Below are 72089 nucleotides of genomic sequence, written 5' to 3' on the forward strand. Positions count from 1 at the left end.
CACTAGAGGTACTGTTGATAAAACTCTCTTCTTTAGGAATGTTAATGGCTCTAGTATACTTGTTCAAATTTATGTAGACGACATAATATTTGGTTCTAAAGATGATAAACTTTGTAAAAAGTTTGCTAAGCTAATGCAAAGTAATTATGAAATGAGCCTTATGGGAGAACTAACCTATTTTCTTGGTTTACAAATTAAACAAGTTAGTAATGGAATTTTCATTAGTCAAACTAAATATATTCATGATCTTTTAAAGAAGTTTGACTTAATGGAATGTTCATCTGCAAAAACTCCCATGGCCACTGCCACCAAACTTGAATTAAATAAGACTGAAAGGTCTGTGGACATTACAAGTTATAGAGGCATGGTTGGTTCACTTTTATATTTAACTGCTAGCAGACCAGATATAATGTTTGCTACATGTCTGTGTGCTAGATTTCAAGCTGATCCTAGGGAGTCTCACTTAATAGCTATCAAAAGGATTTTCAGATATCTCAAGGGTACACCAAATTTAGGTATTTGGTATCCTAGAGAATCTGGCTTTGATCTAATTGGTTATTCAGATGCAGACTATGCAGGTTGCAAAATAGACAGGAAAAGTACAACAGGCTCCTGCCAATTCCTGGGAAACAAGCTTGTATCATGGTTTAGCAAAAAGCAAAATTCAGTCTCTACTTCTACAGCTGAGGCTGAATACATTGCTGCTGGAAGTTGCTGCTCTCAAGTGTTATGGATGAGAAATCAACTCCTTGACTATGGACTTCATGTTGATAGAATTCCTATCTTTTGTGACAACACAAGTGCCATAGCCATAACAGAGAATCCTGTACAGCACTCAAGAACCAAGCACATTGATATCAAGTACCACTTCATTAGGGAGCATGTCATGAATGGTACAGTGGAACTACATTTTGTTCCAAGTGAACAACAAATTGCAGACATATTTACCAAGCCACTTGATGAATCAACATTCACAAGATTAGTAAGTGAGCTAGGTATGCTTAATTACTCTTAAAATTCATGTCCTTATTGCAATTTGAATTGAAGCCTGAAATATATTAGTTGCTAGAACAAATTTGACTTTTAACAAAGTTTATACCATCAACGGATGTTTCCTATCCGTTGAAAGTCAAAATTGCTCTATCAACGGATATTCATTATCCGTTGAAAGACAAATACATTTCTGGAATTTTTATCCGTCAACGGATAAAACTGAAGTACCTTTCAACGGATGACAATTTGCCTTATCCGTTGAAATGTCACATCAGTCAATTCAGGTGTTTCACAGCCGTTGATTCTAATTTCTTAACCGTTGATACTCATACATACATCTGTATGTATTGGTTTTGAAGGTAGTTGTTAGAATACTTACAGTTTATTCTTAAACGGCTGAAATTCACTAACATATACTTATTGATTAATCTTTTACTAATTTTTTTTTGAAAGCATATAAGCCCTTATGATTTTTCATTTTTACTTTACGCTTTCTTAAAATTTCAAGCATTTACCATTTTCTCTCTGCAAAACCTTCAAGTTATTCTCTGCAATTTCTACTCACAACAATGGCACCAGTCGTGAAAATTATGTCTCAATCTGGGTTCATCTATGAGAAGAACAATTTCATAGCTTTGGTAGAAAAGAATGAAGCCCATTCAGACTATCACAAAATGATGGACTTCATCAAAAACTGTAAACTTAGCTATGCAATGCTGGAAGCCCCAACGATTTACTGTGAAGTAGTTGAGGAGATTTGGACAACTGCTGAGTTCAACTCCATAGATATGACTATCTCCTTCACTCTCAAAGGTAAAAATCACTGTATTAACTGTGATGATTTACAAGCATGTTTTAAATTACCTGAGAACAATGCCATGACACCACACACTGATAATGATGTATCCAGCATGTTAGATTCCATAGGTTATTCTCTTAACTCTGCTAGTTTAGGGAGTATTAGAAGAAAAGGCCTTAGGAAAGAATGGAGTTTTCTTGGGGATGCCTTTATAAAGGTTTTCTCTGGGAAAATTAGTAATTTTGATGCCATAACTTCATCTCTTGTTAATATGCTCTATATGCTTGTTTCTGATAGGTATTTTAACCTTAGCAACTATGTGATGCTAGAATTGGGTACTAGATTAGGTAACAAAGCTAATAGACCTAATAACATCTATTATGCTAGATTCTTTATGTTATTGGCTAACCATGTTGCTGAAGGTTTGGTCATAATCAATGAGAATAATAAACTCAAGTGCTGGGCACAAGAGAAAAGAGTTCTTGCAGATTTATTGAGAATGGATCTCAACAGCAGTGTGCCATTGGTATATTTACCAATCATGAATGCACCTCAGGTAGGTGAGGTAATTGCTTCTACAACTCCTACTTCTTCCAACCCCTCTATTTCTTTATCTTCTAGTGTGGCCATGAAATCTGTGACAATGCCCCAACAGATTTCTACCAAGGTCACCAAAACTAAACTTTCAAAATCAAAGACAAAGAAAACCACCTCTGTTGTTTCTCAAAAGACAACAGTTGTAACACCAACCATTAACCCTGAGGGGAGTGAACAGGGTGTGAGTGGTGAGGGGAGGGGTGAACATCAAAGAAACCCCCAGGATAAGGAAGGAGAGTTAAGTGCTTCCCAAGCTAGCCAAGCCACAGTTTCTCAAAAAGCTGTGGTGGTTGAAAAGGTATCTAGCACATCCCTAGTTGCATCCTCCCAAAAGGATGTTACTATTGAAAATAGTTCCCAACAAAAGCTTTTATTAGAAGAAAGAAGGCTAGAACCCAATCTTCTACACAGGGTGCACACACTGCACAGATACATCCATCTGTATCTATGCCTTCTCAAACTCAGTTTGATGTGGCTCCAATAAATGTGGAGTCACAGCCCCATTCTCTCACAATAATCACACATCAATCACCAAACACTTCATCACCATCTCTGGATGTGGATATGTTATTCCCATCAATTCCTGATTCTCCCTCTTTACAACTCAGGGAGGAGCCCCACTCAAATACAGGTGATCATCATCTCTTAGATGATTTGTTGGATCACCCGCAAATTCTTTCAGATATAATTGAAGGATCTGTGTCACCACATCTCAAATCAATCTACACAGATTCAACAGTTATATCACTTTCAATTTCAACTTCTTTTCCTTCTTCAACGGATATCGCTCATCCGTTGACAAGTGGTTGCTCTTCAACGGATAAGCTTAACAGCAGTTATCCGTTGATAACATCAGTTTCACCTTCAACGGATATTCCACATCCGTTGATAGTCTCTCCACACATAACTGAATCAATTCCAAGTGTAGAAGACATGAATACTGTGCAATCACTCTTAGGATTGAGGGAAGGGAGAGAAAATTTGAGTGAGAGGCTGGGTTGCTCCCAGGCAAAAGGAGAGATTGAGAGCTCAAAAATGCATGCTATTTCTTCCAGCATGGCAAAAGTAAGTGAGAGGAGTACCACCTTAGTAGGTGAAGGTGAGGGAGTGAGTTGTGTGAGCCAGGGGGAGCCCCTGATGCAAGAAAATAGAGAAAAAGAGAGAAAGGCAGGTACAGTAGATATAAGGGTGGAACCAGCCATTGCTAGTGAGTCAATGATTGTGGATGATGCTGAAAAGGAAAGACAATTTCAGCAACATTACAAAGCCGTAATTGATAACATTTCCTTGGATGCTGACACTTTTACTCATCCTGTGTCAGCCTATCAAATGTTGGCTGCTCAGGGCAATGAGGAGGCAGAAAAGACACTACATCTAGTACACACAACAGAATCTCTTCAAAGGGATAAAGCTGCTATTAACAAGATGCCTTCTACAGCTGGTGAGCCATCTGAGGAATTTGGAGTAAATTCTGATGATGATGACTCTGTTTCTTTTGATGGAAGCATGAACTTAGGGGGAGATGAAGGCCCTAGTTCAATTCCAAATCTACCTGAATGGGCTTTGACAAAGGAGTATAGATCAGGGGAATTCAATGTCTCCTTAGTCAAACAAATCAACACTATTCAACAGGCCATTCAGAACACTTCACATGCAAGTATCAAGGCTATCCTTCAAGCTCACCTGGACTCACTGCATCTCATGAAGTTGCAGCAAGTAAAGCAGAATCTGAGTATGGATGATCTCAGGAAGGATATTGCTGACTTGAAATCCTACAGTTCTGAAAAATTGGATTCAGTCATGCCCTATGGTACATTGCAGGACTTGGTTTTGAGATTGAAAAAGGAATCAGTTACTGAGAAAAGGCTGGCCAAGTTGGAAGACAGAGTTCAAGTTATTGAAGATTCTGTGGCCACCATTCTTCACAACCAACAATCTCAAACCAGTCTCCTAATGCAGCTGGCAAAAGCACAAGGCTTGACCCCTCTCCTTGATGATAACAAAAAGGGGGAGAGTAAAAGGGAAGGGGAATGAGAGCCATCTACAAAAATCAAAATATCTAAAGTGCTAGTTCCTGCCATCACTACTTCTCCAATCATTCAAATCAAAGGAAAGCCTGATGGAATTGATTTGATTTGGCTAGCAGCAGCTGAAATTCAAGTGAAAGAGCAAAGGAGGAGAATTGATGAAAGGTTGCAACTGTTGTTTGGCTCTACACAAGATAAATCAACATCTGTGAAATATAGCACAAAGATTGAACCAATCAACATGGAGCTCAAGCCAGTAAGGAGACATAAGGATGGAGAAGCTTCTTCCAAAGAACTACAAGCTATAATTCTCAAGCCCAATAAAAGATCCAATAAGGACTCTACAAAGAATCCTTTAAAAGAAGTGGACTTTCCTCCTCCAAAAGCTGATGAGAACAAGCTTTTAGGTAGGAGTATTGCTTATCTCAAAGAGACCATGGATGAGGCTGTAAGGAGAAATAGGGCTATTATCTCTAGAGAGGGAAAGAGCATATGTGTGATGCAAGGACATCCCAAATTCTCAATAGCCAAGAAGGAAGAAGTCAAGCAACTAAAGGCTGACAAAAGAGCACAAGCAAAGCTTGAACAACAGCTAAAGTCAAGTCAAGTTGAAGAAGAGAAAGGAATTGAAGTCAGGGGTGAAGACAAGATTGCAAACCTAGATGAGGTTTTTGGGAGTATATTTGGTGAGAGTATGGAAGAAAGAGAGGAATGGCAGAAGGGAAACAGAAGAAAGGCCAAGGCACATAGAAGGAGTGAAGATAATACTGAAGTAACCAAATCTATATCTAAACCACTACCTTCCATACCTGAACCTCTTGTTGCTAATCCCACTATAAACATCCATGGTGAACCAATCATTCCAAAAGAGGAACCTATTGATTGGGACACCATCAAATTGCCTACCTTTCTAACCACTCTTCCACTACCAAAGAAACAGAAAAGAAAACCCAAATCTACACCTCCCATAACCTCTAAGAAATTCACTCAAAAACAAAAGCCTAAGCCTAAGCCATCCATTTCTAAAGATGATTATGTTCACATCTGTGACATAAAAGAAATTTCAGACATTGAACTCTATCTGGATGAGCTGGAGGATGTAAGAGGAATAGCTGCTTACAGACAGCTACCAGAGAGATTAGTGTTCAGATATAAAGGAGCTGGGGAAAGAACATGGCCTCTCCACAGGATTCTGAATGAAGGCTACTCTACCTTGATTAGAGTCTTTTCAGCTATACAAAAGGATTCTGGCTTTACCAGAACTGCCAAGACTGAAATTCTCAACAAGATTGCCAATATAAGGAAAACTTGGAGGGAGCCCAATGCTTTACCCAGGACTTTACTCATTCAAGAAAGGGGAATTACAATTCACAAATCACCTCATTGGTTGATGGAATTTAGAGATGATAAAGGAGTCAGAAGATTTTTCAGACTTGAAGACCAACTCAAGATTGCCAGCAATGAAACTCTCAAGGAAATGCAATCTAAGTTGGATATCAGTGTTGAAGATGAAGCTGAATTCTTCAGACAACTCCAACTCCAAATTGAGGAAAATGACAAAGGGCTAGGAAAGAAAACCAGGGAACAAAGAAGAAAAAGATGATTTGCTCAGGCTAAAGGAGTATCCTTGGAAATACTGTAAATCTTCAATTTCCTCCTAGTACATACATTTTTGCAGCATTTTCAAATTTCTACTTAATTTCAATTCATATATCTGTTAAGTGTTTTGTTATCATCAAGTTAACCCTGAATTTATGCCTACAATTCTTATAGACATAAATAGGGGGAGATTGTTAGGAATATATGTGCATTAGTTTGATGATATGTTTAACAAAACACTTAAGTAGAAATTCAGTGTCTGTAGCCTCAACGGATAAGACCACTTTGGCTATCCGTTGATGGTGTAGCTTTACTTAGAAATAAGTCTAGTGTTGTAGCATATTTCAGTCTCTGTATTTAAGATGTAATTCTTAGAAGTTGAGAGAAACTATGAGTCATGTTGACTACTAGAAGATATGCAGATAGGAAGGCCAATTGTAAATATTTCATGCCTTGTAATTTTGTATAAATGAAGTGGTATCAACGGATGACTTAAAGACCTTCAACGGATGAGAAGCTAAGCTTCAACGGATGTCTCTAAAGCTTCAACGGATAACATCCTTCAACGGATGAGTGCATCAACGGATGAAAGCTTCAACGGATGTTCTGTTGATTAATCGTTGATAAGTGGTAGTTGTACCTACAAACAGAGGCACGTGGGTGAACAGAGATAACTGAAATGTGGCAGCCTAATTTCAGGAACATCAGAAAAAGCAGCCGTTCTACTCTAGTATAAAGAGACATTAAGTCAACAAAGTACTGGAGTGAACTGGAGAAGAAACAAGTGGAGATCTTACTTTATTATTTTATTATATCCTTGTCTTCACTTGTAAACTTGGTAATATATAAACCAAGTAGTAGCTAGTAATTAGATAAGAATTTTTCCAGAGCTGTTTAGAAAAATCTTGAGAGAAAAATTATCTAGTTTGTACTAGGATGCAGCTGTGATCAAATTCTTAGATCACAGAATTTCTGAAATACCATCTCTGGTGGAACAACAAATCCACCAGAAAAGTTTTTAAAGGTTTATTGTGTTCTTTACATTTGTGTTTGAATATATATCTGTCTGTATCAGCTTAAAGCAATTCACACACTTGTTCATCTTGAACACACAGTCTTTATAAACTGCTCAAAACTTGAAAAAGTTTTGAGATTTACATTCAACCCCCCTTCTGTAAATCTCATTGTTAGTTCTCTAGAAATAACACTTCTGTTGCAAATAAACCTCCAAGACCTAAGGAAAAAGGCATTGTGATCAAGGAGAAGTCAAATACTGAGGCATCAAAGCCTAAGACTAGATCACAGATTGATCCCAAAGACAAAGGGAAGAGAAAAGTTGATGAACCAATCAAGCCACTGGAGATGAAAATTCCTCAAATTCTGATGAAACCAGTGTGCAAAATGGTTCAAGTTACTGATGACACTCTTGCTGAAGATGAAGATGTTCAAACTCTGAAAAGAAGGAAGATTTCTGAAGAATCAAAGATAACCTTTGACAAGGCTCAAGTTGTTCAGAGTAAAAAGCTTCAAGCTACAACAAAAATAGCAAGTTCTGATAAAGTCATCAAGACATCGACCTCTGAAAATGCTCAAGTTGATTTGGACAAGATGAAAGTAGCTGACAAAAAGAAACTCCTATGGAAGAATGTCAAATCATCAGATCCAAAGAAAAGCCAATTGTTATCTGATTTCATGACTGTTGGATTCAAAGCCAGAGAAGCAAGAGACAGGGCTGGGCTAGGTTCCGATGAAGCTAAGATCAAAATAGGACTTTAAGTGCTTACAAGAGATCCATTTCTATTATCTGACCAACCTCTTGAAGATGTTACATAGAAAGACCTTGATAAGGTTATCTCTGTTCAAGTGGTACTGGATGCTCATGACAAGCACAATGTCAAGGAAAATCTGATTCTATTTCTTGAAGATGGAAGGACATATCAGATGTCAGAATCAGATGTGCTAAACAAATCACTGAAAGAACTTCAATTCTTTCATTACCTTTTAGAGGTAAAATCTAATATTACCAGGAGATGGTCAAATTTCATATTGAAGACTATCAGAGATAAAGCAAGAATTTCTGGTTCAAGGGTTACCGAATTCATTCCTAATATTGTTGAAGATGATGGAAATGAGATTCCAATGAAGAATGATTCTGCTAAGCTTGAAGTGTTACTGAATGAGAAATATCTGTGCTACAATGAAGATTCTTCTCATCCTAGGGTAATAAGACTGAATGATGGTTTAGAAAGAAACCATATCTCTGCATTAAGGAGTGCAATCTACCAGATTGGAAGTCAGAATGAAGAGATGAAGTAAGTCAAGACTACACTATCTCAAGTCCTGAGGATTAAATAAGAAAAGCTGATATCAAGCTTTGTCAAGAATCATTATGGATTCAGATTGACTCAGTGAGATTGGTAAAAGCTACAAGGACTGTAAATTGTAGTTAGTTATCTAGTTAAACTCTTATTTGCATTTGTACTTAAATGTTTTTGACATCATCAAATCTATTAACTTGTATATTTTGCATAATTTATAATTTGGGGGAGATTGTTAGATATATTTGAGATGTCATGTCTAATATGATTCATGTTTAGTTTTCAGATCTTAACAAACATGACATATCAGGACTTACTGAAATCAGGACTTACTGGAAGTCAGAACTTAATATCAGAACTTAAGGTCATATCAGAACTTAAGTGCGGGAAGACTTACAGTTAAGGAAGGAAGCTGATTTACAGGAGAAGATCGAGACTAAAATAAAAGAAAATATGCATGGAAAGAGTTAAAAGACTGGAAGACTTGTAAAAGATATCTGATTGATATATTTTAGGAGACACAATTGTATTCCATATCAATTAGAAGTTATCTTGTAACTGTATACTAATAAACACAAACTTAGGGTTTACACTATACGTGTTATCATTATCGAGAAGATTATACATTGTAAACTAGCAGCTCTTAGTGATATTTGTTCATCACTGAGAGAGAACAACGGTTTTTATTGTAACAGAGTTTATTTAATATACTTGATCTTTGTTACATACTTGTGTTAAATCGATTTGATTGTATAAACATTGTATTCAACCCCCTTCTAAAGTGTTGTGTGACCTAACAACACTAGTTACAAGTAGTGTTCAAACCATTGGTTGATTATCAAAATAACAAACAAAATAAATTTATTTTTTCGAAATTTTTATCATATCACTAAAATATATAGATCTTAACATCCGTACGGTTGGATCATTCATAAATATTTTTAAAAAATCAAAACATTAATACGAGACTAAACACTAGTTACAAGTATAAGTCAAAACACCGGTTGACTGTTAAAATAACAAACCAAATACAATAATTTTTTCTAAAAATTTTGTCATATCACCAAAATATATAGATCTTAATATCCGTATGGTTTGATTTTTCATAAATATTTTTGAAAAAATCGAAACATCAATATGGGAATAAATAGAAGTACAGGTCAAATTAGTGGTTAACTGTTAAAATAGCAAATCAAATATATTCATTTTTTCTAATTTTTTGATTATATCACTTAAATATATAGATCTTGACATTCATGCGGTTGGTTCATTCATAAATATTTTTAAAAAAATAGAAACATCAATCAGGAAATAAATATTAGTTACAAGTAGTAGTTAAATCAGTTGTTAATTATTAGAATATCAAAATAAGATATTAATTTTTACTATCTGATTTTTTTTCAAATTACTAAAATATATATTTTGACATTCATATGGTTAAATAATTTAAAATTATTTATAAAAAATCTGAATAAAATTCATAATATTCAAATATATAAAAATTATTTTTTTTGAATTTATTTCGAGCCGAGCCGAGCTCGAGCCGAGCTCGAACCGAACATGCCAAAAGCTCGGCTCGAGCTCATTTTCTTAACAAACACATTTTTGTGTTCGAGTTCGAGCTCGAGCCCTTAACGAACCGAGCCGAACCGAATCCTTAACGAGCCGAGCTCGAGCTTGTTCGCGAACGGCTCGATTCGCGAACAACTCTAAACAAAATCGAAGGTCTCCGCCTACTTATTAGACTTAAATACCGATGACGCATTTCTCTCTCAAAAAACATTCATTACTAATCAAAAGAATTCCACAATATTAAAGTCAATCTTCTAGTGTCAACATTGCTTCTTTATCATCTTGCAAATGAACCCATAAGCATTTACTGGTCAGTTATTTGCCTCTTATTGCATATTCTGGATTGAATCTGGTTCCAGGTTGAATGATAGAGATTTATTTCAAGTTGGAAGTTCATTTTGGCAGCTTAAATAGGCATCTGGAACTGGAAGTTTAGATTTTGTTTAAAACTTGTTGCTTTGTAATTCTGTTTCCAGACTTTTAATACTTGAACTTGTAAGGTTGACTTTTCATAACTGTTGTAAGATTGTTTAGACATTTGGAGTTGTTTGTTTTTCCTTAAAAATATATTATAGGAAAATACTTGTTGTACAGAATGGTTTACAAAATTTTGTATATAATGATATGTGATGTGTTTTAATTGAAGTGGAATCCTGTATTCATATCAATCATGCCATTATGTAGAAATTTTTTGTACAAAATTCTTACATTTAGCACTACTTTTTTAAATCGAAAAATATATTATAACTGTTGCATGTTGGTTTTATTTCATTATTATGCATGCATAGGAATGGGACTATGGGAGTATACAGTAAATCAGGCCCAATAATTTTGGAGCCTTTATCACTGTTTGCCCCATGCTTATATCCAAACAAATCCACCAAGTTGGTTCCATTATAAGTTGATATGATTATAGGCAGTGTTCTAAAAATCGGCCGATTAATCGGAGTTCGGGCGGGTCCCGTCTTGATTAATCGTTAATCGGGTCAAAGTGCAGTTTTTTGAAAAATCGGTCAAAAGTCGGGCAGTTCGGAAAAAATCGGCCGAATCGGGTCAAAAATCGGCCGAATCGGTCAAAGTTTGAAATTAATAAAAAAATATTTTTTAAAAAAAATAAAGTTTTTTCAAAATAATCATTAACATCTAACATTTAATAATTAATATTACTAATAATATATTAACATATTGACTGTTTTACACACATAAACAATCGTATATTCTTATATCCCTAAATCCTCTATACAAATCACAAATGAATTATTCTCAAATCTCAATACTCAACTTGCTTGCTCGATAGATTCACAATTTTGAGTTATTCTAAATTTATTCAATAATTATCACTTAAATATCAAGTAGGTAGTAATTTAAAATTTTAAGATTTGAATTTGTACGTAGTAAATTCTAATTATCAAGTAATATTAGTGAGTAGTCCCTAGTAATTAATTAGTATAAATTACTTAAATATCAATTATGGACTCGTGATGATAGTTTTTTTTTTATAAATCTTACTATTAAAACATCACTACTAAATTAATGATATGTGGTTTTATTTTTGTAAATCGTATGGAAGGTTAATGATATTTAAATAGAATTATTTTTTATTATTTATTAAATAAATTTCTTCCGATTAATGCTCCGATTAATCACCGATTATCTGATTAATCGCTGAAAGGTCCCTCCACCGAACAATTCAGATTCCCGCTTTTTAGAACACTGATTATAGGTTAACCACATCAATCACATACTCCTACTTATTAGACTTAGGGCATGTTTGACAAATATTATAAGACAACTTATTAATCCGCAACAACTTATTGACCAGTGTTTGTCGCACAATTTATAAGTTGAATTTACAACTTATAAGCTGATAAGTTGAATGATATTAACGATGTACTTTTTCTCAACTTATTTTTTATTTTTTATTTTTTTATCAATTTTAGTTTTAAAATAGATTTTTTTAAATGTTAATCTAATTTAAATATAAGAATTAAGATAACTATATTTAAAAATTATATATTTTAGTTCATTTAAATAAAAAAAATTCTGACTTATAAGTTTAATTATCCAAACACTTATATAACTTATAAGCATTTATCAACTTATCACTCTGACTTAAACCGTTTAAGTCATAAGTTACTTATTTTAAGATTTCTCAAACATGCACTTAGAGCATCCACAACACTCGGGGTCAACTTGCCCGGGGACACTTACACATTCCCCGCCACGTCACCCGAAATGACCCCATAAAAAAAGTGACCCCAACCTATCCAATGTTAAGCCCACTTCCCACATTGGTGAGGACCCCTTATATTATTATTATATTATATATCTAATAATTGTTTTTATTATTTGATTTTAATTTTAATTTATTAGTACAAAAATTTTAATTATAAAATTAAAGTGATTAATTCTTTTAAAAATGTCACTAAAATAAAAAATATGACCCGTATTTAAAATGCATCATATTATTAAAAAAACATGAAATTGAAAACAACACATAAGAAAAGATAAAATTTAAATGTTGCAATTTAACGATTCTCTTTGAACTGCGAGATTTGCTCAACCAAGTCATTTTGTAGCTGACGATGTGCCCGTCTATCACGCATCTGCATACTGTTTTGAATATATGTTTCGTACGGCACAGAGGGTTCTTCACCTAAAGTTGGTTGTGATAAACCATTTGTTGCATCATCATAAGTTGGGAATGAACCAAATTGAGTGGCATATGTGTCCCTTTCATCTTCAACAATCATATTATGTGTTATGATGCATGCTCTCATGATTCTCCCAAGATCTTCTTTGTCCCAGAAGCGTGACGGACCACGTACAATTGCAAAACGAGACTGTAACACACAAACGCTCGTTCAACGTCTTTTCGTTGGCTTTCTTGATATTTAGAAAATAATTTTCTTTTCTCACCTTGTGGACGTGGTATCGTTTTAACGAATGTTGCCCATTCAGGATATATTCCATCAGTTAAGTAATACCCCATATTAAAATATTTCCATTGATAGTATAATTTACCTCTGGAGCACGACCTTGTAAGATATCATCAAATACCGGTGACCGATCTAAAACATTTATATCATTATTTGATCCAGCAACTCCAAAAAATGCATGTCATATCCATAAATTAGATGAAGCAACCGCTTCCAGGATAATTGTTGCAACTCCTTTATGACCGCTCATGAACATTTCCTTCAATGCTTTTGGACAATTTTTCCATTGCCAGTGCATACAATCAATACTACCCATCATACCGGGAAAGCCACGAGCCTCACCCATCTGCAATAGACGTTGCACGTCATTCGAGTTCGGCTTTCGTAGGTATTCACCCTCAAATATTGTAATTACATTTGAGACAAACTTTTTCAAGCCTTCAACCGCAGTACCCTCCCCAATGCAAACGTAATCATCAACAACGTCAGCGGATACACCATATGCCAACATACGCATTGCCGCGGTATATTTTTGTAAAGGTGATAAACATTTTCTTCCCACTGCATCAATCCTATGTTGAAAGTATGGATCGAAATTTGCAATAACATCCACAATACGAAGAAAGACATGTCTACCCATATGAAATCTTCGTCAAAATATATTTTCTGGATATACAGGATTTGGTGAAAAATAATCATTCACTAGACGGTAATGACCTCCTTCACGATCTCTGTAAATATTTCTTCGAGGCGTGGATGTTGAGCTCTATCCATGTATTTTACGAAAGAGCTCGAGTCGACGCTTTCTTTTAGTGTCATCGAAAAAATCTTCAATAAATTCTTCAGTGATATCTTCAGTGAAGCTTTGTAGTGTGGGTGTTTGATTCATTTTGATGTGAATTGGAAGAGCTAATACCTCTAGTTTATCTAGAAGGTAAAAATGAATATATTCCAACGACTAGTTTACAAACAAATAAAAACAACTACTAACTTCCAACGGCTAGTTTACAAACATATAAAAACAACTACTAGCTTGCAACGGCTAGTTTACAAATAAATAAAAACAACCACTAGCTTCCAACGGCTAGTTTCTTGCCATAATATTCTCAAGCAATTTTGCATGAGCCTTCCGCTGAGTTTCAGTCATTTTCTCAGTATCTGCCAAAATGATTTTTAAATCCATCTCCCTTTGTCGAATGTCAAGATCTTTTAGTTTAATTTTATTTGTGGTTTCCATTATGCTCATTCTTTTCAAGTCATTAGCTTCGAAAGCTTCAAATTCTTCAACTTCCGCAGCTGTTGCCTTCCGCTTTCCCTTCCTTTTAGCTGCTTTTGTACCTGTAGGACGAACCGCTTTGAATTCTTCAGATGTGGGTGTATCATTATTTCCCTCTGATGAGTACGCTCCAGAACTACTTAATTTAGTTCTTTTAGAACTTTCACTAGTTCTAGCAGTTCTCCACTTGGGTTGTCTACGAAACTCACGCCAATGATTCTCAAAGTTAGACTTATTCTTGTAATATTTTAAATCAAGTGCATTAGCTTCCTCAATTATGTTGTCCAAGTTTGAACCGCTCCTGACTCTTCGTTGAGCCTCATCATGACACGATCCAACTTTCTGAGCACCTTCATTTAATTGTTGCCACCTTTTTTTCATTGTCATAACTCCTCTCTTAATGACACCAGGATTATCTTCTTCACAATATTGACGAATTCGATCCCAAAATGCGTTGGCTTTTTGATCAGTACAGATTAATGGATCAATTGACACATTCAACCATGCACTTATTAAGAGTTTATCTTCAACCTACTTCCACTGACCAATAGTTTCTCGTACATCTTTGGTTTCCTGGCAATCATCATTTAGATCAATAATGTTTTCAAGACCAAAGGCAGGGACTTGCGTTTCCGGAAAATTTTAAATATTAATAGGTGTTTGTTGGGTTTCAAATTGTGGATTTGAAAATGGAGGAAATGGAAACTGATATGGAGAATTTTGAGGATGTGAAAATGGAAATTGAGAATTTTGAGAATGTGGAAACTGGTATTGAGAACTCAGATTTTGAGAATTAACAGTAAAATTTTGTGGGTTTGGAAAATAGAAATTTTGGTATGGATATGAAAATTAAGGGTTTGGATTTTGAGGAGTTGAATTTTGATTTGAAGATGGGGTATTTTTTGGATTCATTTTTCCTAGTATAATTTTTTTAGAATCAAAGAGTGTAAATAATAGTGACTTGGGGATTGGTATTTATAGGAGGAAAAAAAGTTACCGTTTATATTACAACGTTAATATTTATTAATGTTAACATTACAACGTTTATATTCAGTTATTAATTTAGATTATAATTTGAGTAGCAGGTGGGTACAGCTTTTGTGAAAAGTGGAGGAAAATAATAATAGAAAAATCAAGTGTCCCGGTCCGGTAAAGAGACATCATACCATTTATTATGATTTAGTGCAACGCTGTCCAGCGCCACATTTAGAGGGGATAGGTCACTTCGCGTGTCCCCGGACCTCAAATAGGCCCCACTACACTTACTCTTACACTTCTACTTATTAGACTTAAATACCAATGCCGCATTTCTCCCGAAAATAAAACTTCATTACTAATCAAAAGAATTCCACAACATTTAAACCAATTTTCTTGTGTCAGTATTCCTTCTTTATCATCTAGCAAATGAGCCCATAAGCACTACACTCGATTTAATTTTCCAGGAATGCCCTCTTAAATGGATCATACATATATGCAGACCCGGAAACTGATAGCAATGCAGTACTTACTACTACACTTCTACTTGCTACTCTCTTGGAAACAAAAAATGACAAGTAGGTACCAAGAGAGTAGAATTATACATGTAACGGGTTCTTCTCTCTCAAGCATGATTAGAACTTTGATTTGTCTCCTCCCCGGATTTCACGTAAAAGCGATTGAGACGTTCCGACGCTTTTTGCACCTGCAGAAATTGAAATTTAAAACCAACCTTGTCAATTTATAAGCAAAATAATCCTACGGCAGAACTAGATTAGCTTTGTCATTCCAAGACCGAAACTTAACAATGAAGTAGCTCCTCTTCACTTTCAAGTTTTTAAACACTTACTTGTACATCCCAATTTGTTCTCCATGTTATTACGCACACTGTGGTAGTCTGACATACAATCCCACATATCATTCCAATCCATATGCCCTGGATTGATATAAATTATGAAGAGAGGAGATGTTAGAAATATAAGAGGCATTCTTATTTTTATTTGCTGTTTTTACAGTTGAACACTGGAATGCTGCTGCCAGGGTTAAATGGAAACAAACCATGTAATTTAAGTAGGCTGCCTCAGTACCATATTCAAGAGTCAGGCAATATTAGGAAATAGTAATAAGAATATAATATATATATACACACACACACTCCATTAATCCTAGATAACAAGTTAACAACTTGAACTAAAACCCGCGGTAAATGGTTTTGCTTGACATTGTTTAATTAAGCAGTATCCAGTAAACACTTGTAAAACTAACCGTCGTTTTCATTTTTGTAGCTAACTTTCATATGGAACAATGGACATATAAATTAATGAAACATTGTACCTTAACTTGAAGACCAACAACATATCCCAGGAAAATCCCAACCGGAATGCCAATCAAATAGTAGCAAACTAAATTCACAATTGCAATAGTACCCTGCAAACCGGCCCCAACTGCCACCCCTGCAAAGGTTTAAATACAATAACAATAGGTAAAAAAATTCAGTGCTTTATATTTCTATAACGTACTTAAAGTATCAAGGCATTGGCAACGTAAAATTCTGAAAAAGTATGCCTTGCCTGAGAGAACTGGGTATATACTATTCAAAAACACCGAGACACCGAGGAGTACAGAGAGATCTGACACAGTGTCCGCAACTTCCTTGTCATTTGTAAAGAAATGTGCGATTTCTTTATGGTAAACGAAACATAGACTAGAGAAGATAACACCTATTAGCAATGAGGTGGCAACCAAGACTTTGATAGAGAATCTCACTGCATTAGCATTCCCCTTGCCGAGTTCATTTGCAACCCTTACACTGTACAAAAAAACAGCCAGGGTTAGAAGTTAATAAATAAAAGGCTATGTGCTTACAAAATTATCAGCAGAACGCCTCTAATAAAGAGTGACATACCATGCAGCTCCTAGAAATCCAAGGCATATCATAAATTCCCATCCATTAATGTTGAGGCTGGAAAACTATGAAAATTAGCAGTGGATTCTTTGGTGTAGAAAACATAAAGATATTGAAAACTTGAAGAGAACTCTCACCAGATGGAGAAGGCAGATATAGCAACCTCTGCATTATCCATATACCCCGCAATCAAGACTAGAAGAGCATTGTACCATAACTCTAAGCTATATAGATAAAAAGAGAGAGAGAGAGAGAGAGAGAGAGAGAAAATATATAATGTATACAGTTTTATCAGTAAATGCAGGAGAATTTCTAGTCGGAAACGTCTGATAGTTTGAATTACAAACACAATATACACCACACAATTTGAATTATCAAGAACATTTAGTGTGTGTGCGCGCGCGCTCTGCCTTGTAGACAAATTTATCACTAGATTATAAGATGAAAACTGAAGGCAAAGTATGCAAGAAATAACTTAATTCAAAAAAGAAAAAGGTAAAAATAGAGCACTTACCAAACCATCAATCCAGAAGACAATGAGAGCTTGACTACTGGGAGAATATCCGACAAGGCAGCTTTGGAAAATCCTTTCCACGTTTGAGGGCACCAACCACCAAAGATGTAAACAAACATCCCAATTACCAGAAACCAGGATGATATAATTAGTGCACTCATCGCACCAGCAACTCCGAAACTGAAGTAAGAAACAAAGAGCCACGACAAAGGCACATGGAGAATGAATTGGAAAAGTGAGATCCAGGCAACAAACTTGTTCTTTAACTGTGCTTGAAGGTACATCTGAATAGTTAAGCTAAAAACGAAATAGTAGACAAAGGGAATGAACAACAGCGATATGTATCCTCCCCTTTTTGCTATAGATTCGTCCTGGCCAAGTAACATGAATATTTGACTTCCAAATATGAATACCGGCAACAAGATAGTCAAAGTAATCAAATCAACAATCCATGACCGTTGCAAGTAGATGCCCATCATATGGTATTGTCCTGCTCCAAATGCTTGCCCACAGAGGGTTTCAGTCGCACTTGACATTCCTAACTGCAAAAAGGAACAATTATCTTACAAAGACATTTAAAACGTCTCAATTTCCTAGTGCAGAGGTACCTTGAATAGTTTTTATTGTTATGAACTTACCAGTATCCCATTTACAAATCGGACGGTGATGGTTTGAACAAGAGCATAGCCAGCAAGATCCAATGGACTTATATGGCCAACAAATGATTGTGTGATCACAATAGTTCCAAATGAGCCCACTCGTGATATAATTCCAGGTAATGCAACCCTCCATATGTCCTTGGATTCTTGCCAAACCTTTGATTTCAAATCAATTTCTCCTTCTTCTTGTACTTTTGGCACAATAAGCCTCTCGTGCAATCCATTATCCATACTTCTGCATAGTGTGTCAGCATGATCATCAGAAGGGCACAAAACATGCTTCCCCGCATAAATAAATTTAATTTGAAATAATGCTGCAGCTTTGTTTCTATTTTTTGCTATTTAACAATGAAAACTTAGCAACTTTAATAAGTTGTGCGACATTCTTGAATCAATTAGTGACACTTACTAAGAAACAACCCTATGTGGTAAAACCAGACAATATATATCTGTTTACCTTAAGTTCTCGTTAAACTGAGCAAAGATGTTAAAAACTCTTGTGATGAACCAAAAGAAACTACTACTAAATTGTATCCGTTTATATAAGGCTTCCGTTTATATAAGGCTTAATGATCTTTTCAGCCCTCAAAGTTTGCACAACTGTAATCGTAAGACTCTGAATTTTAAAACCGTTAAATGTGTTACAATGACAGAAATACCAAAAGGATTTGGTGAAGCTTATATCATCTACTTTTGTATTAGAATATTGGAAAGCTTCTTTTTCTTTTAAACAAAAAGGTTGCTAATAGTACAAATCAAAAATAAAAAACAAACAAGACTTAATTTTTTTAATATAATGAATGAAGTCATTATCAGTTATTGCATTGCAAAAATAAAGGAAGCAAAAAACAAAGAACTAGCACATAACTAAAAAGTGTCACATGATCAAGCATGACTAGAGGAGTCAAGAAGTGATAATAAAGAAACAAAAACTAGCACATAACTAAAAATGATCAAGTATAGTAAATTAGAGTCTTGATCATTGGGTAGCCTTGCAGTAGCAGCATAAGATGAATATGAAGAGAAAGTACATGAAATAAATGCATATTTACAATAGCCACAACAAAATTCAAACTGGGATTGATACAGGTTCTTGCATGAAAACTATTTTAAAAAACAGAGTCAAACATATGTATACAGAGAGAGAGAGAGAGAGACTTACAATGAGGAAGTGGATTAAAGTTAGGTTGGGATGAGCTTGAACACAAGAAAGAAGAACCGGGGAGACGAGGAAATGAGTGGACTTATAAGCAAGCAAAAATAAATGAACAAAAAAAAAAGAGTTTAGTGGCAGCAAGATCTATTACATGGTCATGGTTACGTCCACGTTACTAATTTTTACATATATAATACTATGTCCTATGTGTATGTATGTAATATTTGTACTAGGTAGCTAGTTAGGTGGAATCTACGGTTCTTATCAAGTTTGGTCGACAAGTAGCTGGATCAGACCTTTTCTTGTCTTTGGAACCAATTTTGGAGCAATATCTTTTTTGAATCTCTGTCAGATATTTCAGACAACTTTTCATTGGGTAATATAAAAAGTTCAAAATTTATTAGGCAGGTTTTACTATTTTATATCAAGATAATTAATTCTAGATGTTTTTTTTTCCGTTTAAGATGTACCCAAGTACTAACTGTATTTTACATGTTGAAAAATGAAAATGTGGGGATGCATTGTACAATTGTACTGCACTTTCCATCTAAATACTTCAAACTACATGTAGGTCGAGTTTAGTCCTGCCTTTTATCAAAATATAAGCATTTCTTGCCCAAAAAAAACGTAACTTTTGGGAATATTTATGTATTTATTTTATTAAAAATATCGAGCCGAGCCTAGTCGACCACTATTAGGCTCGGCTCAAACTCGATTAAAATACTTTGTGTTGGATTTCGAGTCCGATTGAACTTTAAATTGTAAGTTCGAAACTGGCTCAAAAAAATTTCGATAGTCTCGAATTCGATTCGAAAACTCGAATCGATTTTAGCAAATACTAATAAAAACTCGAAATATTATAGGTTGGGCCCGGGTTCGATTCGATTATATATAAAAAAATTATAAATAAAATACTAAAGATTTATATTAAAATATATTTGTAATAAAAAATTTTAAAAAAATAATAGAGACTTGATAAGACTCGCGAACCATATGAGCCGAGAGTAATTGATGTTTGAACTCGGCTCGATAAATAATTCAAAAAATTTGAGTTCGAGCACAGCTCGATTATTACCAAGCCAAATTCGAATATTTAACGAAACTCGTTTACACTACGGACAAAACACACGATAATATATGCTACACGTAAGAAAATGTAATATGTGTTAGTATCTATCTATATATATATATATACACGTATCTATACTTTTTATTAATAAGGGAAATCATGTATAATTTGGTGTTAAAAGTACCAAGGTACCAAAATAATTTTGGTACTTACCTGACATAAGTTGACTTATATTCTCTATAAACTTTGTTTTTTAACCCAAATCAACTTCTATTCCTTGTAAATTTTATTTTCTTTTTAGTTAGTGTTCATCCAACCGTCTATTTACTTCATAAATAAAAATATTTTTTAAATGATTTATAAATTATATTAAAAATTTATTAAGTTACATTAAATTAAGTAAAATAACTTATATTTATTTTTAATTTTAGAAAAACTACAAACTAATAGGTAAACTACTAACACGAATTGACTTATATTCTCTGTAACTTTATTTATTTATAAATTATATTAAAAATTTATTAAGTTACGTTAAATTAAGTAAAATAACAAGTATTTACTTTTATTTTGAAAAACTACTAACTAAAAGTAAACTATTAACACGTAATGACTTCTATTCTCTGTAAATTTTATTTTCTATATCATTATTTTAAAAATAATTAAGTAATAACAAATAACTTTAGTAACATTTATTAACTTTTAAACTGAAAATTATTGATTTAACGATCATATTTGTTACTGTCCATCACAGGTTTATTTACTTTAAATTAAAAAATATATTTTAACAATAACATATTTATGGGCTATATTTAGATTATATTAAGTAATATTAAATTAAGTTTAATAACATCTATTTACTTTTAATTTGTAAATTAAATTTTATCGATAATTAAGTAATATTAAATAAACCATATTGAAAATGCTAATTATAACATAATTATCAAATTATATTAATTAATATTAAATTATCTAAAAAACAGATCTTTGGTTCATAAGATAGAGATATAATATAATTCGTTTCACAAAAATAATCCTAATATGTTAGATTTCTATATCAAGTAAAATAATGCAAAACTAGAATTATAGTGAAAAATTTCATAACTGATTCGATTCTTTTTAACCACGTAACTATTTTTTGCAAGTAACAATTTAATATTTGATATTAATATATTAATTTTAATTCGTGTTTCGCATGAATTATGAATAATTTTCTACAACTATTAATTCGATATTTTTAGTCTCGGACCCGTATTTCGCATGGGTTATCAACTATCCATACTAATAAGCGTCCAAAATCTTGGTACTCACTAGAAAATTATACAATTATTTTTAAAATTTTATGTAATAATATCTCAACCGACAAAAAATAACTTCTACTCTCTGTAAATTTTATGAACATTCAAGCGTCGGTTTACTTTAAAATAATCGTATTAGTAAGTTAACATGTCAGATTTATATAAGTAATCAGGTGCATGCATAACTAGAACTATACGGTAAAATTTTAGAATTACACTTGATTTCAATTTTTTTACTACATATTTTAATAATATTTTATATATTATATTTAGATTTATATTTTACACGGATTATGAGTTTCAGTTTTATGCAAATAATAATATGATACTATTATTTTTAATTTTGGGCCCGTGCTTCGCACGGGTTACCAATTAGTATAATAAAAGCAGTGAACCGATGAAGTGGCAGCTTTAAATTTGTTTTAACTTTATTTTCTATTTTCTAAAATGCTCAGGAAGCTCATCATAGCATTAGGGTTGTACAGACGAACCGTTCAACCGCATCCAACCGTCCAACTGCTCACAATCGAATCGTATTTTGCGGATAATCGCGAAATGCGGGTTGATTGTGGATTTAAATTTAAAAAACCGCTCATTCGCGGTTTGGATGCGGTTTTAAATTTTTGAAAATCGAAAAATCGCAACCGCAACTCGCAACATATATTTATAATAAAATATATTTCCAAAAATGTAGTTAATATCATATAAATTAATAAGTATCTACATTTATTAACTAATCTTAGGTTAATGTTAAGATTTCGTTCATAAGATTCACAATCATTATAAGATATATAACCAAATAAATGAAAAATGTAATCAACATGTAATTTTTTTATCCTTTTCTTTTTTCTTTTCTCTCGCCTCCATATTTTTGTATATTTTTAATATCCTTGCTCCACACGGAGCATTAATTTGTATTTTATTTTTGAATATAAATTTATCACGTAACTTAAACTTGAATTTATTAATATTTTAAAGTTTATATTTTTGCAAATTATTAATTATTTTAAAATAAGTGATTGAACCGCAAACCGATCCGCAATAACTGTAAATTCGCAACCGCAATTGACGCGGTTAATGACAATTTTCTAAAATCGTACCTTAAAACCGATCTGATCTGAATCGTGTACACCCCTGCCTAGCATCAAACCCCAGCTTCGACAATCTTTTCACCATGACGTGCTTGCTTACATTTACATTTGGGCATCTAAGATTAAAAAAAAAACTATCGGATGACGTGCTTGCTTAGGTATGATATCCTGTGGTTTCACCGGGACTAAGAGCAAGTCCAGTCCAAGATGTAAAATAATTATAACTATTGTTATAATTTGACATCAAAAAGTGTCTTTTAATACTAAAATAAAACTTGAAATCCAATGCTAGATGCATTTTAAAATTAAATATTTCCTAATTTACTTAAATTTTATGGTATGGATGTATATATGCATATTTACATCTAAGTATAAAACTCTTTTGAAGTTAAATTTTTGACATTTGATTTTAAAATATAAAAATTGCACCACTTATGACATTGTATTGCAGTTGCTTTGACAAAATAAAATTAGCTATTGTGGACCTATCAATCCACCAATTTGTTCTTTAAGTTGTCTACATTTAGCCAAGATAACAAAAAAAAAGTTCCGGCTTGATATTTTTACCATTACCACTCTCGATGCTAGCAAAAAATTTTGAAGTTCAAATATTTTTTATCATCTTATATTTATAACTAGCTTTGTAGCCCGTGCGAGGCACGGACATGCTCTAGTTAACCAATTTCATTAAGCTGTATTTTTTTTTGGATCACATGCAGGAGATCATGAATGTTCGTGATGTATGCTGGAAGACGCTCTGAGGAAAGGCTTGAGAATGCGGGAACGCGATGTGTAGTGAAAGTAGTAAAACCTTTATGGAAAGAATGGAAAATGCACGACAAAGGGGGCGTTATGATTCATTATTATGCAGCTGAAGAAATGTTCTGTAGATGGGACCTAGAAATCGAAAGTGAGTTAGGTGTTATATAATGTGTATTATCTTGGTTATTTGAAGTCATTGTTGTACGTCAAACGTTTCCTTAATAAAGTGTAAATAGGTTATAGTAGGAGTTGTGTAAATAGGTTACAACAGAAGTTGTGTGAATAGATTGAAGTCACCATTGTCTGTGAATATGTAACCTTTGATCATGCCTGAATGTAGTTTTTGATAGTGGAAAGATGTTGTTGATATAGATGGCTGTAAATATGGGCCTAATTTGTTATAGCAAAAGTTTCGGTAGGGGTGCTATTCAAGAATTGTGACCACACGGCTGATTTGTGGATCCATTTGATGAATGAACGACTTGATAATTTTAAATATGTAAATCAAAGAACATGGGTGCCTAAGGGAGGGGCACACGTATTTGGCTATTGTGAAAATAATTTATCACTTGGCTCTAACAATTTTATTTTGGCCTTCACTTTGGCTTGCACTGGTTAATTCTTGCTGTAGCCTAAATGTCTCTTGTTCAAACCTCTAAATTTATGTCCTTGATATGTATGCAGCATTAGCTTTAGGACTAATTAGAATAGTGACCCATAAAAATGCTATGCACATATGAATTTTTTCTTCGGACTATATTGTATATGTCCACTATACATAATTGATTTACACAACTGAATCAGTTAATGGAAAACGTATATAAGTAATGCATTCTTAGTTTACAGCAATGATCAACCAGCACAAAGTTCACTTCCAAGTTTAAATTTCTACTTAGAAAGGCATGCCTGATGAGGACGAATAATATTAGCACATGTCACCAATAACCGATTTTCTTGAAAAGCTTTCATTACCTCATGAACTTTCTTGAAGTTCCGCAGATTCAATGATTGCCGGGGGATTACCAGCTTCACAGAGTTCGGAATGAATTGAGACGAGGGATGAGAACCGTAAGTCAAAAAAAAATCGGCGACAGAATCTTGTCAAAGGATGGGTAAAAGAACAGAACAAATAATCATGTTAATACCATAGAAAGTGGGAATATAATCTTAAAGTCCTCACAAGTCTTATCACATTTCTATAATCTAACACACTTCATAATGTGCATGTATGTTATTTTTAATGATATTTATAAATTAATATGCATAATAAACCTCACTAGCTGGCTTCTTGTTACAGAATAATGATTCAATTGTAAACCAGTGAACTAGTAGGCCGATATTTGTAAAAACAAATATTATCCTTCTTCTTTAAATTAGAAGAAGGGGCGGCCTTGGTTTTTAATGTCTTGGTACATATGAAATCTGGAATTAGAGTCGTCCTCAGTAGTGCGTGTGCTTTGTGAACTGAAGCACTTCTTCAATCATGAACTTCCCAGTCCTATTTATGTAACTTGATGGTTTAAGTGCGCCTCAAAAGTGCATCTGGTGTTCTTTAATTTCTGCAAAGCTTGTGGAAAAGTTGGGATCCCACGCATCTGTCCACAAGCAAACACAAGGTATGGGTAATTTAGTTATGTTAATTTTCACAGAGATGTTTTGTTTGAATTCGGAGTATCAGGTTTTATGCTAAGCATACCACTGTGCCCCATGAAGAAGCTCTTCTCTAGAGTAACCAGTCAGTTGTTGAAGTTCACGGGGTTGGAGTGTGAATTTTATTTTTCCAGTATGGTCGGCGACGTGTAGCACAAAAGCGGGCCTGTTTGGTAAGTAATTGAGGGGGTGGTTGTGATATGAAAATAATTTCAGTCTTAATGTTATAGATATGTGTTGAATTAGGTATATTGAAGGAATATGTTGATCTGCTTGTTGGGGTTATGTAGTTTCTGCCGCACTCTGCACAGTAGTAGTTGCTTCCTTGAGCGAAAACCTCATTTTTGCATCGAAGACAGGAGCCGTCATGATGGCAACCTCGAAGCATTATATTTAGGATGACGATTTCGCAACCGAACTTGCATGTAGAAGACATTTATATTTAGTTCAGCAAAGGGAGGGAAATATTATATGCGAAAAAAAGGTTGTAATGCCTTTAAAATTGAAATAGAAAGGAATCTACCTTTTGGTTAATCCAAAGCTTGATGTGCAGCAGCTCATGTATTGTTGAGCAAGGTGTAGTGCTTGTTTCTGGTAAAACTTTGTAGGGGTACCTTGCTGGGTTGGGGACCCGACATATAAAATCACCGTATGTAGCTGTCACATATGCAGGAAGCAATCGAACCTCTTCACAGTTTGGATTGAAGAATAGGTTTGTTGTTGTTGTGGAAGATAAAATTATGTCCCCTGTGGCACATAAATAAAACGTCTTCCATTATTGCTGGTTAATAGTTGATTTATTCTTGAGATGGGCGGTGTATAGGTGTAGGCTAAAAAGGAATTTTTTTTATTGGTTGTAGAGGTCCATTTGTGTGCATATAAAGGGGATTTGTTATCCTAACATATACAGGTTTGGATAAGTTTTATATTGAGCGAGGATCACCTTTTTATTGTTTGACTAACAAACCGGTTACAATGAGAACCATATTTTTTTGTCGGTGCATCTTATGCTCAATCAAGAACTGGGTAACAGTTTCCCCCCATAAGGAGACATTCATTTCTTGAAGCCTGCAATGTGATTTAGCAGAACTCAGCGAACCCTCCACCTTTTCTGTTGTATAATATATATCTCTAGAAAGTAAGTTCTGGGGGTTAAAGTTATGTTTGGTAGAATTACCTGTTGTTTAACAAAGTAACTGTTACCCTTTTAACGCCATTATGTTGGTATGCAACGTCGTTAGTTTGTATTATGATCCTGGCATTATCTGAAAGAAATCGATTAAATTTGATGTAAGTGGCATTGTAAATGTATTCCAGTGATAATCATTATTTGATTGAATTTTTTGTGGAGGCGCTTACCTGTTAGGACCGTGTTGTTGCCGACTCTCGAAAGGATCTGGGCCCATGAGCTGAGGTTGAATGCGAACTGTGGTACCGAACTTCCCTGTAGGCAGTCATGTATCATGGTTCTTTTACCAAATATTATCAAGTTGTCTGTCTCTATTGGCTTGAACAGGCCGTGAAGATGAACAATCTTGAAGTTTGTAATATAGTACATGAGACCCCTACATATCAAAGGCTCCAGGCGTTCGCCTTCAATTCTATTGGTAGTAGCCCAATACTGATTGTCCTGAAGAATATTTATTTTTTATAGTTATGGTTGTGGGAATTGGGTAGTATTAGAGTAACGAAGTTATACCTTTGCATCCAGCACGATAAAATTTGTTGTTGATTCGTAATATGTGTTGTATGAGAAAGTATGCCATATCCGAATGGTGCGCACTTGTGTTCTTTTAGAGTGGTATCCATAACATAAATCGTCGAGTTCTATTATTTGTGTGTGCCTCCGATTAGGGTGATGTAATACTGAAATTTCTGCCTGGCAAAATATTGAACAAAGATTCCAAAAAATGAGAATACTGAATAGTCGAGGGATTACAATAGTTTGAATATTTAAGTAGTGCACAATACCCGGTAATTGCTTGTAGGAACCGCCATATGCGATCGCAGTTCAGAGTGGCAGAGCAACAAAAGAAGGCTGTTTTTGGTGTTTAACTTTATAGTTTTTAGATTTTAATTGACACAGTGGGTTGGCACAACATACTTAAGAGTATGTAAAGAGACTGTTGTTTGAGTTTCACTGAAGGCGTTACTATCCCTGAAAGATGGCATGGATGTAAGGAGGACAGATAGAATAATGCAATATATTAATTATTTTGATTTATGTTATTTGGACATGACAAAGAAAAATTTTAAAAATGTATTTTATTTTATTTTAATTGAAAATTTTGTAGAGATAAATGAAATATGTAATTGAATTGTCTGTTGAATTAGGGATATATATATGTATTTTAGTGTGTAATTATTTAAAATAGTGTGTCGAAAATGCAAATTTATTTCCCCAATTTTGACTTCCAGAAAATTATTTTTAATTTTTCAATTATCTGAGCTGTAATGAAATGAGATATTCAGCAATACCTTGATAGCATAAAATGTCTTAATAGAAAGCTAGTATTTCAAGAGTGTCATAGGTTGGTATCTGAAGAGACTTGTAACTGGTCGTGGTTATTAGGACAGCAGAAAGCTAAAAGTTGTTTGGAAGCATATATAAAGGAGTGTCTATGGGAGTGTGGGATTGTCATAGTGATATCACTGTTGTAGTAAGAATATATAAAGATGAGGCTATCAAATAACAATGTTGAAAGTCTGCCTACTGATATGGTGAGGCTTCTAATGCAAAATTTGGTGAACTCTGGGTTTGAAAGCGCGTTCAATTTCTTCATAGCATGGGCGAGGACGAAGCGAGCATATGTTATACTCGCGCTGCTTGAGGGATTTCCACTATGCTCGCTCTACAAGTATAGGGACAAGGATTCCGATGCTGATAAGGCCTCTTTCGATAGGTTTTTTCAAATTACGGAGGATCTGGGAATTGCCGATGCTATACATATAGGCGGTGTAATGCAATTCTCACCGCATCAGGAAATATTGATTCCCATCTGACTTCCCTTGATGGCTTAGCATTTAGGGGCCATTACATGTCGTTGGTTGCCACCTTTATTGTGCGTAGTCTTTACTGGCAGAATGGTCATGAAATTGTCCCTGCTCTTACCCATGTGGGAGATATGTTCTTGAATACTGGTTCTCCTCAAGGTGTATTTGGAGCTGGTGTTAGTGTTTCCTGTCCCGTTCATTCAGGTGATGCGACTGTGAATGGATGCGTGCTTTGCAATATTGGTGTTATGCTGAATGCGTATGCTGGGATGAAGTTTCAGATGTGGTGATATGATATGAATAAAATGTGTGATCATATCTAAGCTATGCGTGATATATGCTCAATCATGAATGTAGGTCATACAGGCCTGATAAAATAAAACATGGGGTATCTTTATGTTGGTAATGGATTAATGGAAATAAACATTCCTATTTTTTTGCCCTTTCAAACTATAATTTTACTACCTAAGTTGGAAATGAACATATTATGTATTAATTTTGACATATCATCATTATATGTGGAACACTGGATAAAATTATACTAATAGGGATTGAAACCATATTGGGAATTTTATTATGATATAGACTCATCAATGTTGGCACTGAATCATAAATACATGGATTTTTTGTATATGCTTGATAGATGAAAATAATTAATCAGATTATTACTGTATAGTATAAGTCTCTATGCTTATCTTCTATTATTTGTGCGTGGCATTGCTGAAATGGAATGTGCATCTTAAATTTGTGGATGTAGGCGTATTGTGGTTGTTGACAATATATCTGGTGTAAATTGTTAAATGTATTTCTTCTAATGAGGGGGGGGGGGGGGGCGAGGTCGGCCTATCTGTTTAGGTTTTGTATCCTCGACTAAAGTCTGTTTTGATGAAGCACATTACGGCCTATAATTCTGAGAGGAAAATTTTGGAATCATAATATGTTAGTTTTATGAATAATTGATTTCTTGGGGGGGAAAGAAAGAATTTCAAATTATCTAAAAATATGCTGTAAGCAGAAATTTAAGAAAATGGTTTAGATGTCAAGCAATAGTTGTCGATGGTATATTAATAGTGTAAGAACTCTCAGTACACCTGAATATAAGTTGAGTTCCACAAATGAGGTTCTACTTTAAGTTTGAACACCTCAATCATCTGTATAAGTCTTTTGTTTCGTCAAATTGAAGCATTGTGTACCATTAAATTTTCCATCTAAGAGTCCCTAGTTCATTCTTCCCTGGCCTGAATATTTGCCCGTCTTCATTTCTGTTTTGGCCATGGGTTCCAAAACCATGATCTCTGTTTCCTTGCTAGCATTCAATGTTGTTGTCACCCTCGTAGATTGTATGCACGTCAATATAATTGATATTACACACGAGTACGTTCCTCATATGCCATGTAATGGCTCCCAGGGATGTCTTCAAGAGATTTTGACACTAGTTTGTGATCTAAGGAAAGGTTTTAAAAATACAAACTCTCAATTGACATTTCAAGTTCATTGGGGTACAACATCAACACTAATGAGTGTTCCAATTAATAGGTTTGGACTTATGGCTAGCTATTTTTTTTGTTTGAAAGGCCAGATTTGGATATTAGCCTAATAACAATTATATTCGCAGCATGTGTAGAGTATTTATAAGAAATGGGTTGAGACATACTAATACCAAGTTAGTATTCAGTAGAGTGTTGCCCAAATATGTGAGCAAGATGACCTTGGCATGTTCCGCAATGTAGCAGCTGTAATAGAAATTGAGACGAGTAAAGTTGGGAAGTAACAAAGTGCGAAGGTGATGCACAGCAGAGAAAGAAACAGGCTTGTCAAATTTGTATAAATGTAGAATGGGTAATCAGCTACACGGAGTGTGGTAACAGGAAGCGCCTAATAGGGTATCCCCTTTTCAGAAATGTTTCAACGCTAACTCTACATGAGCAAATAAGATAACGATAGCAACTAAATTTATTTTAAACATAAAGAAGCAATAAGTAGTCAATATCATCCAAGAGTTCATAGTATCATATTGTAACTGTAAGGAAGAGCCAATACCTTTTGTACTCAAAAGATTTATATACGAAGGTGATGCACAGTAGAGAAACAAACAGGCTTCTCAAATTTGCATAAATGATGAAAGGTGAATCTTGTACATAGAGTGTGGTAAGAGGAAGAGCTTATTAGGGTATTCTATTTTCAGAAATGTTTTAATGTTAACTCTATATGAGCAAATAAGATAACGATAGCAACAAAATTTATTTTGAACTTAAAGAAGCATTAAGCAATCAATATTATCTTAGAGTTTGCAGTATCATATTGTAACTGTAAGGAAGAGCCGATACCTTTTGCACTCAAAAGATTTATAGCACTGCCGACCACATATTAGTGTAACTCTCCACAAAATCAATTTAACTTGCAATTAAAGGAAATAAAAAGAGTCAGGTTCCTCTTTTTTCCATTTTTTCCATAAAAAACTATTCTAGCTAAAAAATATAAATCAATTAAAACATACACATGGAATTGTTTTTATCAGATTTTTTTATGTACAAAGCTTGTCAAATGGAGAGATGGTGCTCATAAAAATACATAATACCTGGCTCTTAATAGGATTGTACTACGCAGAAGATGATCCGGATCATGAAATGATTAAATACACCTTCTCTTTCTCTCCTATATGAGGCTTGTTAGGCAAACCTTCCAATAGCTTATTCTAGGGCCACATAACATGCTCAAATTAAGAAAAGGATGATTTTAAACTCAAACACATAAATAACTTAGCATTAGAATCCATATAGACAAGGTCTTTAGCATATCTTAGAGCATTAATCCAATATCACTTAATCCATGTCCGTATCTGAGCATTGATCCAATATCACTTAGGGCCTGATCCCTATCAAAATATATGATAGTTATGCAAGTTTCTCAAGTCATATTTTATATGAAAGTATTTTTATTGTTCTGTTTCTGTAAAGATGTTCTGACTTTCATCTTTTTGCGATATGATGTTTTGTAAAGTGCAGAAAAAATAAAAATTTGACAGGAACAACAAGATATGCTATCATGAATACACACCTTGGCATTGGTATTCTCACCACTCCTTGCTATTGTGTATTATCTTATTTTCAGTTTTTCTTTAATAGGAAATAGATATTTTGAAGTATTTAACTTTGGTGCAAAACTTGCTCTAAATTTTGCTAACACCATTTACCGACACTAAAAATAGTTCAAGTTCTGGTACATGTTTCAGTGTCCAGTTCAAATGAATTATCCACCAAAATGGTTAAAAATATCATACTATTTTTTTTGGGGTTACTGTTAACAGTTGGCATTCTTAGAACTATTAGATAAGTGTTTGGATGAAATGGGCAGATTGAATGTAGGAGTATTTTTAAAGTAGTGCAACTGCTAATTATGCAGGAAATAGTTGATAGTTATTTAATAGGTGTATCAATGAAGAATACCAGCTGCATTCTGATGAAGTCGTAGTTTTATTTCATGTGGTAGTCCTTTTCTGCTTTGCATCAGCACAAACACTTATTGCGCCATGTCCACATAGCATTTCTCCCTTCTTCTGTAACAGTACTGAACTGTTTCTGCAGATATTTGGTTCTAATGTTATGTGGTGAAGTGGATCATCAAGGAGACCTGCTGTCTCCAGTAGTCGTGGCATTCTACATAGTATAAATTTTGGAATTTTGAGCGACGTGATCATGTGGTCACCGACTTACAGCTTAACTTAAGATGATCCTAATTAACTCAGCACCAAACAGATCCATCTAAATAGCGCTTGCTGATATTTGATGAGCATTATCAGTGGCTACTCATTTCCTTTTGCGCTCTGCTCTCCGCCAAGCTTTTCCTCCGGCTTATTCTCAAATACTTAGGCAGCTACATCATTTTAATATTATACTGTAGCCATTGTTTAGATTTTTCTATGATTTTATTTACTGAAATTTTATTGTGGTTTGGTCACTGAACAGTTGTTCAGCCCTTCAGAACTGCTGCATGAACAACCCCCCCCAAAAAATCCCAATTAAGCAGACGGTGTATTGTTAAAATTTCCTTTTCTAGCAGAACTCGGATTTGCTAATGAAGGTGATATAGCTAGTTCTCTTTCATCCCGATATTGCAAATCCCTATATCCTGTATGGTTTTATGAGCTTGTTGTCAATATCAATGGTTAGTAATGAAATTAACAGGGAATTTTGTTTTTTTGTTTGAACCACCATAAAACTTGGGATAGGAGTATGAACCTGTCCGATCTCAGAGATGATGCTGTCTATGGGGATGCCAATCAGCCGTTGTGCCTCTTTGTTGAATAAGGTGAAAGTGGTTTCCCCCGATGCATCTTTAACAACCACAATGATCATGTACCTTTAGTGTGTAATACGAAGTACACTCCAGTCAGTGCTAAGGTTTTTTAAAACCAGTAAATAAGTAGCAACATATGTGTGTATGATCTATTATTTATGCGATTATCTAATAGTACGAACATTGGGTGAGTGACTAATTTTTTAGGTTTTGAATTATTTTGGCCACGTTTGACTGGCAGTCTTACCTCTGTTTGCAATCTTCGGTCTCCTTTTGGCAAGCCTCACAATACTATTTATCACCTTCAATTCTTATTCCCTTGGGGCATTTGGGGCAAGTGTTGTAGTACCAATTGTTATGTTTTGAGATATTGATAATAGTTGCTTCACATATGAAGCGCACAACCTGCATTGGATTTGAATTGCTATTAATATTTTGGTGTGAGAAGGTGCAATTTAATATATTAAAAGGGTTGGGATAATAATAGTGATCACATCTGTTCCATCTGGTAACTCTTCGATTATAGCCATTGGCAGTGATTTAACTCCAGTTGTAACAAATTTTGTTTTGGCAGGTGCATTCAGAGGATGGGCTGTCGTGACTGATAATGATTTTTTTCTTTCCATAAGCTCCTTCAGAGGGGCATAATCTATGTTGAAGTAAGTCTTGGTTGGGTTACCACTGGATAGTATGATATTATTGCCTGCATTAAGCCGATCGCAGTTAGGCCAAGGAAATAAGTCAAGCACATGGACAATAGCTTATATACCTAATAATTATCTCTAGGGCAGCCCCATATTGGACAATTTGACTAAATAATCTGATATTATTTCCTATATTTTCCCCAGTGTAGTTAGGAAAAGGGAAAAAGTTCAGACACGGGAATAGTAGTTTATGTAACTAATAATAATCTCTGGTACGCTGGATAATTTTTACATTTAATTTGAATAAAAATACTCTATCAGGTAGTTTTGGATAAAAGTCTCTACGCATGTGAGGGTAATGGGAAATGTAAGAAACCAGAGAGCATAAAAAAACAAATTATTTACTTATATTAATTAGTTTGAAACTGAATCCATAAATTACTGGGTTTGGGACAAAAAAATTCTTATAAATCACTCAATATCCACAAAAGCTTCCTTGCAACATATTCATTTTGGGTTTCATTACCTAGGCTGTGTGCTTAGGATGTGCACATTGTAATTATAAATTTGTTATTGTTAAGTACTCGTGTTAGCTGTTTATCTTACATTTACACTAAGCTTTAGCGGTAAAGTTTAGGGGTACCCCATATTTTTTCCTGTCTTGTGGTGAAAATGAAAGTGAACCTTAAAAATTACGGATGGGAAACGATACATGAAGTAATAAAACGAGGGCAATTCCAAGTTCTTGTAAAGATCCCCACATTTCATAAAAAAATAAAAATGAAAGAGAATAAAGTTATAATCTTGAACAACATAGAAGTTCCATATTTTTGTCTTTTCAGGTATTTTTTTAACATTTTTGTCAACATTTTCCATACTGTGGGTCGTGTATTTCAAAAGCAAATACAGGACTTGCTGCAATTATGAAGTAACAGTGTCTTTAATTATATTTGAATTAACTATGGTGTATCGAATGGTAAACCTGAATACTTTTTTTCCAAGAGACCAGTTACAACAACGAACACAGCACCCCCCTTTGTTGTAGCTAGCCCTTCCAGGAACTGAAAGGCCTTGTCTTCCCATAGGCTCACAATTATCTCCTGGTCCCTGCATGAACATGTAATTTTCACTAAGGTGAACAATCGATTACACTTAGGGGAACACATTTTGTTGAGATAATTTTAGAAAGAGGTAAGCATTCCATTTTTTTGTGGATCAAGGTTTGAGTTTCAAAACCTGTCGTCGATCAAAAGGACGTCCATTTTTTTTGCTCCATTTTATGTTGGTTCCGGTTCCCCATATTTCCTTACCATCCCAATGATCTCTGCAAAAATGTAGATGATTCAATTTCAAATAATCAGATTAAGGTGACAGAAAAATTGTGCGGACGTACCTATAAATTTTTTGGTGTCCCAGAGAAGTGTAGGGATGTCCTCATACTTGGTGATTTCAAATTTAAACATTGGGATGTCATCAGTGTCCTCTGTTAGGAGTTGTCCCACATCATTTGTGGGAGGGGCAGCTTGCTAGAATATAAGCAGCCAGATAACTCCAATTAGTATGAGGCCTTTTGGGAGGTGCCCAAAAACAAATCCGTGCGGGCTCGGCCCAAAGCGAACAATATCATACTAATGTGGAGTTAGGCTTGCTCAGCAAGCCCAACAAGTGGTATCAGAGCTTCAGGTTATAACGGTCCATAACAATCTCTATGGGCTTCCAGAATGGACCTAGGAAGAGGCAGATGGGCTTGCCCCACGTGGGCTCAAGGAAAAAGGCAGACGGGCCTTCCAATAAGGGCCTAGAGGGAGCAGATAGCCAGATAGACTTTCAGTATGGGTCGAGGGGGAGCCTGGTCACACTGAAGGAGGCAGAATCGACAGGTGTCGGGCCCGATGTGTGAAGGGGGAGATTGTTAGGAGTTGTCCCACATCGTTTGTGGGAGGGGCAGTTTGCTAGAATATAAGCAGCCAGCTAACTCCAATTAGAATGAGGCCTTTTGGGAGGTGCCCAAAAACAAATCCGTGCGGGCTCGGCCCAAAGCGGACAATATCATACTAATGTGGAGTTAGGAATATCATACTAATGTGGAGTTAGGCTTGCTCAGCAAGCCCAACAAATGGTATCAGAGCCTAGGTTTTCAGGCGAGTGGGAGCGATGACAGAAGACGGGAAGGTAAAGATCGACAAATTTGATGGCAAAGATTATGGGTTTTGGAAGATGCAAATTGAGGATTATTTGTATCAGAAAAAACTACATGAACCGCTGGAAGAGAAGAAACCAACTGCAATGAAGGATGAAGACTAGAAGATTTTGGACAGGCAGGCTCTCGGGGTTGTCAGGTTGACTTTGGCGAAGAACGTTACTTACAATATCGTCAAGGAAATGACAACTTATGATTTGATCAATGCTTTGTCAAACATGTATGAGAAGCCGTCTGCTTCAAATAAGGTGTATTTGATTCGCTTGTTAGTTGCCACTAGATTGAATGAAGGCGATTGTGTTGCTGATCATGTGAACGAATTTAATTCCATCCTAGCAAGATTGGCATCGGTGGATATTAAATTCGATGATGAAGTACAATCCTTGTTGTTGGCATCCTCATTACCAGACAGTTGGTCGGGATTTGTCACTGCTATAAGTAATTCATCTGGAAGCGGTAAGATGACTTTTGATGGAGTTCGAGATTCGATTCTTGAAGAAGATATTCGTAGGAGAAACTCATAAGAGTCGTCAGGTTCCTTGTTGAGTGCTGAGAGTAGAGGCAGAAAGTTCGAAAAGGGGCATAATAAGGGGCGTAGCAGATCGAAGTCACAGAAGAGAGGACAATCCAAATATCGCAAGGATATTGTTTGTTGGAACTGTCAGAAGAAGGGTCACTTCAGGAATCAGTGCACGGCTCTCGCGGCTCCAAAAGGAAAGAGTAAAGAGGATAATTCAGCTAACGTAGTTGAAGAAGTGGAGGATGGCGATGTTTTGATTTGTTGTGTTGAATGTTCGGTTGAATCATGGGTTATGGATTCTGGTGCATCATTCCATGCTACCCCTTGCAAGGATTTAATGTTAAATTTCAGAGTTGGAAATTTTGGTAAAGTTCGTCTTGCTGATGATGAGAGTTTGGATATTGCGGGCATGGGAGATATTAATATCAGAACCTCTTTTGGAACTAGCTGGACGTTGAAAGATGTAAGGTACATTCCTGGACTGGAGAAGATGTTGTTATATGTGGGTCAGTTAGATAAGTAAGGGTATCGAGTTACTTTCGGAGACGGACAGTGGAAGGTTATAAAGGGGAATCTAGTCATTGCTCGTGGAGAGAAAAAGGGGACTTTATACATTGTTGAACAATCTAGCTATGAAGCAAATGCAGTTGCTGATGAGATTGAGTCTTCAACTTTGTGGCACAAAAGGCTTGGTCATATGAGTGAAAAAGGTATGAAGCTGTTAACTTTGAAGGGGAAGATTCCAGAGTTGAAGAATGTGGAAGTTGGATTCTGTGAGCCATGTGTTCTTGGAAAGCAGAAACGTGTTACTTTTGCAAAATCAGGGAGGACCCCCAAAGCCCAACATCCTCTGCAGGCAACACCTTGGTCTTGTAATAAAACGATAGGGAGAGGTCGGCGTCGACAGTCCTATAAGTTTTTGGGCTTGGAACAACCTTGAAATCTGGGATATTATAGATGCCACCTTCTTTCAGCAGAGGCATGTAGTCATGTTTCTGGTTGTTCCAGACAGTTAGCATGATGTGAGACCCCTGCAAATTTATTTATTTTAAATACTATATGGAGTAACACTTGATGAACTTTATTTGTTATTAAAATATTGATTATGATGGTAGGTTCCAAAGTTAGTTCATGCATTGCTGGTGGTTGTTACCTCCTTGTCGATGAAGACGACCTTGGTATTGAGTAGCTTTTTATCATCCCTGTTGGTAGCTTCCCATATGCGTGTTGCTCGTACATGGAGCAAAGCTTGTTGAGTTTTGGTTGTCAGTGCGGAGATCAAAGTGGATTGAGGAGCCATGCTACGTATGTTATGAGTAATAAGTTAAGAAATGTAATATAAACTCTTTTTGCTGGTCATGCCAAACCTTTATAGGGAGCTATCCATCTATTAATGTGGAGATTAATAATTATGTGCCTTATCAATTCCTTTATTTCAGTTTTAGAAGTGAAGACAATTTGCAGTTCATTATGTTGCTTGAATGTGTAAAGGCGGATGAAAAAAAATTCCTTGATTATTTTGGAGGGGATAAGGATAATTTGTTTAAGTCAGGAGACCGCCAAGTTTAATTTCCTGAAAGAGGATGCCGGTAGTTGAATATATAATAATATTCATTTCAAAAAAATTATCCCGAGCTCGGTATGTCTGGTTTGATTTCCAAAAAAAAATAAGTTGCTTAATATTATAGAAGTTTTTTTAAAAAAATTATAATAAAAATTATTTGCATATTCTCTGGGTTCCATCAACAATTTATTATTATCATAATTTTTTTCCGTAAATGAAATATCATTTTTTCAGATCGTATGAGTTTTTTTTTAGGTTTTTCATAAAAAATTGGCATTTGGCAGGGCGGATTGGTTGTGGACACGTATACTTTTAATAGAATTGTAAAGATTTATTGCTCAAGGTGTAATTTAATTTCTTATTTTATCCTGAAATTAAAAAAATACAGGTTTAAATAATAACTCAAGATAGAGGCAGAATTTGAAAACCAGATATATTAAGTTTTTTTCTGAAATGGCAAAGGCTTAATATGTAAAAAATCACATAAGTTGATTCCAAAAAATTTAGGTGAGTAAAGCCTAGTATTTTGTTTGTCCCGTAGAAAGAAGTCACAACTAAGCTCACATTATATATTGCCAGTAATGTACCTGTTTTACTGAAATCTGTTAAAAAATTATTGACCTGATAATATATGTTACCAAAAAGCTACGATATGATGGCCTGAAAATTTACAGTGCCGCACATTTTGCATCTGTGTGCCTAGGGAAAAGTGTTCCTAATATATCATTTCTCATCAAAATTTTACATGTATCATTTCTCATCAAAATTTTACATGTAATGAAAATCTCCCAAAGAACCGGAAACCGCTTTTTGAAGGGTGTTACGACGGTTGTTATGGTGTGTGCTGCCAAATTTATTGTGTGGCCATGATGTCGTTGAAGATTTCATGGTATACAATATTCTTTGTATAACCGTCATACATGTCTTCTTCATTAACACAGACAATTTTCAATCCAGTTGGTGAGGTCACCCGTGATACGGTAACGTAGAGCTGTCCATGGCTGAACACGGGCTTAGGTAAATATAGGCCCACATTTTTCACCGTCTGCCCTTGACTCTTATTTATTGTCATTGCGTAACAAACTACAACGGGAAATTGTTTTCTTTTCAGAACAAAGGGCATTGTTTTGTCAGCTGGGGACATACATATCCTTGGTATATATGTTTTTTCACAAATTTTATTCCCAGTTATAATCAAAACCTCTATAACAAATCGATAGCATTGGGTAACGATCAATCGGGTCCCATTACATAACCTTTTTTTTGGGTTCAGGTTGCGAAGTAGCATTATAGGGACACCAACGTTAAGTTCAAGTTCATGATTGGGCACTCCCCCGAACCGCAGAGAATTCAGGTATTCTGGTGGATACAGGACCTCGTCAACTATATTTGTGGAGAAACCCTTACAGATAGTGTCATAACTTTTATAGACCGTAGAGGTGCCTGGAAGCGCATCCAATACGTAGCCATTAATCTTGTCTACATATTCATTAAGGGGTGTTAATATGGCTCGGTCACGCAGGTATTCAAGGCAACCATGGCTCTGCTGCAGGTCTGAATTGATTTCATTGACTATTGCTTTCACTGGATCCCCAGAATAGGTGACAAGCAGCTGCAAAGAGGACATGCTATTAACATTAGTTGTAACAATGTGCTCATATTAATAAGTTATACCACAAAAGTTAATATGTAGGTTTCAATGCTTTAATTAAGTTTCTCATACAATATTCATCCCATTTCAAACAAGCTTAAAAATTGGTTGGAAATCTGATATGTCTGGGCAACTTTTCTAAGATGGCGATCTATAATAGAAATGGAACCATCTTTGTGCGTACTCAACTCTAATTATGATCTCTAAGTAAGCTTTTACAAAAAGAAACCAAAAGCGTGAAATAATTGACCTGTTATAGCTATCTCTTAAACTTGTAACCTCAGGATTAACATAGGCCCGTGTTTTTTAAAATTATTCTCCCATATAACTGAAGCTTGTTGTCAACATATGAAGTATTCATATTTAATCTCCTTGTAAGACGCTTAAACTAAATTTATGAAGTTCTCTAGAATGGGAAAGTGAAGATATTGGCTAAATGGTAAATCATCACAATAAAATGCTTCCTTGAATCATTTATCACTTTTAATTGAAAAAGGTAAAAAAACACTCAAAAATCTCACCTACCAAACCGGTCAATGAAAGATATTTAGCACGAGATAATATTCCAAATTGGCTTTTAATTTTTTGCACAGTTTCATCACAATACTATTTTAATCATCAAAGATAACTGGCTTGTAGACACATAAATGCACACGTAATACATCCCAATGTTATGAAATGAGGGTGCTACACCACCTGTAGATTTCCCCAGTGGTGCAGGACAGCTGATACCTCTGAGCTTGTAGTAAAAATATATATCAATTAAAACTATTTCCAAAAGACAATTCTGCTGTAATTAATGATAACCGCCTCAAATAAAAGCTCCGCATCCTAATGTTACATGGAACCTTAGCAGAGACTATTCATCGACACAAATATAATTACCATACAAAATGCTAGCCTGAGCTAATACCTTGTAAAACCGCAATTTTAGATCCTAAACCAATTGAAGGAAAAAAATATTATTTTAATTCCAGAATTCATTTTTAATTCCAAAAATAAATATGAATTAATTAATTAATTAATTTCAGTGATTAATTAATTATTTAATTGGTCAATTAATTTAAATATTAATTCATTAATTAATTTAATTTGTTATTAATTAGTTCTAATTGATTTTTTTGATTGGATGTTACTATTTCTTTTGATTTAAAAATTACGCATTATTTTTGAATTTTTCTAAGGAATAGAATTGAATTCAAGGTGGTCGAGCTGGGAAAAACTTGTAATCACCCTAGTTTTTACTTGAGCTCGAAAATGGGTTCAGTCTCTGAGTTTGAGTGAAGTTCGAGTTGCTATTTAACTTTTAACCCTCCCTAGGCACCAAATAATGTGGCATTGCCAGGTAAATGTATATATATTGAAGGACAACCACATTGTTTTTATTTTTTTTTGAAGGAAGGTCCATACCTCTTTGGGGATTTTGATCCACGAGGAGTCACTGGCGTCACCGAATTCATATGTTTGTTGAACTCTATTACCCAGGTTCAGAATCCATTCTTTGAAACTCAGAACCTCTCCATCCAGTGTCACAGGTGGCACATCCCTTTCAACTCGCATGTTTTCAAGGAGGGTGAAAATTTTGCTCTCGCCACAAATAAGACTTACTTATACTTGCAGCCACAATTCCTTCACGACCTTCCTTCGGTACGACTGGAAGGACTTGCCTGAAGTCCCCACTAAGGAGTACGGTCATATCGCCAAAGGGCAAAGAGCCGGCCGCCAGATTTATGGTTTGCCGAATATCCCGAAAACTTCGGTCAACGGCCTCAAAGACAAATCGATGAGTCATTGGGGCCTCATCCCAAATAACAAGGGTAACTTTGCATATTAATTCTGCTAGATGTGTGTTTTTTTTAATCTCACAAGTGCTAACCTCACTTATGTCTATAGGTATCCTGAACCGAGAATGGGCTATCCTACCACCCTATACAAGTAATGAGGCTATGCCAGAGGAAGTCACGGCCAAGACTATACGACCTTCACTTCTAAGCTTGTATAAGATGGTGGACCAAAGGAAAGTTTTTCCCGTTCCACCATGCCCATAAAGAAAATAAAATCCACCTAAATCCAAAGTAGCACAATGGACTACTTCATCAAATATAGCACGTTGTTTGTGGTTAAGACATTTGATGTGTCGGTTTGCCTCTGTTCCCAATGCCTGACAGTCATACATCATTTCCTCTAGAAGAAGTTGATTCCTGAACTTGCATGTCACTACTGTGTTAATTTATGGAAGGCTAGAAAGTCTGCAATTGATTTCCCATGTTGATTGAGTAAACTATTGATCGCCTGTAATGCAAGTGACTGTTTATCAGAATCAGCAACAACCGGTGTGGGAAAATGTAATAATCTCCTCTGGGTGTACTCAATGTCATCAGCGAGAGTGGTCCAATGTTTTTCCCATAAGTCAGAGGGGTTGCTAACCTCACAGTACAACAATAAGGTTACAAAGAACTCCCGTAGTTGAGGTGCTGTTGCATAATTTGAGGCATCATCTAAAGCAACATGCCACTCATTGTCCGATTCCAATAGGCCTCTATGGAAGCAAGCTTCCTTGTATGTTGGGTAAATTATGCCGTCAACAGTCCGAATTTCCTCAAATGTTTGTGCCCCAGGTATGATGTTTAATAAAATGCGCATAAAAAATCTTTCGCCACTTGCAGGATGGGCGTAGACCATTCGGCCAACCACATCAATGTTTTGTTTGTGCCGAGCCCAAAACTTACCAGCATTGTCCCAACGTTACCTTGTGGGATAGTTAACAAATGTTAAGTCGCGACCAGACTCATCTCGGCAGTTATATAACAGCCATTGAACAAACTGTTAGAAAATAGAAAGTTTGAGGCATATTTTATATATGTTCTTGATATGATTTCCCGAAGCTAACACTTGGAGGTTGTTCCTTGATATGAGGACTTAAACTTTCATATTTGGATCTAAGACATTTTCTTAGTGGAATCCATGAATATATTGCGACAAAGTTGCTTGTTTGAAATGGGTTATGGGGATTTTGTCCCACATTGATATTGTAAAAGAAAGATATTGAGTTTATATAGCATCTTGTGTTAGTTTTGTTTACAACTACTAGCATAAGTGTAGTGCTAGTGGGAACTCTTATATTTTTCTTTTCTATTACAAGTTTAATTATTTATATTGATTATTTAATTATTAATATAAAACATATTGAGTAAGGATTATTTTTAATCATACTCTGAATACATTTTGTAATATTAATATTAATTAATCGGTATATAATATAAATAATAAGGAAAACCCATTTTGTTTACTTTTTTTGTTTTATCACTTGGTGTACCACATCGAGTAAAATAGAAGAAAAGTAACTTGAGATGTCTATATATTGAGAGTTACACTTGAGATAAATATGACACAAGTCTCGGTGCCTACCTCGCAAACATATATGAGTTGCATAGGTTTTTGGGCAAACTGAGGTGCGAGTCGCCGTTGATCATTGCTGGTTCTGTGGCTAGATTGATATGTTGTTGTTTTATCCTGGAAGCGATATTGTTGCATTCCATCACAACTTAAGTGGGGGGCAATAATCTCTTCAAGAATAGTCAAGTCCTCTTGAAGGGTTTGACGACTCAGCTGTTGTGTTCTTCTTCTTATCAGAATTTGGAAAGCGATAAGAGATAAGTTTTCTTTACTTTCTTTGTCAATTACAGTCTTTATAGTTTGTTATTGTCTTCGTATTTTGTTTCGTTAGTTGGTTATTTGGTTATTTGCCTTGTTCTTGTTATTATATATATAACTGCCCATTGTTGTTGTGTAGTTAGAATTATACACACCAATCTTGAAGAGATTATAGTTATATATAGTTAATTAGCAAGATGGTTAACGAAACTAGTGATGTTCCTAAAACTGTTGAAACTGATTCTGGTTCTGGTGGTACTACTACCATTGACCGGACCACGTATCGTTTCCTCAGCCAATTGATTTATCGGGTATGCCTAATAAATTCAGTGGTGGAGCTTCTTTTTCTTGTTGGCAGAAAAAAAAATGAAGCTCTGGTTAACAGTTAAGGGTCTATGGTTAGTGGTACAGTATGATCCTCCTGGGTTGGATCAAGAGAAAGCTAAATCTATTAAGATTTATGCTTTAGGCTGAGAAGGATGGGGTGGCCAGGGCAGCCATTTTGGCAGCCTTGGAGAACACCTTGTTCGATGTTTATTCATCAGATGCCTATACTGCCAAAATCTTATGGGATAAGCTGGACCAAACCCATAATACTGATTCTTAGGGTCTTGAGAAGTATTATGTGACTAGGTTTCTTGATTTCAAGTTGGCGGATGGGAAATCCATGACTGAACAGGTTCATGAGTTTGAGATTTTGGTTCATGCTTTGGGTGAGTCCGATATGGTCTTGCCTGAGAAGTTTCGAGTAATGTCTGTGATTGAAAAGCTCCCTAAATTTTGGGAAGAGTTTGCTCTCTCCCTGAAAAGACAGAAAGGAGAGATCACATGGACTAACTTTATGTTGGACATCTCTGTGCAGGAGCAACGCAAATCCAAACAGGGATATATGATGCATGTGGAACATGGGAGCTCGAAGGCAAATGTAGTGATTGTAGGACAAAAAAGTAAGGACTGTCCAAGTAAGAAAGCTAAGAAAGTTGTTGTGGTAGCTCAAGCAAATACTGTGCTTGGACTTGGAACAACAAGTGGGCCTGTAGCTAACATGGTCGTTGGTGAGGTTGTTGCCTCTAGAACCGATGACGGGTATGTTACTTACAACCCTGTATTACTTTCCACTTATCTGTCACATGAATGGTCGATTGATACTAGAGCTAATGTACATATTTATGTTGATATTAACTTGTTTGTATCGTATCAACAGAGTAATGGAGTGACAGTGACGATGGGGAATGCGTGTGTTGCACAAGTGCTTGGAATAGGAAACGTGGACCTGAAGTTTGCTTCTGGGCGGATTCTATCTCTGACTAGAGTGCATCATGTTCCCTCTATTCGTAGAAATATTATAAGTGGAATTTATTTGGTTAAGAACGAATTTAAACTTTCTTTAAAATGTAATAAAGTAGTTATTACTCATACTGGTACATTCTTTGGCAAGAGTTACTTGTCTAATTGTTTGTTTTTAATAAATGTTGAACCCGTTTTGGGTGGTTTTATTAATGATAGTGTTGCACGCCATTGATAAGAAATCTAAGTGTCAAGTGTATGTAACTGCTAAACAAACAAGGAAACCTTTTTATAATTTTGTTAGGGATTCAGACTTGTTAGATTTAGTGCACTCAGATATATGTGAATTTGGTGGTGTGTTGACTAAGGATCACTGTAGATATTTCATTAACTTTATAGATGATTGTAGTAGATATTGTTATGTTTATTTGCTTAAACATAAGGATGAAGCACTAGATAAATTCATTATATATAAAAATGAAGTTGAAACACAAACTGGCAAAGTACTTAAATGTTTGAGGTCTGATAGAGGTGGTGAGTATACGAGTACCTTGTTTAATGAATTTTGCGCAAACAATGGTATAGTTCATGAGGTTACTCCACCATACACACCTGAGTCTAATGGGTGGCAGAACGAAAGAATAGAACTTTTAAAGACATGATTAACAGTATGCTAATTAATTCTGGGTTGCCTGAGTACATGTGGGGAGAGGCTCTGAATATGGCTTGTCATATTCTGAATTGAGTCCCTCTGAAACATATGGACAAGATACCATATGAATTATGGAGAAAGCGTAGAACAAGTTTGAGTTATCTTCGTGTGTGGGGGTGCCTTGCTAAGGTGCTTGTCCCTGAACACAAGAGAAAGAAACTGGGTCCGAAAACTGTTGATTGTATCTTTCTGGGCTATCTTGAAATCACAACTGCTATGAGATTTTTAGTATTAAAATCTGACATAGATGGTATTATGGCGAATACGATAGTTGAGTTTCGTGATACAACTTTCTTGGAGGAAGTATTCCCTATGAAGACTGGTATACCTTTAGTTAGTTTCGAGGATGATCCCACTCACACATCGAGTTCTATTCCTGATCATGTGGAAAAGATGACAAATGTGGGGGTGGATCCTGGTAGTAGCTCTACTCCTAACGAAGTAGAGGAACCTAGAAGGAGTAAGTGTACAAAGGTAGTCAAGGACTTTGGAAGTGACTTTATCACTTACAATGTCGAGGATGAGCCTTTAACTTTCCGTCAAGCCATGGATTCTTCGGAGTCAAGGCATTGGAAAGGCGTTGTAAAGAGTGAAATTGACTCAATTGTTTTAAATGGAACATGAGAGTTAGCTGATCTCCCTCCTGGGTGTTTTACTATTGGATGTAAATGGATCTTCAAGAGGAAGCTAAACCCTGATGGCTCAATAGATAAGTACAAGACTAGGCTAGTTGCTAAGGACTTTAGGCAAAGGGAAGGCATCGATTATTTTGATACATATTCTCTAGTTGCCCGAAGGACAAAAATCAGAATGCTTATTACATTGGCTTCTGTACATGGTCTTATCATCCATCAAATGGATGTAAAGATAGCTTTTCTTCATGGTGACCTTGAAGAAGAGATTTATATAGATCAGCCTGAGGGATTTGTTGCATCTGGTAATGAGAGGAAAGTATGTAGACTAGTCAAGTCCATCTATGGCCTTAAACATGCACCTATAGACTGGCATAAAAATTTTGATGAAACTATTTTAGACTTCGAGTTTTTAGTTAATGAAAGTGACAAGTGTGTCTACTATAAGGTTAGAGGTAATGATTGTGTGATCGTGTGCTTGTATGTAGATGATATCTTATTGTTTGGAACCAATATTGAGATTATTAATGAGACAAAGAGTTTCTTGAAAAGGCACTTTGAGATGAAGGATATGGGTGAGGCTAGTGTGATTCTTGGGATCAAGTTGACTCAGTCAATTGATGGAATAACTTTGTCACAGTCTCATTATATAGAGAAATCTATACTTGAGAAGTACGGTTATTCAAATTGTAGAATCGCTAGTATACCATATGATTCAAAAGTTGCCTTAGTCAAGAATAGTTCAGGAGTTCCTGTGTCTTAGTTAAGGTATTCTCGGATTATTGGGAGTTTGCAATATCTTGTTAATGTGACTAGGCCAGATATTTCTTATTCTGTGTCTAAGTTGGCTAGATATACAAGCTGTCCAAACAAGACTCATTGAGAGGCACTGGATAGAGTTCTTAGATATCTGAAGGGAACTATTTCCCTTGGCTTACATTACCGGAGATTTCCGGGGGTACTCGAGGGGTACAGTGATGTAAGTTGGATAGCTAAGAAATCTGGTTCCGATGGAGTGAATGGATATGTATTTACCCTTGCGGGTAGAGCAGTGTCCTGGAAGTCTTCTAGACAGACTTTGAATACTCGGTCTACTTTTGAGGCTGGGTTGTGTGCACTTGATGCCACGGGGACGAAGGCTGAATGGTTACATGGATTCATGAGTATGTTACCTGTAGTAAGCAAGCCACTTCCTGCCATTTATGTTCATTGTGATAGTCGTACAACTATCGACAAAGTCAGAAGTGTAAAGTATAATTCTAAAATAAAGAGACACATCCAAGTTAGACTAAAGTCTATAAGGGGTCTTGTTTCTGATAGGATTATTGCTATAGAGTTCATAGGAACTCAGGATAATATAGCTGATCCGTTGACTAAAGGGCTTGAGCATGCTATAGTCCTTAAGTCGAGGTTGGGGATGGGACTGATAACCCATCATAATTCATCAACAGCGGGAACCCAATACACCTGAGAGGAGATCCCTCGAAGTGTATTCAATGCGGTAATAACAAGTTGTAAGGATGAATTGGTAGTACCTCTACCATATACATTTAGATACTTATATATCTGAGTCTATCCCCTATAAACCTTAAGAGGTACTTGAACTGCTAGTTAGCAAGAGTTATTTGAACTCTGAATGGGGTCAAGTCGTTTGACAAGATGATAGCAGTACATCTCTGGAGATGCCCAGCTAAGCGAATGTAATTGTGTGGTCAAAATTAGAGGAAAGGGTTATTCCTTAAAACATTCGACGAATAGGATCGAGACATGACCATTAACGTCTCAAAGCCGTAGATTGGCACCATAGCCTTTGACTTGTCATCGTCTATGGAGTGTGGTTACACCCAACGAATAAAGATTCAAGGTGAAACATTCTATCTGTATCCGGTAGCCATCGAAGTAGAGGACTTAGGAGGGTTCAAACTCGGAAGGGTACCGACTCTGAAAAACATGTCATGTATAAAATCTGGTATGCAATTTGATTATGGATTTGTGGGGGATTGTTAGAAAATGGAAAGTTTGAGGCATAGTTTATATATGTTCTTGATATGATTTCCGGAAGCTAATACTTGGAGGTTGTTCTTTGATATGAGGACTTAAACTTTCATATTTGGATCTAAGACATTTTCTTAGTGGAATCCATGAATATATTGCGACAAAGTTGCTTGTTTGAAATGGGTTATGGGGATTTTGTCCCACATTGATATTGTAAAAGAAAGATATTGAATTTATATAGCATCTTGTATTAGTGTTGTTTACAACTACTAGCATAAGTGTAGTGCTAGTGGGAACTCTTATATTTTTCTTTTCTATTACAAGTTTAATTATTTATATTGATTATTTAATTATTAATATAAAATATATTGAGTAAGGATTATTTTTAATCATACTATGAATATATTTTGTAATATTAATATTAATTAATTGGGATATAATATAAATAATAAGGAAAACCCATTTTGTTTACTTTTTTCTGTTTTGTTACTTGGTGTACCACATCGAGTAAAATAGAAGAAGAGTAACTTGAGATGCCTATATATTGAGAGGTACACTTGAGATAAATATGATACAAGTCTCGGTGCCAACCTCGCAAACATATATGAGTTGTATAGGTTTTTGGGCAAACTGAGGTGCAAGTCGCCGTTGATCATTGCTGATTCTGTGGCTAGATTGATCTGTTGTTGTTTTATCCTGGAAGCGATATTGCTGCATTCCATCACAGCTTAAGTGGGGGGCAATAATCTCTTCAAGAACAGTCAAGTCCTCTTGAAGGGTTTGGCGACTCAATTGTTGTGTTCTTCTTCTTATCAGAATTTGGAAAGCGATAAGAGATAAGTTTTCTTTACTTTCTTTATCAATTACAGTCTTTATAGTTTGTTATTACCTTCGTGTTTTGTTTCGTTAGTTGGTTATTTGGTTATTTTCCTTGTTCTTGTTATTATATATATACCTTCCAATCGTTGCTGTGTAGTTAGAATTATACCCAACACAAATATGGTCCCATCTGGTTTGACCCTGCCGAGTATCTCAGGTAGAGAGTCATCATCGCGGAACCTTACTTCCTGTTTATCCTCCAGATGGAAGAATAAGCGTTGCACATACGGCTCTCTATGGTGTATGGGGAACTCAAATATCCTCCAACAAGCTTCAACAGAAGACACATACCTACATGAGAGGTAATTTTTGACCTCATTTAACTGTTTTTCCCGCAATGTTGAGGTTGAAATACCTGTGACACTTGAATCCCCATATGCACGCTCCATCACTGCAGTAACTTTGTCAGGACCTTTACCTATATATTTGAATAGGTACTTAATTGACTGTGAGCGGTTGCAGCGCTCCACATTAATGTGGGCCTGATACTTCACAAGTAAACTACGATTGTAAGGCACCACATGCCTACACAACACATGAACTATATAATTAAAGGTTGTTTGCAATTATAAAGTCAAAACCTATTAGAGAGGAATGTGGAGCCCAGAGTTTAAAAAACATTAGCATGTCTAACCCCGAGAATTTACTATTTTATACTTTTTTTACCATTCAAAAAGCTACTTGCTTTTTTCGTGGTCCTAAATTAAATTTTTCGTTTGTTTTTTAGTTTGATAATGTAAAAATTATTTATAATATGTTAATGATTTGTTAATATATAAAAACAATTTGGTTCAGTTTTGATAAATTATTGAATATTTTGATGTACGGCTATTTTCAATGTGAAAGGGAACCTGGTGGTCCAAATATTTTATTCAGTGAAAGCATTGCGTGGTATTTATACAATCAATTGCAAGAAATTTCTTGTGTCCCCGAATTTGTAAAAATTAAATCATTAAATCCAGCTCTCTGGATGGTTAAAATGAGCCCAGTTGTGTTTTCAACTTAGTTAAATCATATTTCATACGAGAAGAACTTATTAGTTTGCACTGACATAGGTAATAAGAACACCCCCTCTGATGGTGAAGGCCCTTTATTTTGTTACAGATTATTCTCAGCAAATATTTATTCAAGTCTTACAACTGGAAATGATGGCATAGTTGTTCAAGAAGTCCATATTATAAACTTGTAAAATAGGTTACGCAATGACTGACGCAGTTATTATAGGGAATTTTAAAGAAAGTTGGCACCTAAAAGTGTAGCTCTCATCTACGAACACAAAATGGATTGCCTATTATGACATGCTTTGCATAAAAATAGTAACTCTTCATTTTTATTTATGTAAATTTATGGTTCAGTGACAATAGAATAAAAATTAGTGATATCGGAGCCATGTATACATCTCTAAAGATGTATACATAACAACACATATTCGAGTGTTTGTAATTGGATACTTTAAAGGATACTTGAAGTAAATACATCGATCACAATAAATTTGTGACTTAAATGACAACAATGTGCACGTTTTAGAAATATGAGAGAATTTGGCAGAAAAATCAATATTTTCTGATCTAGAAACCTATTTTAGCTTGAGTCATAGCACTGTATGATATCTCTAACAATTTTAAACATAAAAGTATTTGCAGCTCACCTGAATTGGGCATGTGTATTCCTAACTGATGTTCCAAACAGTACAGATGGATTTTACATTTGCATTACAGTTCTAAGCACAAGTTTGGACAATACCTACTGTAAAAAAGGAGAAAGGTTCTTTTTAGCCCCATAGGTAATTTAATAGCGCTCTCATGTCAAAAGAATTTGAGTGGCCTTGGGGCTAATATTTGTATCAACTACGGTGGTGGTTTTTTCATGACCGATTTTAGTTGATTAATAAACAATTAATCTTCCCCTCAACACTATTAAAATTAGAATTAATAATCCCCCTTTAACTTGAATATGGGCAACCTGATTTTAAAATATTTAACTTTGTTGTTTTTTATATTGGACTCAGTTTTACCAGACAAAGGTTAATTCAACCATGATAGATAGACATGGCTCACAAGATGGTTGCAACGTAAAATTAATCACACCAAGGAAGCATAAAAGTGGAGATTAGGAAAAGACCTGTTGTTGTCGAGGAAGATCTTGTTGCATTCTACTGTCCTTCCTGCATCTCTTCTTCGATATGAAGCATAGCCGTCCGAATCCATTGTAGTGCTATTGGTTTAAGGTTTGGGATAGTACTTTATGCATTTCCCATTAAACATACAGGGGCACCGAGGATTAGCCTCCCCGCATGGACCGTGCATCATGAACTGACCCACGGCTTCATAGCCAATTGGGTCACTATCTTTATCATGTATTTCTGCACTAATAATGCTGTCAATTTCTTCTGAGGACATTAGTTTATCACCATGACACAGCCAAAGGACAATATGAGCATGCGGTAGGCCCCACTTTTGAAATTCAATTGTGTACACACCTGCCACCATAGTTTATAAACTGAGATTGTATGTAAAATGAATTTGGGCATAAAAGGTACTATGTGAAAAACTCATATAGCAACAGAATAATGTTTTTTTGTGCAAAAGAATAATTACACTAATCACATGTAGGAAGCACATAAAAATTAGATTATGTCAGGTCATTATCCAGAACAGAACAACCTAAAATTTCCATCAAGCGACAAATATATCAAAAATACGAGGAATAATACTTCAGCTATATAACTGTCATGTGCATATGATATGATGTGTCTGGGCATATAGATACCTTTTTGTAAATGTTAGAACAAATTGTTGCAATTGCCATATCCCTAAACTTTTAATACACAAACAATAATGAAGTGTGAGTGTGTGTAATTGCACAATCATAAAGAGGTAACCTAATCTACATGAGACATTTTTCTAAAAAAGGTTGACAGTTTACTATTTGTTACGCATCTGTTATGTTTAATTGTACAAGTCAGGTTTGTTCCAACCTATTACTTTATATTTTGAAATACCACCGAACTTTAAAAGGGTCCTATATACGAGTTCTGTTTGATAAATAATTTGTTTGACAAAAATCTGGATATGCATTAACATATAATTCAATTGATATTAAAATATATATCATTCAGAATTTGTGAAATTATCATATTTCTAAGCTCGTGAAATTCTTGAACTGTGGGGAGAGGAGTAAATAATGTCGATTATTGGCTGCTTTATTTTCTATTTATAACAATAAAACATATCTGATCTAATTGGGATTTTCTGCATGATATTTTTTTAAGGTACATTCTTTTGTTTTTTACTGAGAGTCTTGTGTTAGTGATATGGGATGACTACAATAATTTTGGTATAGAGGGGTAGTTAATTATATACCCGTTCCACCCACTTACATACTTCTTAATTTCTGCAGAAATTAAGCAAACGGTGACTACTTGAAACCAACCACATCCCCTTGCCAAATGGCCTTAAAACCCATGCCTTCCCATATCCACGTCAACACCATATATTAATATAAGTAGATAGGTATATAATAAAACCCAGTGAGCACGTACTATCTTGGCAAACAAATGCATTTTTGGTTTCAGATCATTACCTGCGACTACACGGCCCATAACATTTTTCTTCATAAAATCAGACATCATGGCATTTAGTTTTATCTTGAAGACACGCGCTACAAGGTCGGGACGCACGGAAGCATCTCCACAGCCTGCAGCTGCAACCGAGCGTTGTATTTCTACCCATTTTGGATTTCAAGTAAATGTAACAAACAAATCTGGGTGCCCGTATTCCTTGCACAAATCCAGCGAGTCCTGGAAGTTTTGCTGCATGTATCTGAATTCGCCTGTGAAGCTTGAAGGCAGCACTACACGCTTCCCCACCTCAGTTGCTAATACATCTCCATGACTGACACTATCTACAATAATTTTATATAGGTCAGAGCGAATTATTGATTGATGTCTTTCCACCCATTTAAGCCTACTACGCTCAATGCAGCACCAGGCGTCCACAGTATACTGAAGAAAAGTCTCCCACCCAGCAACAAATTATGCCCCTCTCCAACACGAAACTGTAATCTGAATGCCTGGAACTCTCTCATGCTAACTATTTTTTGATTATCCTGGTTTGAGCTAGGCACCTGACGGTGTTTAATGCCTAACCTATAACCATCTTCTCCATGGGGGAATAAAAGAGGTATTGCAGCGACATAAAGCATGAGTGAATTTCAGTAATCCTCTCCAAGCCTGTTGTCTTGTACTCAACAAGGATATCCCTAGGGTTGGTTAAATTCTGATCCACTGCGAGGCCTACAAACTCGTAATCATTCCCACCAGGAAGGTTTACAAAATGACCATCACTTGTCCTCCTTTCTAGTAGCCTCAACCTTACGGGTATTTGTTCGGATATATGATAACGCTCCCGCACCTATTTGAAGATCCCTATAAGGACATTATCCCGGTTCAACATTTGCAAAAGCAAAGCAACAATATCGGGATCTAATGTGCTTCTGGTACGAGGGAACTGCAAATGATGGTCAACTGCCTCATGCCCATCATACATGTAAAACTGAGCATATTTAGGAGTCCGGCCATCCGGTGGGAGCAAAGAGCCTATGCTATGATATACATGGTTGTTAAGACGGAACACATATGGGCCAGAACCATTGTTTATACACTCATCAACATTGCCACCAAAAGAGCATAGGGCAAATATGTTATTGTACATCCGAGAATTACCACAAAATTTTACCTCCCTCCTTGTAGTGCCAGTGAGTAGTTGGGCCAACTCTAGAGGGGTTGGCCGAAGCAGAGGTAGCAGAACCTTTCCCTTGGAACAATAGATGGAGTAGGCCCTCGGCCCTGGATTTACATGCCTTCCTGTAAATTCCACCTCCCACACAAGTGCCCCGCAGAATCCACATACGTGATCCTCGGCGCCAATATCCAACTTTGTGTTTGCAGCAGCTGTTTTACAAAGACATCTTATCATCACAGATAAACTAATTAGAATTTGAAAAGTTCAGTCTGGATACTTGCCAAATTCTCTTTTCTTCTTGTCAATATGATTACGTTGTCGCGGGGTTTCAACTGCCGAGCCTACAACCAAGTGGACAATTTGGACTGATGAATAAATGAACAATGGGGCATGAAGGCGCAATAACAATGCATTGGCTTCACAATTATGGTAAGGAAAGTGACAACAAATGACAAGCTTGAAGAGCCTACCCTTACCTGGCCTATTCATAGGTATTGTGTGTGAGACTGCCGCATGTGGAGTAGGAGGCCCTGCCACAGTATTTCTAGCAAATACATTGAGCAACGTGGTCAATTAATAATTAAATTAAAGCGACTATAAATGGTAGGCAGGCAAATATGCATTAAAATTTCAATCTTCCGTACAGGGAAAAAAAGAACCATACATTATTCCCATTCGAATATCAACTCAAAAATCGAAACTTAATGTATAATTACATAAACCAAATATTTTATAGGATAGGCACCTCTATTTTTATATATGATCACAGGTATCGACTGAATTACAGATGCTTCGCCACCTCACAATACGTTGGACGTACATCACGGAAATTCTTCTAAATCAAAACACAAGTCAACGGGCATTTAAATAATTCAGCATACCAGAATAATATAGTCTTCGAATTGTATTGTGGCACTGTAGTTGGGGACAACGATTTACACATAATATATAAATTTATATACACACCAGGCTGTGTAAAGTTTAAACTTTACAACAACCTATTCACTACTACTTCCGTACTAAAAAACAATCAAAACACCTTGACCGAGTACAGTCGCGAGAGAATGCCATTGGAGCTAAGCATAATATATCGGTGTAGGCGAAGAACCGACAAATGTATCAACAACATCTATTTCTTTTTATTTTGTAGATGAACAAATTCACAATTTACAATTAATGCTCTATGCAAACCTATTTGCTAGTATTCATCCAGATTTAATCCTCACTTGACTATCCAGTTCTAAATGTACAGACCCAAAAACATAATACAACACTAATAGGACACATAAAGGGTTGAAGAAAACGACCTCTGCTAAGAAATTGGCCCATTTGTGTGGTTTACCAGTGCGGGCCCCTATATTGGTAAATAAATAGATAAGCAAATAATTATATACACAAGATTAAAAAAGCTGGGAACTTATTTTCGCAATTTTTTGCAGCATATATTTCAACCATATAAAGGCCTAATGAACTCAAATATATGGTCTTGCAGGGGCTTGCTGGTAAAATCTTGTTAATATGATACTTTCCGGGTGTCTAGAATGCAAAGTAAATTGAAAAGATTAACTGTTCAGAATGTGTATACATGTTAAACTATTCAAAAATTTCACCATACCAATCTTCTTGAAGAAATGTCCAAATGGCTGGTTGTAAATTAGAATTTATATGAGAAATAGATACTCCTTGAACATCTATTTCAAAATTGTGCAAGAGTCTTTAATTATTATATATATATATATATATATCAAAATACTGATCATATATTCTTTGAATCCAATTGGTTTCTTCCCGCTTTGGAGAGTAAAGAACGGGAAAATGCTGCATAATTAAGCTACCTCAAAAATTTAATAATTAGTAAGTTATGTTCTTTCTCTTGCTCAAGTTCTAGCGCCTCCTCTGCTAAATGCAACATCGGAATGTCAACTCCTTTTTCTGCATTTAGAATTTCAAGGCCTTGAATATATTTTGTGCATATATTCGCACAAGTTTGACACCAATAAGGTAAAATCATGCTGCCATGTAGTAAGCAGTGCGACAAGACTTGCTATACTCGACTCACTCAGCATACACTTTAAGATCAAGCCCCCGAGTTTATCGAGTATGTAAACGAGATTTATAGTTTATCGAGCTTTGTAACAATTTTTTATCGAGTTCCCGAGCATGGGGCCCTAATTGAGTTCTCGATCTTATTAGTTGCATATAGAGTTCTGCAATTTTAAATTGGACAATTTCATTAAAAATATGTAATTATATTAACAGTTATAATTTATATTTTTAATCTAACATCAACTGAACACCACACTATCACCTTCTTATTATTATGCCTCACTTTTGTACAAAGTATTTGGATGCGAAATTCAACAAACAGCTGGATGTGAATGTTTAAACATTTACATCCAAAATACAAGCTTCCTGAGTAGAACTGCTCCTATGTTAACAATTGACTCCCTGGCCCCTTCCAAGTTGAGGCTTGATTGTAAAAGCTATAGCAGCAATGCAAGTCTATATATAAGTGGTTATGCTATCAAAGCTGGACTTACTATAAATATAACTTTTTCTTATAATATTTCTGAGACAAGCTAATCAGCTCTTGCAAAGACTGCGAATTACAATCGACAAGTCACTATTTACCCGAGTGAAGAAAGAAAAACAATACGACAAAATTAAAACCTACTACCTTGCTGTGAAGTCCAGTTTCTTACGATCAAGAATTGGGGTCTTACTGTTGCTTTGCTCATTCTTATAGTAGTGTTTATTTTGTCATGTCTTACACTACATCTGGACCCAGAATGTAGTTAAATATGTTGATCTTCTATTGTTTTCCAAGAAAAGAGATCCCCAGAGGAAAATATATTTTCAACTACGGGCATCAGTATTTGGTAACTCCCTGAAACTCCAAGATTACCCCGTTACATTTCTCTTTGTGGTTAACTAAGTTTGGAGTCTGGTTCTGCTCATCAATTGAGGAGGCAGCCACCTCAAATTTTGTACGACATAGGAAAGCTTGCACCATTTACAATGCTCACATTGGCCACACTACCCCCTTGCCCAGAATAAAAACAAAATTAGCTATTATTAAACAGCATTGTTAAATTCGGTCATCTCCACAAGCCATCAAGCTAGCAGCACTGTCCCAAGACTTTGGTATCACAAAGTGGCAAGAGTTCCCACCGACTAACGCATCAACAATTTCTATCCATTTTTTTTCTCGCAGTTAAATAAATTCACATCCTAAACCCAACTATTTGTTAGTATTCAGCTAGATTTAATTTTAGGTTGAAGGCAGATATCTAACAACAACAGTAGAATACAGCAGTAATAGGACACATAATACAACAGTAACAGGACACATAAAGGGTTAAAGAAAATGACCTCTGCCCCGCTGGAGGCGGTTGCGTCGTTGCTTAGATAATCATTGAGCCTCAATCAATTCATCAGTCAGAGGAAGTCTCGGCCTGCCTCTTTTCCGCGAGGGGCCTTCCATGGAGGACGGCTAACCTGGGTAGGAAAAATACTTTTCGCAACAGCAGATGGAGATAGCCGATGAGGGGGATCGGAGACGGAGAGAAATGAGCCTCCTGCCTGTGGCATTTACTTGATCAGGATCTTTGCCGGAAATGAAAGGTCACAGCGGCCAGAAGGCGGTATGTTACTGTCTGAGCAATGGGGCCTAAAATCATAATTGGACAAGGGGGCAAAAATATAATTACACACGGATTAAAGTGTATCAAGTAATTGGACAAGGGGGCAAAATTGTAATTACATACGGATTAAATTGTCTCAGGAGACCCGCTGTTCTGCTATTAGATATATAATAGATAATAGATATGAAGATACCGAGAAGGATTCTGCAGAATTATATATGTTTTAATATATACATATAGTATCTTTCGTCGCATATATTATTTTTTATTTAATTATTATTATTATTATTATTATTATTACAAAGTAAAGTACTAGATCAAAATTTAATTTTGTATAAACTAAAATTACCGAATAAAATAGTTTTATATAGAATAATAAAAGAATAATTGAGAGACCTTCAAAATTTTAAATTATTTTATTAAATTTTTATTCTTTCAATCCTTTAAAGATATTTTGTTTTTTATTAAAATATCATTTGATTCTTGAAATATGGCATCATCATTACAATAGACAAATCTGATCATATTTTAAAATTTAAAAGTAAGACAAAGGGAAAAAAGGGTGAAACAAATTCAAGCTGAAAAACATAAATTTAGAATATGAATATCAATTTTGTAAGTTGGGTGGGGGGCGACTTTATAAAACGTAATTAAAATATATTTGATATTTGTCATTATCTATTCCTAAATATTACACCTATAATATAATTACTAATGTCATATATAATATAATCTTGAAATAAAATTAACTAATAGTGAAATTAATTTGAAATTAGATGTTGTGTGTGTATCATAAAAAAATGTAATTTTTATCTTAAAATAAATAGATATTATATAAGTGAGAAATAAATAATTTTTTTGTCATAACAAATAAATGATTATTTAAATTATACGGATGATTTGATGAATTTTACTAATAAATTAATAAAATATTTTTTAAATTTAATTAAAAATAAATTATTTAGTACAATTATATCAATGCATGTATATTAAATTAAAAACATTAAACCACAAATATGAAAATAAAAATTGACAAAACAAAAAAATAAAGGATTAAAAAATAAGTGAGGAAAAAATGTACTTTATTACTAATTTCAACTTAATACCATTTAAGTTATAAGGTAGATTATACGTTCAGTTAATAAATACTCTCAATAATTTTTTTAAATTAATATTACATTAGTTAGGTTATACCCCTTATTTTTATTAATAATTTAAAATATTTCAAATGACAAAATATTTTTCAGATTACAAAAATCATATCACATAAATTAAATTATCTAATTAAAATTTTAAAAGGCCTCACGTAGCGCGACTTAATATTCTAGTTGTTAACTATGTAGTATATGTTGGTTTAAATATTTCAAATTTAAGTTATACTAATTTCATTTTAGAAATGGGTAAATCACTTGATTAAAATCAATTTTAGATTTTCTGATTTTAGTCCGGATTAAAAAATATTAAAATTTCATACAATAAGATATATAAATATTGTTGAAAGTTTTATCTTCTGACATGGTAGAGTAGTTTGTTCTCAAATTCGATATTACTTTTAATTGTTTTCTTTTCTGTCATAGTGTTGAGCAGCACAATCATTCAATCATTCAATCGATATAATCTAAGTAATCAACGATATCAAATTATGGTGTCGAGCAGTACTATAATTTAAGCAATCAACGATATCATTCTACGAAGGATGAGAAAGAATAAGGTCTAGCAAAAGAGGAGATTGAAGGAGTCCAAAACATAATTTTTTTTAAATATTTCGATGCAAAACTATCTCTAGTTGAAAGGTTTATATCTGAGTGGAAATGGGTTTCCCGGTTGGGCTGTCAAAAAAATTCCAAAAATCTGATATTTATCCGAAAAAATCGTATCTGTATCCGAAATAAATCGGATATTATCCGTATCCGAAACAAAACGGATATTATCCGTATTCGAATCCGACGATTGCGGATACCGATATGGATATAGGCATATTCGTATCCGATAATATCCGAATTCGAATAAATATATTATATTTAAATATTTATATATAATTTAAAATTTATTATATTAAATTTATAGCTGGTATATATGTGTATATCTATAGATATATTCAAATATTATGTTTATAAAAAAATTATATAATTGTAAAAACAGTGTTGACTGTTATTTGAGTTCAACGTATTAAAAAGATAAATAAAAATTATTTTTTGAATAAATTGAAATAGGATTAATCGCTTTAAATCTTATTTTAAATTTTAAAATGAAATTTTAATTGTATTTTTTTGATTTTTTTTTTGAATTTTTAATATAAAAATAAAAAATCTGATTGAAAATCGGATTCAGATCCGGATATTATCTGTATCCGTATGGTATACGTGGAATCCGGATTCGGATATTATTCATTAAATATTTCCGAATTCAGATACGGATACGAACTTTCAGATTCGGATATGGATACGGATATAGGCAGATCCGTATCTGAATTATCCGTTTGACAGCCCTATTTCCCCGCAATGTATCAAACTTTAGCGGCAATATGGAGACAGAGAAGGGAGTTTATATGAAGGAAATGAATGTTAATCTAATTTTATTTCATTTTTATCACGAAATTGATATAAAAAATGAGTCTTTGCTGGTAACTTATGATTATTTAACTGAAAATTTTTTATCATTGCTCGTATGAAGCAAAGAAACACGACTTACGTGCGGGGTTTATGTCCAAAATAATTATCATCAACGAAGTTGGGAATTACATAAGTATATATGTAGGATCATGCCCAAGCAATTTACTAAAGTCTGGAGGGTGTAAATGAAAGTTTGAGTTATGGTCGATCTCTCTAGACCATTCAAGAGGAAAATGAAGCTAAGGAAAGTCCCAAAGTATCGTAAAGGGGGTTGAATATGATACCTATAAAAAAAATTCGTTTCTTTTCAAGTTTTTCGTTAAAAATATGGAATCAAAAAGAGGCACAAAATAATTCGAGAAATATATTATTTTATTAATATAAATTTTGAGATTGCTACACTCTAATCAATTACGATTAAGTACAACAAATTCGACAACATAACAGTATGATTACAAGATTAATAAATATTATCTTCAATGGAGCTCCGTAATAACAGAGTTGGTTGTTGAGGAAGATAAATGCATAAGTGAATGCACTTCTGTTTCTTTTAGTGTAGACTTTAAATTCATTTGGACATGCGTCACACTGTGAGCCAAATATCCTGAATTTTCTCCACATCTCCTACATATCGACAGTGTAAATGTAGTAACTCCATTCATTAGTTCTAGTAATCGACAATGTGATTGCTAGATATCGACATAGTCTTTTTCCGGAAATCGACAATGATCTCTTATAAATTGACAATGTTAATTCCTGAAAATCAATAAAATATGATCGATTAGTAGAACATGCAAATCGACTCTTCAAGTGGCCGATTAGTAGATTGATATTTTTAAACCTTGCCGATTACTAGTTCTGAACTTAGAAGTTTTTGGCCTTGGGCTAAAATAACTCCGGGCTTTAGTAATTATTTTTATAAGGAGTTTTCTTAGAACAATTTTAACCCATGAACCATTTCTTTTGTTCTTCAGTCTTTTCAAACCAAGTCATTTTTTCAACTAAATTCTTTTGTCATGAACTTAATGATTCCTTTCTTTATATGTTGAAGTGCACTAATCTGGTTCACAAACGACTAGCATTGAACTGATTCTTCCTGTTTTCTTTTTAACCCTTTAGCTAATGTCTGTCCTCTATAGTTTCTAGAATCATTTCACTAAAATCTCGAGATAAATCAGTGCATTTTCTTGCCACTCAGTTCTTTGATCTTTTATTCTTCACGGATGCTTGAACATGTTAATGAACTTTTTTCCATGATATGATTACGAACTTAGAGCATTAATTTCATATTTTTAATTTTTTGTATTTATTCAGTCTTCGTCTTCTGAATTCTTGTGCTTCACAGTTAATATTATTTATCCGTTTCTTTTTCATGTTGAGTTATATTTCCTCGATTACATATTACGTTATGTTTTACAAATCGGCTCATTGACACACCAAAAAAATGAGATTGTTAAGGTATGCGGGGTTTGGACGAAAGCACCTCTCAAAAAGTAAACTAAATTAAATAGAGTTAAGTGGCTACGGGATGGAAGTGTTGACAATTATCTGAATACAATGGTGGATGAAATATGTGGAGAATAATGATTAGGGGGAAATAATAAGAACAAAAGTTATCAAGGCGATTTTACAAGCGCGATCATTGGAAATTCATATGAAACTACTAATATTGAGAAAGTGAATAAGAAAAAGACTAATGCATGAGAAATTACAATTTTGGAGTCTGATACGAAGAACTGATGTGGGCTAGATCAACATAATAACATGGGCCTGAACACATAATTGAGCGTGAATTCAGATGGGGAAGAAGTAGTAAGTATGAAATTAGATAATATTACAGATCCAAAAACGGAAGTCGATTAAAAAAACTTAAAAAGGGGCTCTGAAATAGAAGTTTTCCTAGCATTATGAGTCCATAAGTTGAAACTGTCGCGGATATGGGACCTCGTGGGTTGTTCAATTTCTTACGGAGACAATTCAGCAAAATAGATCCAATTTCATTTTTCTTGATGAAATTATTTGTAATAAGGATAGAGTGGAGCGTGTTAAGAATACAATTGGTTTTTAGGGTGGCTTTACGGAGTGGCATAGCTGTTTACGAGTTACGACAAACAAGGATGAACTAGCATAACTTCTTACAACAAAAATCATATTGATATGACTTGGAAATTGGCAAACCAAATCGGGCTAGCGAGTAAATTTTTTATGGATCTTTATAAATATGCTAAACTCACAAGTCTAGAAGTCACTACTTCTGAGCATTACCCTATAATGTTAAAAATAATAATTGTTCCTCAAAGTATTCCAATGAAGCGATTCAGATTTGGAAATGCATGATTAAGAGATTCAATGTGTTGACAACCAGTGGAAGATATATGGAATCTGCATAAGGACAAACAGTTACGAGAAAAGATAATTCAATGTTCATTAATGTTATCGACATGGGGTTTAGGAAACAACTGTAAGTTTTAAACAGAGAATTAAACAGAGTAAAAATATTATCAAAGGCACAAAATGAGGGCAGGATGCTGAGCTTATAAAACTTTACCAAAAGAGTCCAAGAGGTTATCCAACGTGTACGCAGGTCTAAACAGTTCTGCTTCAAGTTTTTCACGCGACAATTAATTTTCGTCCGAAGACAAACCAAATTATCTATCTGCGCAATGATGTTAGTAAAGTGGTTGGATGCGACACGATATTACAAGATACGATAGTTGGACTATTTCTCAGAATTGCTTAAGGCCTCAGATACTTAATGGAAAGGGAAATTTGATTGCATATAATCACAGCATAACAAAATCACAAACTCATGGCACCAGTAATGGACGCGAAGAAGTAAAAAATGCTATGTTTCATATGCACTCGGACAAATCTCCATGTCCGGATGACATAATCCCTGGATTCTCCCAAAAAAAATTAGAGCATTGCGAGGGTAGATGTTATACAGTTGGTCAAGCGGTTCTTCTTAATGGGTAAACTTGAAGATCACCTCACGAACACTAACATTGTATTAATACCCAAGAAGACAAGTCTTACTACAACCCATATCTTTGTCAAATGTAACTTATAAAGTAATCTCAAAGGTTCTTCCGAATAAACCCAACAGAGTTCTCAACGAGGTAATTTCTAAAACTCAAAGCACTTTCATCCCCGTAGACTAATACAAGATAATTCTTGATATTGTACGATATTATGCATTATATGAAAATAAAAATAAGGGGCAAGATACAACTAATGACTCTTAAAATTAGATATGAGTAAAACATATGATCACCTCAAGTGAAATAGGATTTGATATTAGAGTGGGGAATCTTTCTATGGAGTGTGATATTTCAACAAGGTTTAAATTAATCATGCATGAAATCAGTTATGTATATCATCTAAGGTAGATATTAACACAAAATTCTGTTTGTTGCTAAGTTTTTTTCATATATCTTAATTTTTTTACAACCGGACAACTAGTCATTTTTCAAGTTTAGAATTATGTTATTTTATTTGGAATTAGATGATTAATACATTTTGAAAATAATTAAAACTAACTAATACTAACTATTTGGGTATTTTCATATTTAAGCCTTTTTGTGAAAAATCAAAATTATGTCTTGCCGCGAAAATTTCTGGGGACGGTCTAAAAGCAATTCCAACAGTGTGCCAGTAGCTTCCTTAAAAATAATATAAAATATTAACCCTTACCAATCTAGGATATAATTTTTTATTTCAACTATCCCTAAATGCGATAGAAAAGTATTAAACATGGGGTGAGCGCGGTGCGGGCGGTACGGTTTTATCCTCAAACCGCAAACCAAACCGCATGTATGTGGTTTGCTCAAATTTCCAAACCGCACCTGCACCGCATACCCTCGAAAACCGCATAAACCACACCACGAAAATGCGGTGCGGTGTGGTGCGGTTCACTGTGGTTTATACTTTACAAGTTTAAAAAATTTAAATAAATAAAAAACTTAAATTTAATCAAATTTCCGAAAATAGTTTTAGGCAATCAGAATGCAACATCTTAGTTCACTAGTATAAATACTTGGATTTTGGTTTTCCCGGTGAAGAAATACAAACAAGAGATTGTGTAGTCTCTTTTTTATTTGTCAGAAGATCGCGTGGTCCATTTAAATTCCTTAATGAATTTAACATATAATTCTAACACAATAAGGATGCTATGGGCATCCGGTGAAATTCACTTTAACTAAGAACATAAAATGGTTCTTTATGCTACCCGATATGAATATAAGTGTATATATATATATATATATTTATAATATATTAAATATTATGGTGCGGTGCGGTTTGAACCGCATTTCATAAATTTAAAACCACAACCCGCACCGCACCGCGCGGTTTATTAAAAATTCAAACCGCAACACGAAAATTAAAAACCGCGTTTTGCGGTGTGCTTTGGTGCGGTGCGTGCGGTTTTTGCGGTTTTCTGCTCACCCCTGAAACATGATATCTCTCCTACATGAGAGTCGCTGAGTTTGTTTCTCCTTTCTTTCTTTAAAGATTGTGTGAGTTTTGTTACATTGAAGACTATGGACGATATTGAAATGCACTAGCAAAGATAGATATTGTCAACGAAGAGAACGAGGTGCTAATTTTCGACGAAGGATTGGAGGAAAAGAAATAGGTTTGAGTTATGTCTAGTGGGGCGTTTTCTGTAGGAGAAGAACATCAATGTCCGTGCAATGAAAACTAAAATGGACGATCTATAAAAACCTGCGATGGGCATCAATCTAATATGAAGCCAGGATTGTTCTTATTTCAATTTAATCACAGGGACGACATGACTTGGGTCAATAATGGCCCTTGGACGTTTGATGGCGTTCTATTGGTGCTGAATACAATCAAATCAGGGAAGGAGCCCACTAAAGTGTCACTACATGAGGCTGATTTATGGATTCAAATTCATGATCTGGGTATATGTCTGAAGTGGTGGGCAGACAACTAGGAAACTTTTTTGGTACATTCTTGAAGTATGAAACGAAGAATAATTTGAGCATATGGAGGGAATATATGAGATTGAGAATTAGGTTGGATGTTCGTAAACCGTTAAAAAGGAAAAAGAAGATCTGTAAGAAAGACAAGACAAGGGTTGTGGTCAATTGCAAATATGAGAAGCTTGGAGATTTTTGTTTCATATGTGGCTTGTTATCCCATACGAAACGATTCTGTTAGAAGAAGCTTGAGGCTGTTAATGAGTTAATAAAGAATGGGTTCTTTTGCTCCAGGCTCATCCTCGAAGGGCAGTGGGTGGTAGCATGAACAAATGGCTCAGGGAGGAACGAGACAGGGACGACTTGTGGGATTGGATAATCACAAACCAGAAAATTAGGGATTTCAAAAACCTGATTTCTCGCATATAAGAATGCCAATGCGACTTCAAAGGGAGAAAACTGTCTTTACTGATATGGCGAGGAATTTAGGATTTGCAGATAAGAATTTGGAACACAGAGAGGGAAATTCAATAAAAATATAGTAGATATGCTGGACTTTGATGAGCATTATGGGCTTAAGATGGATGAGAGGAAAAGACAGAGAAGCGAGGCCCAGAATAGTGCAACCTATTTATCAAATAAGAGAACACAAAACAGGACTCCACTATTTCTGGAATTGATTATGCGGAGGCCTCCTCAAATGTTTTGGCTCCGATTACAAAGCAAGCTAGCTAGTCGAAATGAGTTGTATTAGTTGAAACTGTCTAGGGCTTCGGAACCCTCGAACAGTTCGAGCCCTTAATGATCAGTTAAAAGATCATAAATCCATTTTTCTATTTTTCGTATAAACTATTTCTTATGCTATTAGTATTGAAGAGCTTCGAGTACATTTTAGTTTGGACTACTGCTTCTTGGTTGACAGAGTGGGACGTAGTGGGGGTCTAGCAGTGTTGTGTAAACAACCTTTCCAGTGTGAAATTATTGGTAACTCTCAACATCATATTGATGTGATTTTTTTGGAAAAGAGTATCGCTTCTTGGCGACTTTCTTGTTACTATGGGTATCCCGAACGGACTACACGTAAAGAGTCCTGGAACTTAATTCTCCAATTGGCTAGCATGTCTCCCCTTCCGTGGTGTATATGGGAGATTTTAATGATTTGATGATTGTCTTGGACAAAAAAGGTACAATTCCACACCCTCAGATTTTATTAGATGGTTTTTGTAGTACTATAGAAGAATACAATCTTTCTGAACTCAATTTAAGTGGAGGTAGCTTCACCTAGAAAAAGAGTAGGGGTACCAGTGCTTGGGTGATAGATTAGCTTGATCGAGGTTTCGCGACCTTGAGCTGGTGGAACAAATTTCCGATGTTTAATTTGAAAATTCTACACACCTCGGTGTCTGATCATGAACCCATTATGTTGAAGTTTATTAAAGCTGGAAAATCAAGGGATACCTTCCGGTTTCGGTTTGAAAATATGTGGCTAAGAGAATCGGTTTTTATTAATGAAGTAATTGAGGTATGGAAAACAATCCCTATTTCACACCTCCTTCCTAAGATTTTTAAGGTTTCCTCTTTCATGACTCGTTGGGGGAGATCATTTTCCATAAGTTTGGAGAAAAATTAAAGGAATATAAAGCCAATTTAGACTTACTGGTGAATTGTTGTGATGATCAAAGTGTTAAGGCCTATTTAGATGAGAGGGAGAAGTTAAACACCTTATTGTTGCACGAAGAAACCTACTAGAAACAACGGGCAAAATGTGTTTGGCTCCAGGAAGATGACGAGAATACTAAATTGTTCCACTCCTCAACAACATCAAGAAAAAAGGCGAACATGATCCACTTTTTTATAAACAATGAAGGGGTTAGAGTGGAGAATCAGGAAGGTATGTGTGAAGTAGTGAAAGAGTATTTTACTACATTGTTTACATGGAGTTATAACAACGTCAACACTCAACCACAAAGCGAACACAGAGTTGTCTCTGAAGCCCAAAATAGAAAGTTAACAGAGGAGTTCTCTTTTGAGAAATTCACACTCGCAATCAAGCAAATGCATCCCGATAAGGCATCAGGTCCAGACGGCCTAAATCCTGCTTTCTTTAAAAATTTCTGGACGATTATGGGATAAGAGGTATTCAAATACTGCAAGGATTGACTTCATTCAAAAATATTTCCAGGTGAGCTTAACTGTACAAATGTTGTACTCATTCTTAAAAAGGCTAATGCTTTGTTTCTAAAAGATCTCAGACATGTTACTCTTTATAATGTTCTTTATAAAATACTAATAAAGGTGCTTGCTAATAGAATGAAAGTTGTATTGTCGTTTATTATCTCTGAAAATCAGTCAGCATTTGTGGAAAAAAGAAGTATAACAGACAATGTTCTCGTAGCCATTGAGTTAATTCACTATATGAATTGGAAAAAACATGGGTCTATGGGTGAGGTTGTTCATAAGTTGGATGTAAGCAAAAATTACGATAGAGTAAGTTGTGCCTTTCTCCGACAAAGAATGTGAATCATGGGTTTCTGTGATACTTGGATAGATTGGATGATGTTATGCGTACAAACGGTGACCTACAATTTCTGTTTTAACAACTCTGTTATCGGGCCAGTTACTCCTAATAAGGATTGAGAGGGAGATCCCCTCTCCCCTTACCTCTTCTTGTTATATGTGGAAGGCCTCTCAAATGCTATTGACGACGCATTCTGCTACTGGTGAAATTAAAGGGTGCTAAATCTGTCCATCTGAGCCGACCGTTTCCCACCTATTATTTTCTGATGACAACTTCTTGTTCTTTAAAGTAACAACAGAGGAAGCCATAAACATCAAACGTTTATTGTGGACTATGAAAATTGCTCAGGCCAATTGGTGCATTTCCAGAAGTCGGGTGTGTATTTTAGTGCCAATGCCAGGCGTGACAAACAGGAGGAATTGTCCACAATCTTGGGAGTTCATAATGATCTTGCAGACACAAAATATCTGGGTCTACCTTCAGTAGTGGGGAGTTCAAAAAAGCGTGTATTCAATTATTTAAAGGATAAAGCTAGCAAGCCTATTCAAACATGGCAATATAAACCTATCTTACAAGACGAGAAAACGGTGTTGACCAGGAATGTGGCTCTAGCCATCCCTTCCTATAGTATGTCATGTTTCTTACTCCCTAAAATACTGTCAGGAAATTGAACAAATGTTCAATAATTATTGGTGGAGGTCTGGAAAAACTGATAATCATAAAGGAATTAACCGGTTGTCATGGAATGACCCATGCTTAACAAAGAGCAAAGGAGGATTGGGCTTCAAAAATTTATATGGATTTAACATCGCCTTACTTGGTAAGTTATCTGGAATTTTATGCACAATATCAATTCTCTAGTGGCCAGGTTGTTTGAATCCAGATACTTCCCCCATTCAAGTGTACAAAAGGCTAACAAAGGTCATGGTCTAGTTTTATATGGTTGGGGATTTGAACTGCTAAGGAGGACTTATGCAAGGGTTTCAGATGGGTTATTGGTAATGGAAACGATATTATTGCTACCAAAGATCCTGGCTGCGAAGAAAGGCCAATTTTTGTGTTGATCAACACCCTAATAATAAAGGTAGAAGTTGTTATGCTCGCTTTCGACCATGGGCCCTAAACAGGTCCCTGTGGGTGCACTAAATAGCTGGACTCTCGTGTGTGGGCTAGAACCATGGATTTATATGAGTTGGGCCAGCACATGCGGGCTGGGCTCGTAACATGCGAGCTGGGTTCACATGCGAGCTGGGCTCATGACATGAGAGCTGGGCTCATGACATGAGAGCTGGGCTCAAACATGCGAGCTGGGCTCAAGTGAGGACATGCGAGCTGGGCTCACACATGTAAGGTGAGCTCACATTTGTCATTTGGGCTCTCATATGCGAGCTGAGCTCGGTTGTGCCCACGCGAGGTGGGCTCAGGTGCCTTCATGCGAGGTGGGCTTAGCTGCCCACACGCGGGCTGAGCTCATGAGCCCACATCTTATAGAAATAGAGGTAACATTATATTTATTATTTGAAGGCGGTGCGGGCCGAGGTGACCAGGCCGGGCCGCATCGAAAGACTTTGTGTGCAACATGGAAAGTGACTCATAGATGACTGAGTTGCTCGTAGATTTCGGGGTCAACACGGGTTATTCCTACAATTACGGGAAGAAATGCGGAGATGCCGCGAAATTGTAGGAAGCATGTGGAGCCGGTCGAGATTTACGTGACTAATTGGCTGAAGGCCTGACTTTATCGTGGGCTTGGGCTGCACGGGCTGAAGAGTCCTAACCCTAGCCTACGTGACTTGTTCCCCAAGAACTACGTGAGGCTTGATCCCTATAAATAGGGTACGTAGGCACTTGTATGAGACATGGGTCGACACTTGACAGAGAATAACAAACCCTATTCTTTCTTAAGGAGTCCACATACAAGCTCAACCACCACCAAACAACCTTCCTCCGCCCTCAAACACCGTCCTTGATCTTTGTTCCGCCCATTAACCTCCACAACATTGTTATACGAAATTCTCCCTATAACATTTGGCGCTAGAAGGAGGGGCTCGTTCATCTTAGGGAGAAAGATGACCAAAGAAAGCAAGTAAGCGACGACACCATGGAGCGGAGGCAAGAAGGACCCTACTTTCGAACACACGCCCCCAGAGAATCAGGCGCCACCTCCACCAATTGCAACCGTGGACGGGCAGGCTGTGATGACGTATCTCGAAGGGCTGGCCGATCAGATGAATCAGATCAACGCCCGAATGTCAAAGGTAGAAAGAAGCTCGGTCCAGAACGCCAAGCGTAAGGCGCGCCGCCTCAAGGTCTCACAGCGTAGCTGGAAGGGCAAAGGCCCTCAGAAGAAGCTGATCCACGATTTTGATGACGTGGCAACCGAGACCAAACAGAAGAAAGAAACATCACGCGAAAAGGAAGATATACCCCGAGGCCATGATGAGCGGGGTAGCCAGATCTCTACGAGATCGGGGCCGAAGCCAGCTTCATCTGAGGCAAGGTCAACTAGCGTGCTAGACCGAGTGGGTAGAAAACTAAGCGAGCATGACCTCAGGCTCAAATTGGAGAATTGTAAGAAGGAGAGAGAAGAGAAAGAGCCCGTGGATAAAAGAGGCTCGAAAAGGGAACGGGCAACGACCCCTCCGGAAAGACGTCAACACACCTCACCCAGGAGGGAGGAGCGACATAGACGCAGATACAATCGTGAAGAGGAGTCGCAGGACCGAGCTAGAGGAGGGGGACGCCGCGAACGACCTCAGGGCTCACACCATTCGAGTAATGCGGGTGGTGACAGAGAAGGAGAAGTTGTTAGAGTAAGGGACCTGAGAAGGATCTTAGATGAGATGGAGCAAGAGAAGAGAGGGTTCCCTGCCTCGGCTGCCCCCTCTCCGTTTACGGCTGCTATCCGATCATCCCCCCTACCTCGGGTGTTTAGGCACAACCCCGACCTTCTATTCAACGGCGAAGCCGACCCGGCGGAGTACCTTATTCAATTTAACACTGAGATGGAAGTCTATCAGGTGCCGGAGATGACCCGTTGCAGACTCTTCACGACATTACTCAGAGGTAGTGCCCAACAATGGTTCTTCAAGTTGGGACCGACTAGCATAAGAACGTGGAGGCAATTGGAGGACTTGTTCGTCAGACAATTTCAGTCGACCCTCCACTATTCGCCTCCTGTGGCCACGTTAGCCAACATCAAGCAAAGGGAGGGGGAGCCCTTGGCAGAATACTTTCGTCGGTTCAACGCCGAGGTCCCCAAGGTGAGAGGAGCCAGTGAGGAGACCATTAAAAATTTCTTGATAGCAGGGCTAAAGAAGGATCGAAATTTTGGAAGAGCCTCCAAGCGAGTGAGCCGAGGACCTTGGCCGAGTTCTATGAGCAAGCCGAACCCTTCAAGAGGGTAGAGAAATCGATGAGAGAGCTGAAAATTAGCGAAAGCTATCAAGACAAGAGGGACCGATCCTCAAGCCCTGACGAAAGGAGGAAGACGTATCGGCGTAGTTCGAGCCCGAAAAAGTCTGCCCGTGGCAAAGAGACCACTAAAGATTCGGGAAGGCCTTATACAAGCAAATGGCAGACACACACCCCTCTGGTAGCCTCTATCGACCACATATATGCTACATATGTGGGGAAGGGGGTATTCAGGAAGGCAACTCCTCTCACAGACTACAATAAAAGAGACACTTCAAAGTATTGTGCATACCATGAGGCCACCGGACACGATACAGCTGATTGTAGACAACTAAAGGATGAGATCGAGACTTTGATTAGACAAGGGAAGCTTACGGAGTGGGTTATCAAGGAGGTTCGAAGACACATGACGGATTATCATACCGTCCCTCCTCCACCCCCAGAAGACAAAGAAAGGGTCCCTCGGGCTGGTAGTATTCATATTATTCTAGGCGGGTCTCACATTGGTGGAGACAGCCGGAAGGCGATGGACAGATATGCCCGGGAAGCAAAGGACAAGCCGCTCACCAACGTCAATCATCTAAGCCAAAGGCCCCCGGAGCTCTTTGAAAGGGAGGTCGATGATATCGTGTTTAAAGAGAATGATGCAAAATGGGTGCATTACCCTCATACCGATGCCCTAGTCATAAAAATGAAGATTGGGACGGTGAATGTTCACCGAGCAATGGTGGACACCGGGAGCTCGGCTGATGTTTTGACTTATGATGCCTACAAAAAACTGGGATTATTGGATAGAGAATTAACCTCAACGGGTGGGCACCTGTACGGGTTCACGGGAGACTCGATCGGAGTGAAAGGGACAATTCGGCTCCCGGTGACCATAGGAGAGGAGCCTCATGTGGCCACCCAGATCGCTATGTTTACAGTTGTAGACCAGCCTTGTGCCTACAATGTTATAGTGGGCAGACCCCTTATGAGGGCAATGAGGATGGTGACCTCGATCCATCATATGATGATAAAATTCCCAATCCCCACGGGGGTAGGCATCTTGAAGAGCTGTCAATACGAATCCAGGGTCTGCTACAACCAGGCACTCAAAGCGGCCGAGTCAAGAAATGCCTCAAGGGAGATAGCTGAAGCAGGTGAGTGCGACGTCCCCATGAAAGAGGCAGAGGGCAGGAAAAGAATACGTCCTGAGGGCCACGAGACTTGTAATTTGATTTCAATTGAGGAGTTGCCCGAGAACTACTTCGAGCACATGGGAATTCATGTGGAACCACGCCCAGGGGCCTTACTAATGGAAGCATCTCAGCCCATCATGTTGATACAAGAGGGGATTGTAGAGGAAGCAAGTGATGAAGAAGAGAGCCCAGAACAAATCACTGCAAGACTTAGGAGAGGGAAGTGGGCACACAAAGAAACAACAATCACTATGGACCCACCCGACGGAATCACTCGAACTGTAACTGCAACCTCTGAACGCTTGATAAACCCGACCCAAGCTCACCAGACCGAGCTCAAGGATGCGGAAGGTTTGGCAATCACGGAAATGGAAAAAACTAGCGAGGCTCGAGCAGATTTAGACCCGAGAATGCCCCCAATGGTCGAGAGGGCCGGGGCCGCAGAGGACACAATCCCGATCTTGGTAGACCCAAATGATCCTTCCAAGGTACTCAGAATAGGCTCTAACCTAAGTCCTGACTTGAGAGAGGATCTAGCCCGCTTCCTAAGGGAGAATTTGGATGTCTTTGCATGGTCACACTCCGATATGATAGGGATTGACCCAAATGTCATGTGCCACCGGCTCAACTTGGACCCGAAAAAGAAGGGGGTTAGGCAAAAGAGACGGCCGATTAGTGGAGATAGGGCAGAGGCCCTCAGAGAAGAAGTGGATAGATTAATGGAGGCAGGACTTGTGAGAGAAGCCTTCTACCCCATGTGGCTGGCCAACCCCGTGCTTGTCAAGAAGCCCAATGGCAAGTGGAGGACAT

The 72089-nt window shown here is 36.1% G+C and overlaps 3 protein-coding genes and 1 pseudogene across 10 annotated transcripts; 1 reads left to right on the forward strand and 3 right to left on the reverse strand.

The window, feature by feature from the left end:
- Positions 1–12433: 12433 nt before the first annotated feature.
- Positions 12434–14501, reverse strand: LOC141691803 (uncharacterized; annotated as a pseudogene).
- A 926-nt stretch (positions 14502–15427) lies between these two features.
- On the reverse strand, positions 15428–19494 carry LOC141689885 (protein DETOXIFICATION 24-like). Its single transcript, XM_074494390.1, has 9 exons — positions 19337–19494; positions 18154–18409; positions 17516–18057; positions 17139–17225; positions 17002–17058; positions 16667–16905; positions 16431–16549; positions 15946–16032; positions 15428–15801 (listed from the first exon to the last, which is right to left on the reverse strand). The coding sequence occupies exons 2-9, from the start codon at positions 18403–18405 to the stop codon at positions 15721–15723; spliced, it is 1464 nt and encodes a 487-aa protein (XP_074350491.1). The 5' UTR covers positions 18406–18409; positions 19337–19494; the 3' UTR covers positions 15428–15720.
- An 18488-nt stretch (positions 19495–37982) lies between these two features.
- On the reverse strand, positions 37983–56735 carry LOC141689336 (uncharacterized). Of its 8 annotated transcripts, XM_074493604.1 has the most exons (6): positions 56340–56724; positions 53713–53802; positions 53444–53511; positions 53249–53308; positions 52962–53176; positions 37983–39027 (listed from the first exon to the last, which is right to left on the reverse strand). In XM_074493604.1, the coding sequence occupies exons 3-6, from the start codon at positions 53454–53456 to the stop codon at positions 38269–38271; spliced, it is 1047 nt and encodes a 348-aa protein (XP_074349705.1). In that variant the 5' UTR covers positions 53457–53511; positions 53713–53802; positions 56340–56724; the 3' UTR covers positions 37983–38268. The 8 variants fall into 8 exon arrangements, 5 of the variants coding, with proteins under 5 accessions (XP_074349705.1, XP_074349706.1, XP_074349704.1 ...); XM_074493605.1 differs by lacking the exon at positions 53713–53802 and having other exon boundaries at positions 53444–53497; positions 56340–56725; XM_074493603.1 differs by lacking the exon at positions 53713–53802.
- On the forward strand, positions 42509–44151 carry LOC141689337 (uncharacterized). Its single transcript, XM_074493607.1, has 2 exons — positions 42509–43806; positions 43925–44151. Exons 1-2 carry the CDS (start codon positions 43388–43390, stop codon positions 43935–43937), a joined length of 432 nt encoding a protein of 143 aa, XP_074349708.1. The 5' UTR covers positions 42509–43387; the 3' UTR covers positions 43938–44151.
- Positions 56736–72089: the final 15354 nt, after the last annotated feature.

The sequence above is a fragment of the Apium graveolens genome, chromosome 10 (assembly GCF_009905375.1).
Source record: "Apium graveolens cultivar Ventura chromosome 10, ASM990537v1, whole genome shotgun sequence".
Lineage (NCBI taxonomy): Eukaryota > Viridiplantae > Streptophyta > Magnoliopsida > Apiales > Apiaceae > Apium > Apium graveolens.

Excerpts from the sequence above, each read along its gene's own strand:
- LOC141689885 (XM_074494390.1), bottom strand. The coding sequence starts at position 18,405 with ATGGATAATGGATTGCACGAGAGGCTTATTGTGCCAAAAGTACAAGAA. Across the intron at positions 16,906-17,001 it reads GGATTTCTAGGAGCTGCATG|TGTAAGGGTTGCAAATGAAC; the intron begins GTATGTCACTCT and ends TTTTTTGTACAG. Across the intron at positions 16,033-16,430 it reads TTGTTGGTCTTCAAGTTAAG|GGCATATGGATTGGAATGAT; the intron begins GTACAATGTTTC and ends ATATCAATCCAG.
- LOC141689337 (XM_074493607.1), top strand. The coding sequence starts at position 43,388 with ATGACTGAACAGGTTCATGAGTTTGAGATTTTGGTTCATGCTTTGGGT.
- LOC141689336 (XM_074493605.1), bottom strand. Across the intron at positions 53,177-53,248 it reads CAAGAAGAAAAGAGAATTTG|CTGCTGCAAACACAAAGTTG; the intron begins GCAAGTATCCAG and ends TTTGTAAAACAG. Across the intron at positions 39,028-52,961 it reads CTGGCACTACAAGGAGGGAG|CTGCTTGTCACCTATTCTGG; the intron begins GTAAAATTTTGT and ends TCCTCTTTGCAG.